The 59799-nt window shown below is 47.3% G+C and overlaps 1 protein-coding gene and 1 long non-coding RNA gene across 3 annotated transcripts; one reads left to right on the top strand and one right to left on the bottom strand.

Annotated features, from left to right (window-relative positions):
- Positions 1 to 19901: 19901 nt before the first annotated feature.
- Positions 19902 to 45674, bottom strand: PLEK (pleckstrin). Its single transcript, XM_072746105.1, has 9 exons — positions 45506 to 45674; positions 35713 to 35868; positions 35296 to 35477; positions 33588 to 33679; positions 30286 to 30470; positions 28605 to 28709; positions 23793 to 23879; positions 22858 to 22927; positions 19902 to 21518 (listed from the first exon to the last, which is right to left on the bottom strand). The coding sequence occupies exons 1-9, from the start codon at positions 45545 to 45547 to the stop codon at positions 21382 to 21384; spliced, it is 1056 nt and encodes a 351-aa protein (XP_072602206.1). The 5' UTR covers positions 45548 to 45674; the 3' UTR covers positions 19902 to 21381.
- Positions 24049 to 26964, top strand: LOC140597501 (uncharacterized). 2 transcript variants are annotated; one of them, XR_011999313.1, is made up of 3 exons: positions 24049 to 24354; positions 25834 to 25994; positions 26144 to 26964. It is a non-coding gene; the product is annotated as an uncharacterized lncRNA (long non-coding RNA). The 2 variants fall into 2 exon arrangements; XR_011999314.1 differs by having other exon boundaries at positions 25834 to 25998; positions 26144 to 26842.
- Positions 45675 to 59799: the final 14125 nt, after the last annotated feature.

Genomic DNA, 59799 nt, shown 5'->3' with positions numbered 1-59799 from the left:
CTCAACGCCAGACTCTGAAAACGTTTGTTTCTTCTATGCCTTTTATTTTTTTTAAGTCTTTTAAAATTCAAAGCTGGGCCTTGACTCCTTTATTCTTAGCAGGTGCATCGTCCCCACAAAGCCTTCACCTGGGGGGCAGCGAGGCTGTAGAAAAACAAGAATTCCTGGGGCTGGAACGTCCAGTAGGAAATGTCACAAAAGCACCAAGACATCCGACGTGTCTGCACAACGGGACAAGGAGGGAGACAGAGGCCTGTGAGGGGGGCAGAGAGCGGAGGAGGGCAGAGGGCACCAGTGCCAAGCGAGGGGCACAAGTTGGACCTCAGAAAAGCCTTATATTCAGCTCTGACATATGGGAAATCTGCTTTTTCAGTAAATCTGTTTTGCATTTGCCAACACCTCCCAGCCCCTGCCCAGGGAGGGCAGGATGGGCCATCAAGTCGGATGAAACGGGAGCTTCGCCCACCACGCCAATTATACCGTGTTGCCGTAGCACTACGTCGTCGGGGAGACTTTTTATTTTTTAGTAATTATCTTTTGAGGCCTGTTTTTCAGCTGCGGTCTCCCGAGCCCTGCGGGGAACACACAATTTGCTCGTTTCGATCTAGTTTTAATATGACAAGGTTATGTCTCTGATCATGCCGTAGTGAGAGGCCAGTAAACGAAACAAAACCAAAATACAAGGGTACCTACCTGTCTGGCTCAGAGAGCGCGCGTCTCCATCTCGAGGTCATGACTTTGAGCCCCACGTCGGGCGGGGAGGCTGCTTTAAAAAATATATGCAGCTTATTGTTTTATCAGTGCAGCTTTCTTTTCCTTTCCTAGACTCTTTTGATGATATATTTTTACAATTTACATTTTCGGACGCCTGGGTGGCTCAGGGGGTGACCCCGGGGTCCTGAGATCGAGTCCTGCATCGGGCTCCCTGCATGGAGCCTGCTTCTCCCTCTGCCTGTGTCTCTGCCTCTCTCTCTGCATCTCTCATGAACAAATAAATAAAACCTTTAAAAATGAATAAAATAAAATTTACTTTTTCTCTAAATGCTTTGTCTTGAAAAATTTCACACTTCCAGAGAAGCTGAAGGAGCAGCCCAACGGTACCATCACCCAGATTAACCCAACCAGAGCCGCATTTGCTTCATCGCTGTCTACGCCAGGTTCCTAAACCTTGGCACTCTTGATGTTTGGCGAGAGGGCCGTGCCGCGCTTTGCTGGAGGTTTCGCAGTATCCCCGGCCTCCACTCATGGAGGTGCCAATAGCCTCCTTCCCAAGACGTCACAACCAAAAAGGTCTCCAACATTGTCAAATGTCCCCAGTTAAAAGGATTGGTTGGTAATAAAAGCACAACCACTTTTGTTGAGCTGACGTATTTGACGGTAGGCTCCGAGGTCTCCAGGGATTTTATCCATAAACACGGTAGCACGGATTTCCCGAGCACAAGCACACACCCCTCCGTAACCACAACACGATGATCACACCCAGGAAATACAACCTTCATGCAATAGCATCTAATCCTCAGCTCAGGCCCAAATTTCAGTCAGTGGATTGCAGAAAAGTGTGTTTTCAAGCCTGTGAACACCTGCCAATCCAGCAGTGAGAAATGATGCCCCAGGGTATCATTTTCTGCTCCTTTATTATGACCTTTTTCACACAAAAAGCTGGAAGAACTTTTTCTCCTATAGATTTTTTTTAAGATTTTATTTATTTATTTATTCAAGAGAGACACAGACTGAGAGAGAGAGACAGAGACACAGCAGAGGGAGAAGCAGGTTCCATGCAGGGAGCCCGACGCGGGACTCGATCCCGGGACTCCAGGGTCACACCCTGGGCCGAAGGCGGCGCTAAACCACTGGGCCACCGGGCTGCCCTCTCCTATAGATTTAATTTGCTTCTCTCTGGTCATAAATTAAGTTCATAAGTTTAAAGGCACTTATATCTTTTATATGTGTGAATTTTTGCTTTTCTGAATTTTTGAAGGCTTTATAAACAGAGAAAGCTGGAGCTTTAGCTATATGTTGCAATTATATTTTTCCCAGCTCATCATTTGTCTTTTGGTTTTTGCTTGTAGTTTTTTTTTTTTTCCTCGAACCTTATTCTTATCAATGTAGTAAAATGTCTTGATCTTTTCTGCTATTACTTCTGGATGATAAGCATATTTTAAAAGGTTTTCTGACAGCAAAATGATAAATAAATTTTGGCTTTTAATAAATAATAAAAATAATTAAATAAACTAAGGTTTTCTTCTCATACTTGTATGGCTTATTTTTCCCATTTAGAGTTTTTCCAGAAGCAGAATATGTGTTACGGATCCAAAATTATTTTTTTCACATGGGTGTCTACTTGTCCCAACACCATTCGTTAATGAGTCGGTCTTTTCCCCAGCGATTTGAGATGCCATTTTATTCATATCATAAACTTTCCTGTGACTTGGTTCTATTTCTGAATTTTCTGTTATGTTCCAGACCTGTCCATTTATTCATGCTGTGCTGTTTTAATCATGGAGAATTTATAGTGTATTTTATTTATTAGAATTACCTCTCCGTCATTGATCCTACTCCCCCCGCCCCCAGGTTTTCCTGTATATACGCATGTATGTTCGGGGGTGTTTTTGGTTTTGTTTTGCCATTTGAATGTGAGAATCGATTTTCCAGGGGACACCTGGATGGCTCAGTGGTTGAGGGTCTGCTTTCGGTCCGGGGTCCTGGGATCGAGTGCCGCATCGTGCTCCCCGCAGGGAACCTGCTTCTCCCTCTGCCTGTGTCTCTGCCTCTCTCTGTGTCTCTTGTGAATAAATAAATAAAATCTCTTAAAAATAAATAAATAAAGGTGCAAACCTTGACCTTCATGGAAGCAAAGTAACTTGAGTAAGGTCAAGCAGCTTGTCCCTGGAGCCAAGGACCCTGACCCCAGGACTGGCCCAGAAGCGGTTTCTGAGACACCGTCCTGGAGGCCCAGTAAATGCTAATCGGCTGCCAGCAGAGGGAGCAATATTTCTGTTGAAACCGTGACAAAGAAGAGCCAGGGCGTCAGAGGGCACACACGTTGGTCATCTAGGCCATGTGAGCTGATTGGAAAAATCTCAGAAGTCAGGATTTGTACAAAACTTTTCGTTGCAAATGATAGAACTGAAACTAGTCCTGCCCATCCTCTGGGCCTTTCCCAGAAGAGAACATTGGGGGATAACAGCAACAACAAAAAATGACCAACAGCTTTTCTAGCTAGAAATTGAAGCTGTCAGGGGAGAGAGCACTCCAGCGAAAAGCGTTCTCGCGCCACTCGGCCCGTCCTTCCTGTCCTGACCACCCAATAGGTTTCTATCTTGATTTCCAAAAGCACAGTAAAGAACATGTCGATTTAGTTGTGCAGGGTTTTTTTTTTCCCCAAAGAACTACACCCAAGTTATTATTCTGTGCAGAATTTTTTACATAGGGGTATTTTTTTCATTTTTCATAGGTTTGTTCTCCAAATTCTCAGCCCGCTGTCTTTGGATACTGCAGTTCTGTGGTCGGACTGTTAGTGTGAGTATATTCTACTGAAATAACATGTGAGCTCTGAGGTTGCTGCATCAAAGATTTAGGCATTTATGGTTTGACAGTCTTTAGGTGTCAAGAAATTTCTCACCCTTTTGCCAACATTGTTGATAAGTTCTACTCTCTTAATGAAGACACTATAAAAGAAGTTCATCCAGAGGTGAAGACTCTTCTGGAATCAGTTTTTTAGTTTCCCTTCGAAATTCATTTGGGCAGAAAGAGTGAGCCAGGGGCCTTACGTAGTTGAGCAAGGTAGTCAAACTACATGTGCAAGATTCCATCTCATTTACAAATAAACCTGTCACTTGTAAATTTTGAAATCCGTTTCCTTGGATTGCACATTTTATTATGTATGTAATATCCACATCTCAAAAGGGAAAGTAAACCGTACTCAAGTGTGACATATAGTTTTATCTCATATCGCTTCTTTTTTTATTCTATTTTAATGACCCTGCCAAAAGTACAGTATGTGTGTGAAATAAAAGCCACCACTCGAAATTAATGCCCGTAGATAATAATTGGAATCCTAAGGGGAGTGCTCACCATGTATAAGATATCTTCCCAATAACCACTGGAGGTAGTCCATTCCTGCCTCTTCCACTTATTAACTGTGTGCACAAGTTATCTATGCCTTAGATTTTCATCTATAATATGATAACAAAAGGATTCATCTCCTGGAACGATTATGAAAATCAGCGGTCACGTCCCATCTTCCCATATCCCCCAGCTACTACTTAGCTATATTCTGTTTCCATAGATTTGCCTGTTCTTTTCACTTGAGTGGAATTTTATAAGTGGTGTGAGGTAGGGCTTCATTCTTTTGCATGCAGCTCTCTACCTGTCCTAACATTATTTGTTGAAAAACTGTTCTTAAAAAATAAAATAAATAATTATTCTTTCCTCACTGAATGATTTTGTCACCTTTGTTGTTGTTTTAAAAATATATATATTTTATTTATTTATCCATAAGAGACTCAGAAAGAGAGGCAGAGACACAGACTGAGAGAGGAGAGGCAGGCTCCCTGCAAGGAACCCGATGCGAGACTCGATCCAGGGAACCTGGAATCAGGCCCTGAGCCAAAGTCAGACACTCAACCACTGAGCCACTCAGGCATCCCTGGCACCTTTGTTGAAAATCACTTGACCATAGATACATGGGTCCATTCTGGAATCTCAGTTCTGTTCCATTGAGCTCTCTATTCTCACTCCAATACCCCTTTGTCTTGATCACTATAGCTTTGCATTAAGCGCTATCAAAAAGTGTAAGTCATCTAAGTTTGTTCCTTTTTAAGATTGTTTTTGACTATGCTGAGTCTCAGAAGGATAGTTTTTCGACCTTACCTTACCTGGGGGAGTTTTCCATAAGGAGAAGAGAGAAAATTGTCTGGGGAGGAGGGGGACTTCTGAGTGATTGGACTGTTTTCTGTAATCTCAGCATGGAGTATATCTCTTTCATAGCTAGAGTGGCAAAAGGCATTTAATAATAGATCAACATGCAAGATATAGGATCCTTCTGGTATTTTCCATATTACACGCTTTTGTGCAGTAGCAAATAGGAAGCAAATAAGATAGTAGAATTATTAACACTAGTTAGCAGCAATACTCCAGGCTGATTCCTTCTGTAGACAAACAGGCCTGCCGTTGGCATGACAGAGGCCCTTGACAGACTGCGGGTCCTGGCAGTTGGGGCCATCTCTGCCTTCAGGAACGTGTGCTGGAGACCCCAACCCCTGGGAGTTACTTAAGCCCAGAGGTCACTCTGAGTAACTCCTGTGACTTGTCAGCTTTGTTTCTTTTTAAGTAATGGGAGCTTATTTTTCTTGACCTTCATTCCACAAATACTTGGGGATTTGGAGTTAAATTTAGTAAGGTTTAACATTTTGATTTTATGCACTTCCCCCTTAAGTCTTTTGTCACCTCTCTATTTTTATTCTCTGTATTTATCATTCAGCTTATTTTAGCTTTGTTTTTACTTTTCACACTATCTGTTCTTGACTTGACGGTGTATATTTTATCCTTATATCTTTTTTTTTATTTAGCTCTAATAGTTATCCTTAATCCTTGTTTCTTTAATTTTTTAGTTATATCTCTTTTAGTTTCCTTTTTCTTTTTCTTTTTTAGAGAGAAAGCAAGCAGGGGGAGAGAGAGCATCTTCAGCAGACTCCACACCCAGCCTGGAGCCCAACACAGAGCTCCATCTCATGACCCTGAGATCATGACCTGAGCCAAAATCAAAAGGTGGATGTTTAACCAATTGAGCCACCCAGGGGCCCCTTTTTTAACCAAATTTAGATTTTAATTAAAACTATTACTTTACTTTTCGAATTATCTCAGTCCACTTTTTTTTTTTTAAACAAGGCTTACTTTTGTAAGGAACCATATGTTTAACCTTCCTCTAAATCCCTATGGAATAAGGCAAATCCATTCTTGACAAACCTGTGTATGTGTATTTTTAATTGGATTTGTGTTCATTTTTCATGGGATTACTAAAAGATCCTTTCAATGGTTCAATGTGTGAGTTTAGTATGTGAGTATTTTTTTCTGCTCCTGCCTTTGTGTTCCCTTCAGAGTCAAGAAGTTCCTAAAGAGTCATTTGATTTCTTTATAGAAATGCATAAACCTCAAATGCCTTCAGAGTCCAAGCTGGCAATAAACAAGAATGGAGCAAACTGAATATAAGAAAAGTCAGCCGAGGAGGGGCGCCTGGGTGGCTCAGTAGGTTAAACACCTGCCTTCAGCTTAGGTCCTGGGATCGAGCCCTGGGCATGGGGCCCTTTCTCTCTGCCCCTCCCCGTGCTTTCACTCTCTCTCTCTCAAATAAATAAATAAAATCTTTTAAAAAGTCAGCTGAGGAAAGATAATAAAATTTGCCTTATTTTTATAGAATTATGGCTTATGCATGTAATCTCATATACATTTATATAATACTGGAAGTTTTATTTTGAAAACGAAATGGAATACAAATTGAAAAATATAAATATTGAATTATCCTGAACATTCTCATGGGTTTTCTTATACAACATACGCACATATAAAAGTGTTTTTCCTTTTTTTAGCTGATATAGCTGATCAGGTATTCCCGGCAAGCCTCCAACCTCTGAGTTTCCGCAGAGGAAAGAAAAAAAAAAAAGCTTACTGTTCAATCCATTTCAAACCTTAGACCAACCCAGTGACATAAAGTATCATTAAACATCAAACTTTTGAGAGAAATGCTCACTGCCTTGTAATTCCATTGTTCTCTATCCTGTTGTTGTTTAAATTGGTGAAGAGCACTGGGGGCAGAGGGATTCACATCATTTTCACCCAAAGAGGTCATATGACATTTATTCTCCTGTCATCAGCTGGTCTTATGGCCTGGACTTCCCCTGGCCTCTACTGCTGCCCTACAAGGCTGCACACGTGGGCCTCTCTCCGCTGTCCCATGCTGACCAGGCCTGCCTGCAGCTATTGCTTCGTGTATGGTCTCATAGCCTGTAGCTCCCCCTTCAACTCTGCTGTGAGGCCCACTGCTCCTGCCACGGCAGCGTCAGGACAAGCACCCTGGCTCTCGGTATAGAGCCAACCGAGGCTTCGTGTCTAAACGAGAGCAGCTCTCTTCTTGGCCATGCTCACCAGCTCTCTTGGCTATGCCGGTTCACCCCTATTGGCCTGGAGCCTCCACACAAAAGTCCCCTTTGGAATCTCGAACTGTGAGCAGGGAAAGTCACTCTCCCTTCCATTTATCTGAATCTTCCCATTCCCTGCACCAAGGCCCAAGTTGGAAAATCCCCCAACACACGTCTATTCCTCCTGCTTCTTTCTCTCTGCCTTTTCCCATAACCCCAGAACTGGAATGGGCAGGTTCTGACCACCACCCCCCTTTCTGTGCTCTAGCCTCCCCAGCTGGCCATCCCAGCAGAAGTCTCTTCTTTACATTAACTCTATGATCTCGGCTTGCAAGACTTAGAAAAATGTAAGCCCTTTTTCTCTCCCATTAACTAGATTTTAAGAATGTTGTCTCACACCTGGATGGAACTGGAGGGTATGATGCTGAGTGAAGTAAGTCAATTGGAAAAGGACAAACATTATATGGTCTCATTCGTTTGGGGAATATAAAAAATAGTGAAAGGGGATAAAGGGGAAAGGAGGGAAAATGAGTGGGAAATATCAGAAAGGGAGACAGGACATGAGAGATTTCTAACTCTGGGAAACGAATTAGGGGGTGGTGGAAGGGGAGGTGGGCGGGAGGGGTGGGGGTGACAGGATGATGGGCACTGAGGGGGGCCCTCGATGGGATGAGCACTGGGTGTTACGCTATATGTTAGCAAATTGAACCCCAATAAAAAAAAAAAGAATGTCTCACTGTGAATCTCAAAGTACGTCCAAAAAGGAACATTACCTTATTCTCGCTCTCCCATTGCTTCTGTAACAGATCTCGCTCTCCTCCAAGTCTAACCAGGAAAATGGTCATACACTTGGAAAGGCACAGTTATACTCTCCTTTAAATATCACCACTGTTAAATTGCATTTTCCTTTTTTAAGGAAATTTGGAACTAAAATATCATGCATTTTCCTCCTCACTGAGCTGTCAGTGTCAGGTTTGTATTTTTTGATATAGTTTGCAATGCAGAATTTAGTCTCAAATCATTTAGGTAAGAGAGATTATTTTTATTCATGGTGAAATCAGCCAATCACAACTACAGATACTTCCAAATATGGACACAAGCTTTGCACCATGGTTTTTATGGCTCGCCATTCTCAAGATTTTTGTAAAATTCTGCTCTTCTGAAATCACGTCATTTCAGGGTTTTTTTTTTTTTTTTTAATGCTCTTGTTTAACTGCATTTAGTAACTTTCCTTTTTATTGATTTTCCACACTATCAATACTCAGTTAGATGGTAAAAAGGATAATCTCAGCTCTTTTCCATTAAGTCGAGGTCAGAGAACTTTTTGAAATTTAGCTCTTAGCGTCACAATTTTACTTTGTACCATGATTTCTATTTCCGGAAACTGACTTCAGTGCAGCAAAGTGGGTCACATTATTTTCCACCAGTTGAATTTCCTCGACACAATTTACTAAGAATGAGTAGGATACATGTGACATGTTTCTGTAACCACCTATGAACGCCCATGCAAGATTATATTCAGTACGATGAGTCGAAATACTAAGCAGATGACCAAGTCTTTGATCTGATCTTCCTGGTTATCTGAGGATCTGAGCAGGGTTTTGTTTTTTTTTTTTTAATGGCATAAAACAATTTGATTATTTCGTTTTGTTTTCACAGATCAAGCAATCTCTTCAACATTTTGCAGAACCAAGTCACTCAATTGCTGCTACCACACTGTGCGGCCAATTTATTAAGCAGAGCGTAGAACTGTCTGGATGGCAATGGGGACATATTTCGTTCCGAGGGGTACCTCCATAGTGGTTTTTTTTTCCCATAGTGTTTTCCATATTTTATTTTAAAGACATTCTCGATGAACTCTAATGAACATCTGTATGTGTTATATCCTTGCAAAGTATTTTGTCTTGGAATTAAGTTTGGTAATAAGTTAGGCATTAACACCAACCATCACAGGAACATAATCATTTTGGTCAGCTTGATCATAATCATTTTCATCAGTTTATATTAAAAAGTTCAAGGGACGCCCAGGAGGCTCAAAGGTTGAGCATCTGCCTTGGGCTCAGGGCGTGACCCCAGGGTCCCGGGATCGAGTCCCGCATCGGGCTCCCTGCATGGAGCCTGCTTCTCCCTCGGCCTGTGTCTCTGCCTCTCTCTCCGTGTCTCTCATGAATAAATAGACGAAATCTTTAAAAAGAAAAGTTAAAGACTTTTTACGGCATAGGATTAACTATGAAGATGTGATCCAAGGACTTAGCCCTGAGAAATTGCATCATTCAGAAGTGGAAAAGGGTGAAAAAGAGCCAGTAACTGATTAGTGAGGGGAAAACTAAGGAGTAAAGTGAAATGCTGTGAGGAAGTTGGAGGGATCCATGATGTCAGGTGCCACTGACAGGTCAAATAATAGGATGATTGTGACCTCTGGTTCGAACGATGTGGAGGTCATCTAAGTGTCCAATAGACTGACAGATCCAATTTATCTCATTGGAGTGACCATTGCTCAGGAATTGAAAAAAATGCCAGAGAGTTTATAGAACCTATTGCATGGAAATTTTTACCTATTTGTGGTATTTCCTTAAATGCTCCTGTATGACCTGGACCCAACTGTTGCTTTGGTCATACCTTCACGATGTTTTTATGCTCCTCCTCCCACTCATATTTTGCTTTTGCCATCCTGGCCTCCTTGACGTTCCTCAAGCATACTGTCGCCTCATGGCCTTGGAACTTGCTGTTCTCTCTATCTGAAATGCTTCCTCCCCCCCCCCCCCCCCAGATACCAACCCGGCTCACTCTCTGCCTTTAGGTCTCTGCTTCAGTGTCATCTTACTGGAGAAGACCTCCCTGACTCCTCTCACTAGAGCACCACTGGCCACTGACCCTCAACCCTTTAATTCTTATTAGCTGAATTTTTATGCAATAATTATCACCACATTATAATTTATGTAACTCAATGAGATCAGCAGCTGAGACAGTGCCTGGTACACGGTAGTTAATCAATAAGTATTTTGAATGGATATTAATTAAATGAATGAAAAATAATTGGTCAGGATGTTTTCACAGTAACAAGGAACAGTATAATTATCAACCTCCCAACAGGAGTGAAAACCCCAACTTCTATTAATGGACATATTTTTATAATCTACAAGGCAAATGTCTTACAAACACTCTCACAGGTACACTTTCATGTGATAAAATGTAAACGGTTTTATGAGAGCATCCTCTCTTCAAAGCACTAGATTCTTTCTATTTTCTAAATACCCTTCTGTAACAACTGTTTCTAGGGACGCCCGGGGGGCTCAGCGGTTGAGCCTCTGCCTTCAGCCCAGGGCATGACCCCGGGGTCCCGGGATTGAGTCCCACGTCGGGTTCCCTGCATGGAGCCTGCTTCTCCCTCTGCCTGTGTCTCTGCCTCTCTCTCTCTCTCTCTCTCTCTCTCACTATATCTCTCATGAATAAATAAGTGAAAATCTTTTAAAAACTTTTTTAATACACACAGGACATCATCCAGGAAACTAGTTAAACTTCATGATCTGACTCAGAGGTCTGGGTTGGAACCCCGGCTCTCCGAAAGAGACTCCCAGGGGAGGCTGGCACTGCGGTCTGGGGTCCCCACTCGTACTTACACTTCCACATCTCTCTGCTGCTGCACACGCTCCCCGCCTCTTGTCTGCATCAGGAGCCTAACCCCTTAGGCCCGCCACATACAGCGGGGACTTCTCTATCCCACACCTGCTACTGGAGCCACCACCCCAGCCTGACTCATGTCCTTCGGGTTCCTCATCCCTGCCCTGAGGTCACCGAGGACTCTGATGGGTCAAGGGCTTCTGTCGCTCCTTGCACTGCTAGAGACTGATGCTCTCTACTGTCAACTGAGTCTCCAAATGTCTACTCCAAGCCTCCACTGTCCTCAGGCTCCAACCGTTCCTCTCACTCAAATCCCCCTGAGCGGCTTCATCACTCGCTTCAGAGAGATGTCGGAAGGCATTAGCCTAAGCCCTGTCTTCTCTCTCCCATCAGCCTCTAAAAGACCTTGCTACATGCATCCATGTGTCCTTCTCTGCCTCAATGGCGTCCCTCCTGCTTTCCATGGCAACCCAGTATCCGGCCCATGATCCAATCCTCCAAAACCTCCCTTTCTCATTTTCCTCCTCTGTTCTTCTCTCCAGTATATTCCTGCCCTCAGCCCATGACTTACAAATATGCAGTCCTTCTCAGTAGGGGAAAAAAAATCTTTCACTTGGTTCTAACCACCCCGCCGAACCCCACCTCTACTTGGATGACTCAAAATGTATCACATATGAGTTCGACGAAACCCCTGATTCTCGCCACGCTACCACACCCCACATCTGCGCCGCCTCCAGTCTTCCCACATCAGCAAATGGTTTTACTGTTTATGCGGTCCCTCCGGCCAAAGACCTAGGAGTCATCCTGTACTTGTCTTTTCCTTTTATCCTCAATGTCACTTAGCACATCTTATGATTTTACCACCAAAACGTGAGCCAAATCTGACCCCTTCTCTCCACTTCCAGGGCTACCAGTCTGGTCTAAGCCACACTCACTCCTTGCCTGAAAAATTCAGCAGCTCCTCAGGTGTCCAAGCTTGAACTCTTGCTTTCTTCAATGGTCCATTCTTCACAAAGCAGCCAAAGAGAATTTGAAAGTTGCAAATCTGATCATGTCACCTCCTTTTTGAAAATCCAGCAATGGTGTCTGTCCTCTTGCATGTAAACTAAGATCCAAAGTCCTTCCCTGTGTCTCTTGGATGTGTCCTATAGACTGCCCCAAGTTTATCAAGCACCATATACCTATCCTTTCTGTTGCTCGAATATACAGCTCTCAGTCCTGCCTCGGGATCTATGTCCACCGACAGGAAAGTGCCTTGTTTTACTTTCATCCATAGCACTTTCAAGATCTGAAGTTGTCCTCATGGTTTACAGACCATCCCTCGACACTTAAAATGCAAGCTCTGTAATACTGGGGATCGTGCCTGCCTTATTCACCTCGCCGTGAACAAGCACCTTGTGGGCTCCAATGTATATGGTCCTCCTGGACGAATGGGTGACCTATTATTTCTGGAAGCTGCAAACCAGTTCCCTGCTCTATGACTCACTGTAACAAACTTCTAGAACGAATAGTCTGCCACCAATGCTTCCCCCGCTACTACTCACCCTCTCACCCCATTGTCTCTATGCTGTGACGTTCCCCCTTGACCTCCTTCTGAAACTGCTGCCTTGAAGGTCATCGGGGCACTTTAACACCAAACCCAACTGCCTTTTTGAGGCTTCAGCTTTCTTCAGCTCTGTGCATTTGACACTATTGACCACTTCCTTTTTCTTTTAGAATCATCCTTTTCCCTAAGGCCTCTGACAGTCATCTTCTATAAACCGCATCTTGACCAATCCCTTTGCTGGCTCCTCTTTCTGCTCCCAACCCGCACCATGGTTCCTCCGGGTGGTTTGCGATAAAGCCGTATCGAGGTCTTCATTCTACATATCCTCCTTTGGTGAACACATCTCCTTGAACGTCAGCTCTCACTCCTTTGCTCATGAGTCTAAGCAGAGTCCTGCATCTCCCCCACCCCCCCACCCCACCCCCCCGCTTGTCTTCAGACTCATGTCCCAAACCCACCGTCACTCTAGGACTTTTCTTTTTCTATTAAGGAACTGCTCTCCTCCCAGGACCAAGACCCTACAGTTCTCCCCGAGTACCTCCTAATGCTCACCGTCTTACTCAGTCTCTACCATCTGTGGATTCTTCCTTTGACATAGCCGTGCTCATCCTTGTCTCTGCCACCCACCCACTATCCCCTCCCATACAGAGAGGCTACAATAGTCCCCAACTGATTTCCCTGTCCTTTGAGTCCCAGTCCTACAAGCTCCCTCTGTCCAGTCTCCCTCTAATAAACCACTTGCCTACAAGGAAAGAGAGAAGCTCAAATTCTTTTGTTGTTCATTTGGCACAAATCAAGCCTCAAGTCAGTTTTCTAGACTTTCCTTAATGTCTCCACTTTCTTACTTGTTAAGAGATTTTCTGCAAATGGAAAAATAATCTCATCACAGTGATCATCTGTGCAGTTCATGAGCATTAATCTTTATAAACAGATGCTGAGTCCCAGAGAGCCTGATGGAGTCTTGACCTTTCTGTGCCCGCATAACCCCGCAGGAGATGGTCAATTAAAGTTTGTCCAGTCAACTTCTTTGAGGCACACGTCTCCTAGATTCATTATTTGCCGGACAGAAGAATCCAGATAACATGGGAAAAGGGAAAAATTACATTAATAAATATGATTGAAACTTCAGCAAATGTTAATAATTTAATAGCTGTGTGTACAACCAATGAAATTTTTGTTATAGTTCTCTTGTTGCTGAAAGCTTTTTTTTTTCAAATGTGGGTAAAATTCAACTAAATTTTCAACTCCAGCATGTCTCTCTCATCCTCAAGAAGTGTTCTCTTAGTTTTCTATCCAATTATCAGCTATTGATCACTTCCCCTGAACAATCAAGTTTCTTAAAAGAAAAGTACACTCTTGCTTTTTTAAAAAAAAATACACATCTCCCCAAGTTGATCTTACATTTCTCCATTTTCCACGTTGTAGACCCTCAGTACATAGTGAACGTGTGAGTGAATGAATGCATGGGCTCTTTTTCTCCCCAGGCATTCTCACCCATTATCACCATTTCAAGTACCCATAGACGAGTTCTTGACTCTGAAATCTAAAAGCCTTGAACTTTCTTCTTTGCTCCAGTCCCGTAGATCCCTCACCACCAGTGAGCAGCTGCCCCCAGATTCCTAACTAGAATTCTAAACTCAGTGTTTGTTTTTTATCTACGTACATCCTTTTTCCCACTAACTGGGCTGTTCTTTTATTCCTTACACTCATCAATGAAGTGACCATCTTTCTTCTTCTTGATTCTGCCCCTTAAGTATCTCTCAAATCTTTCTCTTCTCTCTCTTTTTTTTTTAAGATTTTATTTATTCACGAGAGACACACACAGAGAGAGAGAGAGAGGCAGAGACACAGGCCGAGGGAGAAGCAGGCTCCTTGCAGGGACCTGATGTGGGACTTGATCCTGGGACCCTAGGATCATGCCCGAAGGCAGGCGCTAAACTGCTGGGCCACCCAGGGATCCCTAAATCTTTCTCTTCTCTTCTTTGCCTGGAAAACCCTATTCATTCTTCAAGACATCACTCAAAAAAAAAAAAAAAAAAAACTTCACTAAGTTGTCCAGCATTTCTAGGAAGGCTCCTCTGCACAGCCCATTTCCCCTTCTTCATCTGCACATCATAGCACTCAGCAATCACAAAATGTTGAAGACATCACCTTAAGAGCTCTTTGAGGGTAGAGAGTAAGGCTCAGCTACTTATCCTGGCTCAGTTTCTGATATATGATGCACCTTCCGTAAATATTTGTTCGGTGACTGAAATGGACTCTTACTGGCCTCACCCTCACTGGTGTGACTCTGTCCTCCCTTCCTTGGATTAGGACCATAGGCTTGAGTGCCCCTGTTCTCCCGGAGACGTCCAGCTCTGTGTACCCTTCACGCTGTCATCAGGATGCGCTTGTAGGACCCTTAGCACAAACACCCTGTAGAGAGGCCCAGGGAGCAAAAAAAACAGGAAAGGAGGCTTAACTGAAAGAGCGGGCTGTTTATCCAAGGGTCACTGTGGCAGGAAGCAAATGTCCCGACTGGGGCACGAGTCTTCTGACCTCTGTTGACCTCATTTACAAAGACGACACAACCAGAAAGTGGTCTTCCTTGGGTGTCGGGACATAGACAAAAAAGAAAAATCCGCACAGTGATGTTGGAGTTGCCATTGTCCTTCTGAATGACGATGAGACCAGAGTCCGTTTAAAAGGATCTTTTAGGAAAATCCTAAAAGATTCTCGTATTTCTGATTGTTGGTCATGGAGATGAAGAGTCTAAAGAAGCCAAGTGGACGTTCGGGGACATTTCGGAGGATAAAATATTCGGGATGCTCCCTTCTGTTTGCCTTTCTTTTTCCACGTCGACCCCAATCAGGATGGTGAGGGCAACAATACGGCAAGAACAAGCAACCCCAAGCCCCAGAGGCGTGAAACAGCAAACGTGTATTACTTGCTCACGTCATGCCACCATCGTCAATTGGCTGTAGGATCTGGTCCACGTTTTTGACGTCCTCACTTTAGGAACCATCCAGACTGATGATTACTCTCTGGAGCCGCATTACCCGATAAAAACATACCGCAAGCCACAGACGTGAGCCTCGTGCACAATTTCACGTTTTTCTGACAGTCCTATGTTAAACAGTGAAAAGAAACGATGAAATTACTTCTAATGAGATCTTTTACTCTACCCACTTTAATAAAAATAATACCTCTTCAACAAGCAATAAAGAATGTCTTCATGAGGTAGTCACAAGCTTTTTTTTTTTTTTTGGTCCCACACCTTTGAAATCTAGTAAGTCTTCTTCGCCGACAGCACGGCTCAGCTTGGCCCGGCCACGGTCTAGCGCTCGGGGCCACATGCGGCCGCAGTGAGCATCTGGTCGCCGGCAGAGAAGGGAGCCTGGGAGGGTCCCCCCACAGTGGAAAGCTCAGGGCGGACCCGGTCACGAACGAACAGGCCACCCCGAGGGCTGGGGAGGGCGATCCAGAGCGTTCGGGGGGGCGGGGGGCCGGGGCTGCGCGGGGAGCAGCCTCCCTGAGCACCGCCTGCCGTCCTAGCAGCTGCGTGGCCGTGGAGCTAAGCCAGACGCCCAGGAGGCAATCAGAACAGGCCTTTGTTTCCGTCACGCCACAGTCTGCTCGACTCCGGTCTGCAGAGCTGGGCCTTCCCCACCGTGCGCGGCCCCACAGCAGGTGCCATCGGATGTCCCAGCGTCTCCGAGGTAATACCCCGGCCAAGGCACAGAGCCATCTCAGCTGGCTAATTAAAATGTGGCCTTCCATGCTGTATGCTCTGAACCCCATTTCGACTGGGGGGGAGTCTGTTTCCCATGGGTCAGGCCCACGGGGCTGGGGGTCTGCAGAGGGAAGGGGGCCACGTGGCACCGGCCTCTCCATTTCCCTGCCCTGTGCCTCCAGCCCTGCTTGCATCCGCTCGGGGACACGAGGCACAAGAGAGGGTTCACTCCGCTGGTGCTTGGTGGTGGGGTCCTGCCACCTTGCCCGTGCTCAGGGAGGCTCCAACGGGTTTGCAGGGACACTGTCACCCCGACCCCGACGTTAGGCTGCCCTGCCCTGGTGCCGCTGCTGGCCGTTTCCCCTTCAGCCTCTGAGCATCCGATGGCCTGTTTTTGAGGCAGGATCCTGAGGCCCACGTGACCCCCCCTCTCCCCTGGAGCCCAGGCCAGGCCATTTTCGGAGCGGTCCCCTCCCCGTCCCTGCCTCCAGGGCGTCCACGGGCCACAGCCACCGGGCAAGACCCACTGGCAGCATCCGGGCGGCACGGATCGCCGTGGGTAGCTCCTTGGAGCCCCTGGGGCCTGCTGGGGGTGTGGGGAGCACCCGCACGCCGCCCCCACGGGGTGGAGAGGAAGCCTCCACGCTGCGTCACAACTGCTGTCCCCAAAGAAACGATCTCCCTAATTCCCAACTGAGCTCTTCACCTCGAGCCCCCCAGGACGAGGGAAGGGGGAAGGCTGTTGGCCGCTCCTCTGCGAGTTTTTGTGCCCGTGCGTGCATCCAGTGCTCTCAGGGCTTAAAAAAAAAAAAAAAATCACGTCCTTATCTTCAAGAGAGAGAAAGAGCATGGGGGGAGGGAGGGAGAAACCCAAGCGGACTCCACGATGAGCCTGGAGCCCGAGGCAGGGCTCATTCTCTGTGCGCCGGTGGGCGCCGAGGCTCAGACGCTGAACCACCTGCGTCACCCAGGCACCCCGGGGTTTTAGAAGTTGTAAGTACACATACAAGTGTGCAAGTGTCTGTAATGTGGGTGTGAGTGTGTGAGTGTGTTAGAGAATAAAATCTCCTTTAAGCAAAGAAGAGCCTAGAGCCCGGGGCTGAGGCTGGCTGTGGCCTGGCCTGGCAGGAGACGTCACTGCAGCTGGTGGGGCATCAGGGGGTAGGGGGGTGGGCAGGGCACTTCTGCGTCGGGGTGACAGCCCGCGGGCCGTGGGAACCCAACACAACCGGGGACAGAGTGGGGCCCAGAGGCTGTTCAGACCTGGATCTGAGCCCTGTTGCACGGCCGGCCACGGGTCTAGGGCGATGTGATCACCCTTGGCTCCCTGCAGCATCGGCCCCGTACAGCTGGGGGGCAAGGGGTGTGGATGTGCCAAAGCTCCCGGCACACGCGGTCGCATGAATTAAACTCCGTCTCTTACTACAAGGGGGACGCTTAAGGCGGGGGCTGAGAGCTTGAACTTGGGCAGCCGAACGGGGCTAGAAGCCCCCCTCCCGACAGTGCCAGCCGTGCGACCTTGGACCAGTCCCTTAACCCCTGGGTGCCACCATTGCCTCTTCCGTGAAATGGGAGTAACGTGGCATAAACCTGCTGGGGCGGTCACGAACAGTAGGCAGTCCTCCCTGCAAAGGACGTGGGCAGGCGAGTGACAGTGGAGAGCCCGAGAACTTGCTGCCACACCTGCGGCCACCTGCGGAGCTTGGCCCGCCCTGAGCCCTCTGTCCATGCTGTCAGCCCCAGCGAGCCCCGCACTAAGTGGCAGCGGGCACTTCTGAAACAGCTGCAAAACACAAACACTTCTCTGACCCCAAAGACCACAAACCCTAAAACAGGGAGGATGGTTGGGGTCTTCAACCGACACCAAACGAGCAGACATCCGGACAGGTGGGAGCGAAACCCCCAGGCTCGGCGTCTACCTGGAAGTGAGGGGAGGACGAAGAGGGAGGCGTGGGGGAAGCACCAAGTCGGATCTTGCAGGGACAATGAGGCCGAGAGAAGCCAAGCGTCGTCGGTGGCCTAGGATGGGGGAGACGTTGGCAGGGACCGGCGACGGCGGGCAAGAGGAAGGGCGGGAGCCACCTGGCAAGGCCTGCCGGGGCCTGCGCTAGTGCCTTGGCGCCTGAGCCCTGGGCCGTGGGGTCCCAGGAGCCTCCTGGCAGCGACACAGCGGATGTCGGCGACAGCTAGCCATGCCTTATTGTTTAAAAAAGTACAAGTGCAACCGTAGTCCCCACCCCAGCTTCCCCGCCCACGTGCACACACGCAGAATCGGAATCCCCGGAGCTGAGGCTCAGGCACGGGTTCAGGGAAGACTCCACCTGCCGCTGGGACCTGGGCCGGAGGCCGACGGCCGCTGCCACAGGGTCCGAGACCCGGACGGCCACGGGCAGCGTCAGGCACACGGGAGAAAGGGCTCCGAGGGGTGCAGGGCGCCCACACGTGCCAGGGGACACTCAGCTGGCACGACCGCTAGTCCCAAGGATGCCCCTTAGTCTTAGCTCAGGCCTTAAAAAACAAGAGAGCAGGTAAGTCGGACAGGCGGCCAAGGCAGCGAGGCCCAGGGGACAACCACGGCCTCCTCCCGGCGCCCTCGGCCTCCCCTCCCGCCTGCCCCAGTGGAGCCCAACCGCCGAGGGCCCTCACTCCAAGCTCAGTTTGTCTTGTAAAGCAGGCTTCTCCCAACTTTCTGTGTCCCCCACCCTTCTCTCTCCCATGCCCCCTAATCTACTCTGGCGACTTTTCAAAACTCTACATTTTCAGAGTAGGACACGAAATGGAGCCTGGAATCTAAATAGTTCCATCCATGGTTTTCTTTTACCCTACAGCGGACGTAGGGTGGCAACAGGGGAGTTTTTGTCCACGGTAGACTTTTTCCCCAAAATCCAAAGGAAATGATGTCCATGCTCTGTTTAGCTTTTTCTTTCCTTTTTTTTAAAATTTTTTTAGGATTTTATTTATTTATTTAGAGAGAGAAAGAGCAGAGGGAGGGGCAGAGGGGAGGAGGAGAGAGAATCTCAAGCAGACTCCACGCTGACTGCACAGCCTGACGTGGGGCTCGATTTCATGACCTGAGCTGAAATCAAGAGTCGGACGCTTAACCCGGTGACCCACCCAGGCCCCCTTAGCTTTTTCTGATGTCTACGAACGAGCGCCGGGAAACTGCTCGTTATTTTTAATCTAAGCAAGTTCCTCATTTTGAAAGCCGGGCCCTGCCGGTGGAGCGTTAGCCGCAATATGTGTGTCTGTCTGCCTGTCTGTCTACGAGAGACACTGGACATCTGCGGCCAGCACTGTATTCTCCACCCGCCTAGGGCTACACTCTAAAAATCCACTTTGGCAAGGGACACTTCCCTTTCACCAGGGAGAACCAACCGCCCGCCTTGGGAAGCCATAATGACACTTTGACTTTTCCACGCACCACTGGGTACACATTCGCAGAGCGTGTCATGCAAATCCCAAGGAGCGACCGTCGCCTAAGCTGCACCTCTGGAGTTAAATCCGTGCACATCTCGCTCAACCATACATAGCAGCCCTTCTGTGGGAAACTCATTTTCCCCTAAAGTAGAGAGTTTTCTGTGTCCTTCATAGTCGATGGCCACTTATAGATGCTTCTGCTTGCCCGAGCATTATAATCAAGGTCTTGTGAATTAAAAATTAGTGTTACTTAGTCTTCATTCCCCCCATATTTGTATTATTATTCCCTGGAATAGACTGTTTTTGTTGTGTTTTTTGTTTGTTTGTTTTTTGGGTTTTTTTTGTTTTGTTTTTTTTCATGTTCTAAAGTCATTGAGCTGACGTGCGAGGTATTACCCTCAGGAAGTGAAAGTGGGTTGTAGAAAAGGAGAGTCCTCGGTGAAAAACATCAGAACCATCACACCAAAGAGACGCTGAACACGGTCACGTTTATTTCAAAACATAAAGTTGAGTCCATATTAATAAATACTTTTGACACTGAATGTAGAAAACCTACTGTGCTTGCTAAAGAACCGGAGGAAAGGTGACCTTCTACGCCCAGGCCGTTGAGACGACAACCTGGGAGTAGGACCAGCCTCACGGACGTTATGTGCAACTGGGAGAGGGAAAGAGAGGACTTGATAGAATCAGGAAAAATCTGCTCTCCTTTTCTCACGAGACCCTTAAACTCAGAAATCTGAAATTGGAAAATGCACCTTCACACATGCACCTGGGGTTTTGTTTTTTTCCTCATTTCGGGGTGAGAATCCCTGGTTGGTGGGCAGGGTCAAGGTGGAGGGCGGGTACCCAAAGTGAACCTGGGTCAGGCCGCTCTGGTTGGTAATAGGTTCACGAGGCCCTGAAGAGGCCAAGCAGGCTCATGGCCAAAGCTCAGAAACAACCACAGTATCGTTGACCCAAGAACTGGAGGCGCCGCACAGCGCGGACGGCCACCTCTGCGAGTTCTGTGTAGACTTAGGTCATCTCAACGTTCCCTTCGTATAAGCCCAGTCTGGCGGCTTTCAATCCAGCCCCCGAAGCCTCTGGAACTCGGGGGGTAAACGTCAGCCAGCCAGGCCCCCAAGCCCCTCACCCCCCTGGTGACTCATCCAATGCCTTTTCCTACAAACATTCAGTCGAAACAGAACCTCAAGGACTGGAGTCCCCCGTCCTAATTCCAACCAATGGTAGGGAAACGCTCTGGAAGGGGACGAGCATGGCCCCGTCTCAGACCCGCCTCGGGTGGGAGTGGCCCGTGCCTCCGGGGGCGGCAAAGACCCCCGGCTGCTCCTGGCTTGCTTGGGTCATTTTCCCAGAAGATGGAACTCTCCAGGTCATAGTCAGTGATGGAAGGCTTCAACCTAAAAGCGGCCACTGTGGCGCTCCCTTTGGGGAAGTTTTGGGTCAGAGTGAGGAAAGAAGGAAGCTCTTTGTGATAGATGATCTAATGGCAAAGAGGAGGAGAAGGTGGCAAACGAGAACAGGAGGTTTGTGCCGAGACCCCCGAGCAGACCCCGGTCCCCACTGCGTCGCCTTCTGAAGGCCAAGATTGAGCCCACAGCAGTGACATGCTCCCACTGGGCGACTAGAGACATTTCCACTTCCCCGGCTGGTGGCGTCACGGGGCTTTGGGTTTTGAAGCTCGGGCCTGGGGAGCTTAAGCAGTGGGGCTGGGCCGCACAGCTTATTATACCTGCGTGGGGGCCACAGGGAGGCTTCAGGGAGCCGTGCGTCGGCGCGGGGGAGCAGGACGCGGCAAGTGGTTAGTTACATTCAGAGCCTCTGCAGACAAAACCCTGCACAACCCTGGGGCCTTCCTCGTCGATTTGTCCCCAGAAGTGGACAGGTCCCGGACCAAGCTAATTCATGGGGTTCCTTCGGGAGAATGACGATGAGCTGCAGGAATAGTCTCACTTCCCAGTCCGGGAGGCCACCTGGATGGCTTTGATCCACTCGGTGCGCTCCTTGGGGGTGGCCGCTTGCAAGAAATAGTGAACTTCATCAGCCGTGATGATCTCAAAGAGGTTCTCTTCTTCACTCTTCCTGGCTGGTGAAAAATGAAAGCGAATTACGGTGCGGGTGCCCCAGAAAGGCCGCCCAGCGCTCCCTCCCTTGGCGAGGGCTGCAATCTTAATGTTTTCAGTGTTCTGAGAGAATTAAGTGTGTGGTTTGCAAATTCCCCATCCCTGTGTGATCATATATAGTCATTGTATAATTATAAGTTACAGATAGGTACAGAGTATGCTTGTGTGCTTGTGTGCGTGTGAGCGTGCTTAAGAAATGAGTAAAATTAAATAAATAAATAAATAAATAAATAAATAAATAAATAAATAAATAAATAAATAAAATAAAATAAAATAAATGAGTAAAATACTCAAGGACAAACATTTCCTTTTATCCTTTACAAGCAAACTAGATTTCTCACTTTTGCACATCAGCCATCTCTAATGAGTACCTCACATAGTGCCTACTGAGTACTTTCCCTCCGCTCATAATATAAACCAAGAGCTGACTCAAATATCTTAAAATTAAAAACAAAAACAAAACAAAACAAAAACCTTAGACCCACTCCCAGGACCGCCGGGACAGCCTTGTTTTTATCACGGTCTAAGAGTTTCTGCTGAAACATAAAAACATAGAGAACTGGCCAAGAGTGTGATTAAAACATCCACATCAAATAAGAAATCATAATTGTATCAGGAGAGGTCGGTGAGCATACCCAGGGGTAGTGAAAATCTAGCTTTTGCAGCTGTAGTGTTTTCCCCATCAGCCTCTGTAGCACCATAGACCCAAAATGACGCAGTAAAACCAGGGCCGGGATGTCTAAACAACCTGCCCCCGGTGAAGTCTGCCTGCACCGGCGCGGTTATTCTGCGCACCACATCATAGACTTGCGACCTGTCGGGTGACCCCTCATTCCAGAGGAGGAGCTAAGGCCCAGATGCGTTAAGTGATTCACCCAAGACCTTGCCACCAACCAACCGCAGGCAGGTGCCCCTTCCCCTCACTACTGCACAGACCCCGCTTGCTGTGGGAGATCCCTGGTCTGCACGTGCCCAGGGTCCTCCCTAAGGGACGACATGGCATCAGGAGGAACAAGTCTCTCCACCTAGGCCACTTCCAAGGGGAAGCTTTATCTCAGCACTGCTCAAGGATGTGCTCAAGGCATCTAGAAAGCCACTCCTCCTCTCCAAGGCCCAGAGAGCCAGGGCAGCATGTGGGAGAAAATGACTCTTGGTGTCACCCAGGTTTTCAGGCAGCAATTCCTTCGTGCGAAGCCTGATTGATTGATTGATTGATTGAGGATTGCTGTTGGCTCCGGACGGCCAGGGGTGGGAAGGAAGCCTCGGCAGACACACGTCTCTCAAACAAAACTTCATTCTTACCATCTGGGTTGCTCTCCACGGAAGTCACGACACAGCCTCTCAAGTGAATTGCTCCCAGAGGATCTTCTCCCTGGAGAAGAGAGGAGCCCCTCGTTAGGGTTTCCAGTGTACAGATACACCTCATCCTGTGGGCATGGAAGCCGCCCAGACCCCCCCGGCACAGATTAGGGCATCAAAATGGGTAAGAACAGAAGGAGGCCGAAGAAAGCCCCTTCCAGATCCCCTACCCCCCACTTCACTCGGGGAGGCTGGATGAAGAGACACAAGCCAATCCAAGTTCCATTTCTGGAGGAAGGTGAAGGGCAGGTGGAGAGACCACATCGCCATGTTGCATGATCGAGCTGTTGCATGTTTCCAGAATTCTTTGGCCCCATGCACCTGACACAGCGGCCTAACCCTCGAAGGAGGGAATCAAGGAGCTCTGCCCTGCGATCGGAGGCCGACACCCACCCCAGATGGAGCTGTCTTTACACCTTAGACTTGGCCTCTTTTATTAAGGAAAAGGCCCTCTTCTGAGTCGCCAACAGCCCAAATGGCTGTGACTCACTCAATGCTCTCATCCAAACCGGCCCAGAGGAGGAATCATCACTTTTTTGCCCATGAAAACAAGAACGATGACTTGGACTGGTTGAGTTCCTCTGAAAATATCGGATTGGGACAAACAAAGCAAAAATGATGTTGAGTTGGCCAAAATAAATGACAATATGGCGATGTTTTCTTTCAGCCCTGAGCTTATGCTGGTCTCAAAGCATAAGGCCTCACACCTTCCCAGTGAGAGGGGAGAGGAGAAGGTAGAGGAGGGTCGGAGAAAAAGACGTGGGAGGGTAAAAAAAAAAAATGGGGAGAGAAACAAGCAGAAAGGAGAACAGGAAGCGCAGCTAGGAGACGCAGTGGAGGCTTTGAGGGCAACGGGTTTGTTGCCCACAGGCCCTCACCCCGGCGGCGGGGTCGTAGTAGTGCAGGTAGGCAGGGTCTTCTCTCAGAATAAACTTCCTCACTTTCCAGTTTTTCCTCCTGTGCCCCTGTGTTCAGGATCAACAGAAGAAGGGGAATGATGAGTTCCTGGAATCGCTCTGTAATAAGTCTCAGTGCACTTGAAACAAACAAAAACCAGGTAAAATATTAACCCCCCCCCTCCCACCAGAAAGAACCAGGCCCCAACCCAGGTCTTTGCCAGGGAGAGAGCACTAGGACCAGTGAACAATTCGGGTGTTGGGATATTATGGATTAGTTGTTTTCTTTTTGTTTTTAAAGACTTTATTTATGAGAAAGAGAGAGAGCACACCTGGGAGGAGGAACAGAGGGAGAGGGACAAGGAGACTCCACACTGAGCCCAGAGCCTGCAGCGGGGCTCGATCCCAGGACCCCAAGATCACGATCTGACGGAAACCAAGAACCAGTTGCTTAGCCAACTGAGCTCCCCATGTGCCTCCTGGATTAGTTGCTGCTAAGATTGTCTTCCCGCTTCAGTATCCTATGGGATGGTGCTGTGCCAAGGTACGTACATCCAAGGGGCGATGCAGAGGTTAAGACGTAGCCCTCTTCTTCAAAGAGTTTATAACCCACGTAGAGGTATAAACTAGCAAATGTCCAACTGCAGTAATTGGTATGGAAAATGGATTTCAAGGGAATTAAATGTGGGATATGTAATTGTGGGTTTGGGAGGTCAAAGAGACTCATTAAGATCTGGACTTACTCCCAGTGGACACACAGGAGTCGGATGGGTGAGAAGGAGGTGGGACGACTTGACAACAAAGACGCAGCAGTGAACATGCCAGGCGTGTGCAGACACTGGTGACTGAGACCGGGACGGCTAGCACAGGGGGGTCACGGGGAACGGCAGAGGCAAATTCGGGAAAGGGGAAAGAGACCCTAAGGCACAAGGTGAGGGTTGTTGCTGATAGCTTCTGAGTCAGAGGCGGGAAATCACACTTTAGGATGATTAACGTGGCGACCTCACGGAGGGCCGGCCAGCGGGCCAGGGTAAAGCTAAGCCAGGGGAAGGGGGAGAAGGTAAACAGAAGGTCATCAGGAAGCGACCGCGAGCATCCACACGTAGAATCATCACTAGGGACTAACATCGGGTGGCAGCAGCGGAAATGGGAAGAAATCCGCACCGGGACAGACGTGATGAAGGAAGGCGAGGAGGCCCTGGGCCTCTGAAACAGGGCGACGGCGTTCAGACCGTGAGTTCGGTCAGTGGGGCTCGGGTCTTGTTTACCTTTGTTCCCCCGGCGCCCAGCCCTGGGCCTGGCACGGGGACTCTCACCCCAGGAGCTGCTTCGTGTTTGTGCGTAATTGCCTTGAATTACCCAGTTTCTCCCATTAGCTTCTCACGATTTTATTAAATGTCATGGAAAACCTGATTTCACTATTTCCCATGGAAAGTTCAAATGACTTAAATATCTCCAGGAGCTCCATAATAGGTATATATATATAGACCTATAATATATATATATATACTCTCTCTCTATATATATATATATAAGACTAGACGATGTATAGTTTCCATCTTGCCAATATGCCGCGTATTATTTGTTCATTCTCAAGCCCCACGTGTTGGCAGGCACGTATACAAATCTTCCAATACTTTCCACGTGCTCAAATGGGGAAAAGTGAAGCATCTGTGGTTTTAGCAAACAACGCGTCCTTCATAACACCAGGTCAGAGGAGTTTAAAGGGAGCCTCCACGAATGGGCCTCGGTTATCTGGCCAAGCTCGGTCAAGGAGCTCCCCTCCAAAGAGGCTTTTACTTGCTTGAAGGATGGAGCCAGGAAGCTACAGAGACCTGTGGGAGGACGCAGCTATTTCTCTCCATACAGCATATCCAAAAATACTTCCGCAAAGCATCGACTTCTAAAATCCCTTTAATGAATTCTTGCCCTTTGCCTTGGCTAATGTTGCCCGTGAGACGAGATTACTAAAGTGTCTGCCTGACGCCACTTCCTCCTGTGGACCTGTGGGCACACATTTCAGGGTCTCTCATGCCGCCACTGGGGGAATGACAAGTTCTTATGAATCGTGGAAGAGGGAGGTCACAGGAGGATGTGAAATCAGCCAACCCTGGCCAACTGCCGACCGCCGTTAAGCCCTCCCTGACATCCACGATGGGACTGGGACGCATAGAGAAGTTTAATGTTAGTAAGTGGGGATCAGGGATCGGGTCGTCTTTCATTTAATGAGTATTTCTGGGAGGGGTTAAGGCATGTGTGAACGAATGCCTGGGGTTTCGGAGAATTGTTGTGGATCTTCCAGCTACTTATATTTAATTTAACTTGCTCTACAGGGACACCCGGGTGGCTCCGTGGTTGAGCGTCTGCCTTCAGGACCCTCCCGGCGTCCTGGGATCGAGTCCCACATCGGGCTCCTTGCATGGAGCCTGCTTCTCCCTCTGCCTGGGTCTCTGCCTCCCTTTCTGTGTCTCTCATGAATAAATACATTAAATATTTTTTAAAATTTGCTCTACAAAGGTTCATTATCTATTACAGACCACGGATGCTGAACTACGCAACAGATAGGAGAAAGACACATAATGCTTTGTCCTTCCTCATCAGAAAACCTACATACACATGGTTGACGAATGAGATATTTTATTCATTCTTTCATAAAAGAATGAATTAGATTAAAGGGATTACGTTGAACATAAATCACTATCGTTCATCCTCAAACTTGCTACATCCCCCGAGTAGAATTATTTCCTCTGGGACGGGGGAGGTAGGAAGAATGGGGGGAGGACTGACCTCCAGTTGGACACCGCCACTTCCCACCTGTGAGGTGTGGGACACAGGTGTCCTTTTTCATCATGAGCCTCCTACACACGTTAACCCTGGCCAACTCCCAGGAGCAGACACAGAGCGGTTTCGCTTCATGATACTGGAAGAATTTTTTTTAATCCCCTCAGGTGAGTCTGATAGGAACCAGGTTATAAACTCCCGAGCTAAGAGGATGGAAACATTAAAGGAGGCAGGCCGTCAACCAAAATAGAAGAGGCTTCTGTTCCCTGTCCCTCCCCACTCCCCCAAATTAGGGGAAATAATATTGTAAAAGAGCAAAATTTCCGAATGCACATAGATTTCTGTTTTCTGTTAAAAGGTGGCTAAGAGGGATGACTCTTCAAATAAAGAAAAAGGCCAGCTCTGTGGTTCTCAGCCTTGGCCCCACACAGCAGAATCACTTGCAGAGCTCGGAAATCCCGAGACGCCCACCTAATCGGCCTGGGTGCGTCTTTGACAGGTCCCTGGCGGACTCGACCATGTGCCAAGTGGGCCAGCTGCGGCTAAACTGCAGCTACCAAAGGTGACGTAGAGGAAGGCGAGGAGGAGCCCAGCAGCACGCCTGCGTCCAGTCCCCGCCGCCTGCCACACACCCTCAGATGACCGTGTCTCGACGCCCGGGTATGGCCTGGGGTGCTGTGCCCACACCTGACACCGTCCGGCCCAGACTTCGTCTACCCGCGTTCGGCCTTCACGGTCCGTCTCCTCAGGGCTCCCTCGACTCTAGACTAAGCCTCGTCCCATCAACCGACTCAAGGAAGTCGCGGTTGACAGCAAGATAGTTACAGGCGGAATCGGGGAAATAGGGAAATCACAAAATTCCTTCCCAAGCTCCTCTTGTCTTAACATCCACCTTCAGGGGCAGCCCGGGGGGCTCAGCGGTTTAGCGCCGCCTTCGGCCCAGGGCGTGACCCCGGGGGCCCGGGATCGAGTCCCACGTCGGGCTCCCGGTGCATGGAGCCTGCCTCTCCCTCTGCCTGTGTCTCTGCCTCTCCCACTATCTCTGTATCTCTCATGAATGAATAAATAAATAAGAATCTTTAAAAAATAACAAGTCCACCTTGTGGCACCTGTAATCAAAGAGCCGGGAACACGGCAATGTTGGGCAGGCCCAGGGGTTGCTGGCGGCGCACAGGCGCAGGCCAGAGCCTTCCGTATCGGAGCGGCCCCGTCCTCCGTCTCCCTCTAACCTGGCCGGGGTCACCGCGTCCCCGACGTCAGGATCCCCTGCACGTTCTTTTGCAAACCCTCGCTGCACCTCCCCCAGGGCCCTGTCCTCTCAAAGCCTGCTGTGAAGGGGAGTTCCCAACGGGCGTCCTGCTTCCCTTGAGGAACTCCAAGTCCGTGTCTACACCTCATGCCCACCCCACCCCAGTTCCTGTTTTTAAGAGTGAGCCCAAGCCCGGGGCTTCTCCCCTGCGGCCGAGGGCCCGCCTGGCCCCGAGGCGCAGACGCCGGGATCAGCTCTCACCGTGGCCAGCCCCGGTCCTGGTCCTGCTGCTGCTGGCCCCGACGTCTCCTCGGCCCCCGCCCTCGCATCCTCCTGCCCCGACGGCCGCCGAGCCCGCAGACCCGCGGTGTCCCTGCTCCCGGGATGCTGGGGCTCCGAGCTGGCCCGGCCGGCTCCCGCCGTCCCCCTACAGTCCAGGTCGTGAGCCCCGCTCCCGGGGGCACGCTGGCTTCTCATTTCCGGGCCACTCTGCCCCACGACGGGTAGGCGAGGACAAGCACTTGGCCCATCGGTTCCTTCTCCGGTGGTGAGAAGGGCACCACTTTCTGGAAACCTCTGCCCCGCGATGCGGCTACAGAAGACCTGCCCGTTGGGAGCCGCGCCTGTGCCCGGCCTCCTGCCCGCCTCCCGCCCCGCCCGCCCGTCTAGGGGCCGAGGACTTGGCCGAACAAAACCAAAGCCGTTGGGAAGGAGAAGTTAAAAGGCCTGGCGAGGGCGAGAAGACGGGGCGGGGAAGCACGCACCTGCTTCAGCAGACAGCCCTGCTTGATGATGACCCCTCGGAACTCCTCCTTCAGAATCACGTCATCGTCGCTGGAATTCTCTTCGCAGAAGAACCCGCTGTCCGGCTGTTGGGACACCGAGCGCTCAATGTGGTCACCAGCCTCGGCAGGTGGCTACTTGCCAGTTTCCTCTCTGCCTCCCCCTCCCTGCAGGAGCGACTGCAGTAGGCTCCTTTGCTCCTTCCTACCCCAAACTAAACTTCAAAGGTTGTCCTTGGCGGGACACCCGGGCGCCCAGCGGTTGAGCATCTGCCTTCGGCTCAGGTCATGACCCCGGGTCCCAGGATCGAGTCCCGCATCGGGCTCCCCGCATGGGGCCTGCTTCTCCCTCTGTCTCTGCCTCTCTCTCTCTCTCTCATGAGTAGATAAATAAAATCTTTAAAAAATAAATAAATAAATAAATAAATAAATAAATAAATAAAGGTTGTTCTTGGCCCGCTCATTTCCCCTCCCCCGTGTCTTGTCTCTGGCTGCTTGTCCTTGCTTCTAGATGCTTCCTCATCTCCACCCAAGTGTGACCTTGGCGATACCTAGACTTTCCTTTTCTCGGGCTCCCCAAGCTATGTTCCAAGTCCAGCTCAGCACAGTTCTTCCTTGTTCAAAGCTTTCCTCCTCTGGGCGCCTCATGGCCAAGTCCTTAGAAGCGGAGTTGGCTAATTTACAAGACACTGCGTGACACAATCTCCATTATGATCTTTACTGTTTAGCCCCTTCGACTTTGAGGAGACCAAGAGCATGACGTGTCCATCCAGCCTCATGTTCCGAGGTCAAGAGGGAACTGGGACCTGCTCAGCTACACGCAGGTAATGAATCATGCAGAGGAAGAAGCGGTGCTCGGGTGGGTATTTTTAGAATCCCACATTTAAATGGCTATAAACAACCAGATCAAAGGTCTGGGAAAAAAAACAAAACCAAACAAAAACTGACAGTGGAACTTGCCCCAAGTGAAATGAAACTCGCTTGGGGATATTCACTTCATTTTTGTAAGAACGTGGTTCTCTTAAGTACTTTCCTAACTTTTGTGCTCTGACCCCAAGTTGAAACAAAACTGCCAAAATCCCCCTAGAAATCCGCAGTGGCTGCCTTTCTTATATGGCCCAAGATTAGGTCCATATTGTGCAACGTATCCTTTCCCAATCCATGATACGCATATGCGGAAGATAAACAAGACGAATGGGGGCAGGGAGGGAAGATGATTGGGCGAGGGGACGTGGAGAAACACTTTTTGTGTCAAGAGTCATCAAAATACAACTGGCACATCGTGAGTTTACAGATCTCCCTCTAGAAAGGAAGCTCCCTCAGGGCCACAGTTTTTGCCCAATTATTCTTTTTTTCACTGCTGTTGTCTCCTTTGTCTAGGAACGTGCCTGGAATGTACTAGGGCCTAATAGGTTGTTTTTTTTTTAATGAATTATTGCTTAGGATAAGAATAAAGTTTTAAACGTCCACTTAAAAACAATGTGCAACGAAACAACATTTATCTTCAAAGGGAGTCACTGGATACAGCAGGCATTGCAGAGGGGGCCAAGTCGGGGCTGGGTCCTTTCGTTTGCACATGTGGGTGTGAATTCAAATCAACCCACAATGTGCGCGGGGCAGCCCCCAAGACAGGAAGAGTAAGCGGGTAGCATTTCTCACTTACAAAGTAGTAGAAGGCATCAGGGTTGTCCAGGAAAGGGTTTTCAGCCATTCCATCCGCTGCATTCTTGGACAATTCCCCAGCGGGCTGCAGGTACCCTTCACCGAGCAGCGAGGACGCAATCATGAGGCCTTCCTGGCGATTCCGAACGGACTTATTGGACACCAGCCAGTCGATGACACAGTTTCCTGGATGGGACCAGCAGAAGGAAGGTTAATGCGCTACCAAAGTACCAGAGAACAAGCCGCCGACAGTTACCCCTCAAGAGCTCCAGAGTACCCACGTGTCTGACTTGTCTCGTCTTCCCCGTGATTCCAAGAAGGAAAAGTGAAATCAGTGGGATAGACTCTTGGAAACAAAAGGTATCTTGTAAAGAGCTTTTACGAGCATCCACATGCTCCTTAAGGAGCAACACATGCATCAAAGAAACAGGTTTTACTGACTCACTCATTGACTCTATTCATGAGCAGACGCTAAAAAAATAAATAAATAAATAAATGATTTAAAAAATAATAAAAAATAAATAAATGAGCAGACACTTATTGAGCATCCACTAGGTGCTAAGTGCTGAGATGGCTACTGGGGATGCTCCCTCGGGGAATCTAAAAGGAAGAGATGGGCTGTACTTAAGGATTGGGACTAGCGTTCTGCTGCGGATCGGTGTGGCGCCCTCGAGCTACAGGGTCAAATCTGCAGGAAGGTGGGGCGAAAGGGGTGGTAGGGTGGGGGGCGCTGGTGGGCACTGGTGGGAAAAGATTCAGGGAGGAAGTAGCACAGCGCTCAAGCTTAAAATATGAGTATGTGTTTGCCAGGTACACCCAACAAGGGCTGAGGGGAACCTGCACAGGCCGAGGGAGCAGCGCATGGGAACCGAGGCACACAGGTGTGAAGCAGCCCCTTTGGGGGGTGGAGGTCAGAGCTTGTAAGAAGAAGGCTAAACGACAGAGAGAGAGAGGGAGAGAGAGGGGGGAAGGCACGAGGTGAGTCGGGGAGCTTTGACGGCATGAAGACTCATTGCAAATCCTGATCACATCATTTGCAGGCCTGGCAGTGACCCTGAGAAGTCCTCTAATCCAACGGCTGCCTCAAGAGAGGATTGCCAAGAGGACACAAGGAAACTACCCAGAAGAGGGAACTGACCCGTCAGTTGTGTTCCCAGCAGGCTACAATAAAGCTTTGTATTAAAAATGGCCTATTCTGTACGAAGGGAGCCAACCAGCGAGCCAACCTAACAGGCAACAAGTTCCGCGTCATCAAAGCAAGAGCGGCAGGACATGCTAACCTTTGAAACAGGAGTTGGTTCGTGAGCCTTCCGGGAATTTCGTATATGAAAGGCTTTCTACCCACTTTTTTTCGTAGAAGGATAAACTCATTAACACTGCATATCTGCTCCTAGGCCTCAGAGTGAGCCTCTAGAAGAGTCGGGGCGGTAATGACAGACCTCATTGGAGAATGAGAAAATTAGGGCCCAGTGAGTTTAAGTGACGTTAGGCCTGAGCTACACAGAGATGGCCCGTTGCCCAAGGGTTCTAGCCCTGGAGCCCAGGTGTGCTCGGTCAGGTGTGCTGAAGCTTGGAAAGACCAGTTCAGGCTCCCCATCGTCCGCCGCTCAAGGTCCTCCGGCACTTGTCAGCAGTACGAGAGTCCCAGTCTCTGCCTTAGTCTTGTTTCTCCACCGAGACCACGAGGCTCCCACATGACACCTTGACCCCACCTGGATTCTAGGACCCACCCTGAGCCTCAGTGGACAGGACTTGAGAAGTTCCAGCCCTGTACTCTGGGAGTCAGGAACACGCTGCACAGGGAATGAGTATGGCCTAGACCTGGTGCCGGCATCTATTTCGGAACCTCCTCCTTGTCCCCTTCCTTTGCTAGAGGATCTGCCTTAGTGACGTCACTCCTGCTGGAGTCAGGGCCCTGCTTTGCTCTCGCAGTTTCCCTTATCACTCCCACAGCTTGGAATCTCCGTCCTAAATGTCAGCCCTGACTGTCTGATGCTATTAGGCCACAACCTTACTCTCCGAGGCTGATTCCTGTTGGATACTGCCCTCCCACTGCACATCACACTCTACCTTTCTGACTTTGACCTGGACCATTTTCATGAATCATCTATTGACTGCTTAACCCCTCAGATTCTACATCTGTTGTGTCTTCTTAGAGTTTTCCTCTCTTGATCTCTTCTGTTACCGTAAGTAAGGCATGCCCAGCTTCTAGCAATCTAGCCGCAAAGTGCATGTCCCATTTGGCCCCCTGATGAACTATGAGCCTCACCAAGCTGGTCATTTGCTTTTCCCGGATGCATGTTCTGGATATCTCTGCCCCATACCTTTGTCCTCACCATACTTAATGAAATGCCGCCAACTCTTTGGGTAAAAGTTAGGCACCGATTTATATTCATCCCAACTACCCCCTGAGTTCTTTCTCAGGTTCTTTCTTTTCTGAACTCAGAATTGTCCATGCAGACATATGACCTCTTCATATTAACCACCCTGAGAGCTCGCACCATATAGTATCTAGTGTGTACCAGGCACCATCCCAAACGCATTATAGTAAGCCTATGAAGTAGATGCCCTAGGATGATCCCCTTTTTATGGACTACAAAAGTGAAGCACAGGGAGGCTAAGTCATCGATCTAAGGTTTTACAGCAAGTAAGTGGCAGAGCCAGGATTTGAACTAAGGCAATCTGGCTCCAAAGAACATGCTTTTAACCTCTGCGCCATCTACCTAAACTCAGGACACTACCTGCCTGACCCTGCACAGCCTCAAGCATCTCTAACATTTTCACTTAAGTCTTTCATTGTATACCTTGATTCCTGTTTATCATCTTTTTTTTTCTTATTCTCATCAGTTTTTATTTTTTTATATAATAAATTTATTTTTTATTGGTGTTCCATTTGCCAACATACAGAATAACACCCAGTGCTCATCCCGTCAAGTGCCCCCCTCAGTGCCCGTCACCCATTCACCCCCACCCCCCGCCCTCCTCCCCTTCCACCACCCCTAGTTCGTTTCAAGGCGGTGTCTATTTCAACATCATGCCATTTATTTAGGGAGTGGAGGTCGGGGAGAGACCCTTTGATTGATTAGCTGGAACTTCTGAACCTTTAGCTTGACCAACAGAGTTCTTTTCCACCTTTCTTTCTGTTTCCATCCTGGCGAAGTTCAATTTCTTATGTTCACCAATCTGTGTTCTATGACCCCATTCGCCCACCACGCTTCACGCCCCCTCCCACATGTGAGGCTGAGCGAGAACTCTATATTGCCTTCCCCAGGTGCCCCATTTCAGACTTGCAAGGCCTTTTACCTGTGAAGCAGTGATTAAATATCTTCTTGTCCTTCTCTAGATTGAGTTCTTTTATTCCTTTCTCGATATCTTTCATGGACAGATACAAGGCACTGTGCAGAGATGGAAACAGACAGGTGAGTGGGGAACCTTCCAGAATGGCAAATCCTCTCTGGGAGTCACCACCTTGGAGAGGCTGGCCATGACCACAAGCTTCCCCCATTCTCAGGTAGCCCCTGAGCCTAGTATCTCCATTGGAACAGAAGCAAAGGGTCGGGTTCATATTTGGGTGACTCTGTGGCTTATATAGCATTGAGCAAAATATACCAGGAAAGTACTTAATATCTCTTACATTCTTTAAGCTCTTTGGTAATTGAACTCCTAGTACCTGAGTAGAGAGTTGCCCCTGTGAGGTGCTAAGATGACAGGTTCTCAGGGCCAATTGTCCATACACATTCTAGATCTTTAATGGCCCTCACTCCTCATGTGTCAGTTCTTTAAGAGTCCTTCAAGAGACCATCTGTTGTTGATAATTGCCTCCAAGGAAAGGAATGTTCTGACTAAGCTTATCTTTTACTCTAAAAATTATGAGGGATGGCAAGTTCTCATTTGTTTTACTTGAAATAATAAACAAAAGATGGCCTTGCCAGAGAAATTGCAGACAGCAAAATAGAAGGCCACTTTCATGTATCCTGTGGCTGCACAGAACACAAGGATCATTCCCATTTAGCACTGACAGCTGCAGCCACAGACACGGTCACTGGACAGCCACTCCCAGCAACCCTAGCTGCACCGGGCACTGCCTCTTGGGTCATCACCAATAAGTTTTCTTGGTGAGGGAAGGTGCTTATTCTCACCAAGCTCAAAGCACAGACTTTATCAAATCCCTGTGACGTGCTAAGACCTGTGTTGGGCTTGCAGAAGGGGTTTCTTCTCTCCTCTCCCAGAAATTCTCCCCATTTTGTAAACAGAATCCTCGTTGGACGTGTTAAGCAACCAACATGGAATTCTTCCTACCAGGGCTCCTGCTTCAGGGTATGTTCAACATAAAAGCAAAACTAACAAGTGAAGAGATTCTAAGGGGAAGAGGCTCATGTAGTAGCAGATGTGGAGCATGCAGGAAGGAAAAAACCCTGACCCCAACCACTGGTCGATGCTGAATTTACCCGTGAGCCTCTGAAAACCTTCAGGCAGCAACTAACACCTGCTAATCCAAACCAGCAAACATAAGAGACCACGAAACCAAGTTAGGGCACCAATAGCTTCTGCCCAGAATGGATATTCACCCTGACTGGCTCTTGTTGGCTGTATAAGTGCATGACCTTGAACTTGAAACAATACCTGCTTGGACACATAGCCCCGACCTATCTAGAGATCCTGAACCTTACTTTCAAGGCTACCGTATTATGGCTACTTCATAAATGCACTTATGCGTTCTCTCTCTTTCTCTGTCTCTCTCTCTCTCTCTGCCAAGATTACCCAAAACGAGGGAATTTATTAGCCTCTTCTCCTCATCTGCTAGAGCTTGGAGAGGCTATGATCACTCTCCTTCAGACTCATGGAAACACCTCAGTATACCAAGCGCCAGTATCAGCTTGGAAGAGTGGATACAGCCTTCCAAGGTGACCGAAGCAAGCCTGGTAGCAGGATCTGTTGTGAGCTTTCCATAATGGGGAGCCAGGGGCAGGGGGATGAGGAAAGGGGCAGTAAAGCAAACACAGAAAATCACCCTAAGTCAACGGTTTCTGGCAGTCGAATGGACCTCCTGGTGGATTTCCTCGCGAACTTTTGCCCTCCTTCAATGCATTTAATGGCCTTCTTGGTGTCCCGAACCCAGGCATCTCTCTCCTCCAGGAAGGCTGCTTGGAAGAAGTGGTCCTGCTGTTTGGTCGTAGTGATCTTAAACACGAACTAAAAATCAAAGCACATCCCATTAGAAATGATTCCTTTCGAAGAGCCGAGGCCCCTTATGAAGCAACCCCATTCTGGAAGTGCTTGGCCAACAGAAACCCAAATGCCCAGGGTGGAATGTGGGTGGTGGTGAGAGGGACAGACCCAGGGAGCACCATTCCCATTGCAGGCTGTGCGCAGGCTTAAAGGTCAGTGCATGGCAAGGTGTCCACTGTGGCTAACGATGTTGACTCACCATCCTTTTGCCAAAGTCTTGACAAGGGCTAGTCAGTGTGCTTCCTTTCAGGGGAATCATTCCTTTGGGGCTGTTGTCACTTTTCTTCTTGTAGAATTCAATTCCATCTTCTAACAGTACAACCCACATGGGTTTCCAGGTGTTGAACACACTTCCCTGTAACGACAACAAAAAGAGCTACGCAATGATGTTTTCCAAAACTGTTCGATAATGGAGCATAACTTGGCAAATAGCCTCGCTTTGGCCAGAGTGGATGCAAATGATGCACATTCGTATGACCAGGCTGGTAAGAAAGCAGCTTCAGGGAAGAAGGGGACTGCCATTCAGATGGAAATTTTTTTTAAGAATTTTTTTAAGAGAAAATGTATATACATGCACAAGCTGGCCTTCAGCTTCCCAGGGGCCATTACCAAGGGATTACGGTACGGCTCTCTATTCTCCTTGTGCGCTTCAGTCTGGCTTTCTGTGGCTCATTTTCTGCTCCCAACCCTGCCCCTGTGTTCATTCCACTTAGGGATGGCAAATAGATTCTATCTCGAGCGTCAATTGAGACTGAAGCCATAAGTGGTGACATGCTAGCTGCAGTTACTTCCATCCTTTGGTCTGATCAGATTTTATCTGGGTGTGAACATCAAGAAGAAACTCAAAGAGCCACCTTGTGAATGAGCATGAATAAGTTATATGAAAATCACTTGCAAAATGCTCTAGGAGGACAGAGTGAGACTATCCATGTCAATGTGGCCTTAGGAAAATCCTTATTTAAAATGTTTTCAGTGGGGGTTAATGCCAACCGCACTCGTAGCAATAAATTAGCCATTCTGACTACATCAAGAAAGTCTCTTTCTTATCTATATTATGGGAGAACTTTGGAAAAGGAAGTGGTTCTTTGCTTCTCATCTTTTTTTTTTTTTTTTTGCTTCTCATCTTTGAACCCGTGGTGTCGCCCTGTCATGACTACCACAAAGTAGAATTATCATCCAGTTTCCAGCAGATCCTGCTGCTTATCTTAAAATACAAAGAGTATTTGTAAAAAATAGATCCAGTTGCCCAAAAGGAAGACTATTTATGTAACAAAGATAAATACTGGTGGGACTATCGTTGTGCTTGTCCAAGTGTTTCCTTAGTTTTAGTCTAATTTAAAAATAATCTTAAATTAGGGCACAGTATCTCTTTTCTGCACAGGCAGGATAGCTCTCCATACTAACACTGGATTATTTCTCTTTTTAAAAAATAGGCAATGTCAGACACATGAAATAATGTCAGTCAAATGCCTTTCTGTCTTACATCTATCTGAAAGAAATTCATATTCAGAATATAAAGAGCTCCTGCAAATTAGTAAAAATAAAATACAATCTGTTTTTTAAACAGGAAAAAACTGAAAGTGATACTGTATTAAATACAATATCCGAAAAGGCTTTGAAAAGGTGTTCAAAATCACTTTTCACCGGGGGAATGTAGATCAAAACCAAATGAGATACCTGTACACGCCCACAAGAGTATCTAAAATTAAAAAGATTAAGAAGAGCAAGATTTGGCAAGGATGGTAACCGGAACTCCCATACATGGCTGGCAGGAGTGCAAAATTGTCCATCCAATTTGGAAAGCTGTGGAGAGTGCCCTAATTCTTAGAAGATACATGTTGAAGTATTCAGGTGTGAGGTGGCATGATGCCTGCAAACTTTCCTCAAGGATGTCAGTGTAAAAATGTGTGTGTGTGAGAGTTTATACAGAGGTAGGGAGAGAGAAAGCAAATGCATCCTTTTGTTAACAGTTGATAAATCTAGGTAATCTACTATTTTTCCTACTTCTCTATGGGTTGAAATTTTTCATAATAATTGAAAAAAAATTGATAAATAAATGAACAACGCATGACACTATTATACATTAAAATTCAGGATATATAAAAAATAAAATAAAAAAGTGAAATTCAGGATATACTTTTAGGGAAATATGGGAGGTCTATTTAATTTTTAAAAAAGAAAAAACTGAAAATATTCAAAGATACATTCACGGAGGTAGGAGTAAGAAGTTGGGCTAGATGACTGCAAATGCCTTTCAAGTTCAAACTTCTATATCCTACCTCAGGCCTACCAAAGGTTAATAACGGCTGCAGTCCCTCAGGGCTTTTGACCTTGGAACTGGGGTACACTGGGAGAGGTCAGCCAACACTGCATTCCTTCTGTGGACAATTAAAATACAGCTACTCCGGAGCCAACTGTTCGACATGAGTTCATTTGAGTTTCCTAATTCAAGTGCAGCCTGAGGGACCCTGTCAGCTCACTCAGAGGAGAATGTGTCCCCTGGGATTCGGGCTCATTACGCACAGCCAGGAGGCCGAAGTTCTATAAAACAAAAGAAATCTGACCATTTATAAAGTGGAAACTTTCTTCCAGGCTTGGTTGTGGTTAATTAGGTTGGGGTGATGCACTTGGTGTGTGCTCTCTCCTCGTGGCTATTACTGCAGCTTCTCACTGGAGTTAGCTGTCAGCACCTCTCTCAGCCACCCCTTTATTCACCCCTTCTGTCCCCAAGCCTCTTGATGCTCATCAAATAGCACACATGGAAGTGTGATCAAGGAGCATCCGAGGATATGCTATATGTTGGCAAATGGAACTCCAATTTAAAAAAAAAAAAAAAGGAGCATCCAAGCCAGAAAGGCATTTAGGATCACCTGCCGACACTCTCATCCTACAGGTAAGAATGTTGAGGCCCATTTAAGTGACTGGGCCTAGACCACCTGCCCAGTTGATGTGGACTGCGACTAGAATCCAGGCTCCTGGTTCTCGATTTTATGCTCTTTCCATTTTCCCTCAGATGCCATCATCATTTTTGTTCTTACATAACCAAGTAATTCTGGATTCTAAATCAAAATTTTTAGACCACTTAGCTAGCCATATATACAAGCTCAAATATATATATATATACATATATATGTGAATATATCATAAATGTATAATATATACTGTACATTACATAATCATAAACTAGGGACTTATTTATAATTGAGTAAAAGCAATCATATAAATAATCATAAGATATATCTAAATCATATTATATCATGATTTTATAGATACATAATAGATATGTTTCATGATTTCATACATATGGAGAGCATTTTTTTGTTTTTTTCCCATTATAGGCCAAAATCTAAACAATTTCAAGTCACAACAGGCAGGTGTTAGATGCTGAGTCAGATTTAGTATCTCGGGTCAAACAACTGCTCATCATCACGGGACTGCTACAGTTTAGTGCACAAGAGTCTGACAACACCTGACACCAAAAGGAGAAATCTTAAAGGACAAGATATTTGGCCATATATAAAATTACACCTCTACACATTAAAAAAAAATCCTGCAACAACTGGAAAACACGTATAAACGTGTGGATTTTATAACCTATTCTCATATAACTAAAGGTTAATATTCTCAATATTTTTTTGAACTCTTTAAAATCAATAAGAAATAGGGATCCCTGGGTGGCGCAGTGGTTTGGCGCTTGCCTTTGGCCCAGGGCGCGATCCTGGAGACCCGGGATCGAATCCCACATCAGGCTCCCGGTGCATGGAGCCTGCTTCTCCCTCTGCCTATGTCTCTGCCTCTCTCTCTCTCTCTCTCTCTGTGACTATCATAAATAAATAAAAATTAAAAAAAAAATCAATAAGAAATAGACAAACACTCCTAACTTCTTAAATGGGCAAACGACATACACAGGCAATTCTCAGAAGAAAAGCCTGGATTGAATAAACATAAAAAAATGCACTGCTTCAAAAAAAAAAAAAAATGCACTGCTTCAAAAGCACTCGAAGAAATGCAAATTAAAATTAAAAAAGATACGATCTTTTTATTTAATGCGATTTTTAGAAAGATATATAAAAATGTACTAGTGATGATTTTGGGGAAATAGCATTTGAAAAAAAAGGAGCTCTGTGAGTCAGCAGTTTGATGTGGGCTGTCAAAAAAACTCAATCATTGTAGGACTATATAAATAGAGGCATAGGATCCAAAGTGATGAAAGTGATATTGTAACTTTAGATGGAGGACTTCCAGTAGGTGCCCATGGATCTGGATCTGAATAGCCCAGGATCAAATCCCAGCTCTGCTACAGTCTAGCAGTGTGACCTTGAACAAGTTTTTAAACCTCATTTTCCACATCTGGCTAATGGGAATAATGCTACAACCTATTTCTTAGCGTTATTGGGAGGTGACATGAACTACTCCATGGAACTTGCTTAGGGCAACAGCTAAAAGAACACGGTAAGCATCCAATGAATACTCCCTATTCCCTGTAATTCTGTGCCTCTAAGTGCACCTGGAAAATGACCTCATGTTCAGGAAACCTCAAAGCTGTGGATAAGCAGGGCCAAGCAGAGCAGATGAGGACTGTCTGCAAAGGTGTGAAACATTAATATAGACTGCTTGGAAGCTCAACAGGTGGAGGTCTCTGAAAAGAAATAAAAAGTTTGCTGCATAACTTAAGGGAGAAATTTAAATTAGTGAGTTCCCCATCGCAAGAGGTATTCCAGCGTGCTTGTTAGTGAATTAGTTAAGAAGTGTAAGCCACAGTTCAACGAAATTCTTAAATACTCAGTATTCCTTTCAATCTCCAGATTCTTTGTTTTTTTTTTTTTAAGATTTTATTTATTTATTCATGAGAGACACGGAGAGGCAGAGACACAGGCAGAGGGAGAAGCAGGCTCCCTGCGGGGAGCCTGATGTGAGGTTCGATCCCAGGACCGCGGGGTCACGGCCTGAGCTGAAGGCGGATGCTCCACCGCGGGGCGGCCCAGGTGCCCGAGGCAGGCTCTGCTTACACTGTTCCCACCCTGAGGTGGGGGGACCTTGATGGACAGCTCCAGGTCAGAGTGACCACTGCACCGACTGAGGCACGCTTGTTTGTGTAGCTTCACTGAAAGAAGCGACGACTCCCTGCTACGGGGCAGGGGAATTTGAATGTGGTGTCGAGCCCCTCCCAGACGCCTCCCACGGAGTGCAGACACCCCCTTTCACTTCCTTCCCCTTTCCCTGACTTCTCCTTTCGTACATTGATGTTGATGCTTAGCTGGAATTGAAAGGAAATTACATTACGGGGAAAACTCCGTAACTGACTTCGGTGGAACTGTGAGGAGGCCTCACCTATCCTCCCCGACTCGGGGGCGTGTCAGCTTCGGTAGATGGTGCATTGAATTAAGTCCTTATTGCTGCTACATCATAAATTGTATCACCTCATTTTCCGAACCGATCCATGAAATTGCTCACATGACATCCCGGATAAATGGTCATTTTGGCACCTACGTAAGTTCTTCGAAGGCGAGGACACTAATCTATTCAGTAGGATATTTTCTACATGAGTAAACAAGTTGGACAATTTCTCAATAAAAACAGAGGAGGCGAACAATAGAGAAATGGCACCAACCAAATGCTCAACAGAGTGATTTCCGGAGTCACAGGGCTTTACATTCAAATCTCAACTTTGCCTCCTCCAGGCCGTGTGGCCTTAGTCAAGTCATTTAATTTTTCGAAACATTTGTCTCCTCCCCTGTAAATGAAAGTAATACGGCACCTACTTGCCATTGCTGCAAAGGTTAACTGAGATACTGTACTTGATGGGCTTAGCACAGTGGCTAACTGGCAGGAGGGGCTCAAAGAACAGTGACCATGTAGACAGATACGATTCCACGGTGTGTAGACAACGGGGTGAAGTCATTCAGACCCAGGCTTGTCCCGGGCACCATCCACCATGGCAACAGCACTCCGGAGAAGAAAATCACTGCCAAACGAGCCCCAGGTGCCACTAGCACCAGGTAGGCCTGGCCCTCCACGACCCCAAGGCCACCGCTGAGTTACAGAGCAGCTCCACCACTTAACAGCCGGGTGCTTTGGGGCCAAGCCTTTTGCCTCCCTTGTACCTCAGTTTCCTCCTCTGAAAAGTAAGGATAATAGTTGGGCCCACTCTGGGTTGAGTTGCTATGAACATTAAATGCTCTGGTGGGAGCAATGCTCCCATCTCTCTTTGCTGCAGGGTAAGGACCAGCTGGTAACCACCCTCCGATATGAGGGTGACAAATCGACAAATGCAAATTGCTGGGGACCCCTGATGGTGGTGTGTCCGGAAGGTAAGATAGCTGGGCAAAGGGTTCCTAGGCTGGGCCTCCTGGCTCTCCGGCTGCCCTGCGCCCAAGGCTCTCTTCCTCCCCACCCCCGCAGCCTTCTGCGGCCCTTTGCTTTCCTGCACCAGCACCTCCCACCCTTCTCCTTCCCGCCGCCCCGACTCCTGCGCCTTGGCCCAGCCTCACACAGCACCCCAATCCCGAAGCTGCTCTTGGGATCCGCCCTGCTGAACGCAGTGCCTGCTGTTTGGTTGTCGATCTGCCAACATCACTTTGCTCCCTTAACCTCTAAGAATAGGTTAGTTTGGGACATGACTCGGTGGAGTCCAGCTTATTCATTGCATGGAAACTGCTCCTCTGTCTTTTTTTTTTTTTTTTTAAACTACGAACAATTACAAATACATCCAGATCGGCAGTGTGCTCTCAAGGACGTCCAAAAGATGTCTAGGTTTATTGGTTGGAATTAACCCCCAAGCAGAGAGAAAGGGAGGTTGAGGTCACTAAACCCAATCTGGCCCACGGTACAATTTGTCCAGGCCTCACTGGAGCTCTGGTAAATTCATCTAATCTCCCTTTCGCTGGCTTGGGTAGGCCTGCAAATGGAAATAAGGATACCATCACAGAGGTGATTAGGATTGAACGAGGTCATGTTCGTACAGTGGCTAAGCCGCTGCTGTCTGGTCAGCTCTAGGTGCTCTTTTTTTTCCCCCTTAAAGTCAAAAGTGACAAGATCCTGAGGCAAGGAGGTCTAGGTCTTACTAAGAATGACAAAATTGCAAGGGGATAAAATCATGTATTTTTCCTCCTTCTCGAACTCTCATTTTATTTGAAGACCTAAGGCAGGGGGCAAAGGAGGAAACTGGAATTGTAAAATGTGAGTGGTCACCCTGCACAGAAGAAAAAAAAAAAAAGGAACATCTCATAGTCAGTCCATTGACCGTCGATCCCAAGATTTCTGACTTAACGACATCCTTGCACCAGCTTTTCTAATATTGTATTTTGCCACTCAAAACATCTTATCTCCAATGAAGTTATTTTACAAACCAAGATATAGGGAAAGGGATGTCCTTTATTACTACCCAGGTACCTTAAGCTGAGTAAGAGAAAAAAATAAATGAAGGGAGATTCATATACTATTGCTTGTCATGCTCTAACATCAAAAACCACAGTGAAGGCATCCAACCGCCTTGCCAGAGCAATATTTCTATGGTTTTTTCTTCACTATTACCTTGGCAACCAACCCAGAACCAGTGCATGTCCCTCTTAGCAACTAGAAAAGGACCTTCATCTACTGAAGCGCATATCAAGACGAATATAAATAATCATGGTCGCATACGTAGCACCTACTACGCACTAGGTTCCTGACACCTATAGTTTTTAATCTGTATGTATGAGGTAACCGAAGGAAACTGAACGTCCAAAAACATTCCTGGGAAATTCTGGCTCCAGGTGCAGTCCTATAGCCAAGGAAGGGAGTCCTTCTGAGACAAGCATGCCTTCAAAATGATAATTAGAGAATCTTAGCACAGTACAACAAAGACTGTTCTAAAAGGTCCCAGAGAAAAATGCAAAAACTACGGGAGATGTAAATTATAGATAGGAAAATGAGGCAGATGGAACATGTGAAAATGTCAATATGAAATTCCACTAATGCCTTAACCTGGGTACATTTTTTAAATTGGCTTTAATAGGCCATAATCTGAGAGAAGTACTCTCGCTGATCAAAAACTATTAATGTAAATAAATCTGTAAGCCTGGCAAACCGAACTCTTTCACCCCCATCTTCTAGTGAGGCGGCCTCACTTAGTAGAGATTTAGTCTTCTATATTTTTTTTGTAATTTATGGAGTTTTTTTTTAATTTATGGAGTTTAAAATGTGAACATACAAACTTAAATAGCAGCAATTTTCACCGCAATATGTTTCCATTCACTTGCTCTTCTCCAAATAGTAGGTCAAGCAACCAGGGAAGAAACACAACTTTGATTATTACTCAACACTCAGAGGGAATGGTCGACGCCTATTGCAAAAAAAAAAAAAAACAAAACAAAAACAAAAACCATGCACACCTCTGCGCGTGTATATGTGTGTCTTTTCCAATTTTCCAAAGGAGTTTTCACAATAGCTAGAGATGCCACATGAGCTAAAGAGCACACCATCCCCGGGCTCCTCTCTTCTCCGGCACCACTTACGATTCTCACTTCCACAGATACGTTACAAACCTTAACCCACGTTACACTGACTTCAAGAAAATCGTGGTGGAGGGGGCAGAGTTCAGCCCCATGAGTCAAAACCCAAGCCGGAAAGTGGGTTTGTCAACTGTCACAGCCATGTGACCTGGGGGCAGTCACCCAGCTTCCTGGTCTCAGTTTCCTCTTCTGGAAATGGGAGAATGAGGTCAGGTGATGTCATGTCCCTTCCAGCGTCAGGTCAAAATAGAATCAGGCAACCATGTGTGCTGCTTAACCCGCTCACAAATAGAGCATTTGGGGCTAAAATGTTAAACCCACGAATGACCTAAAATAGGCACATTAGGTGCTCGCTCCATTGAAGAGCCAAGCATCTGAAAGACTGTAGTGAGCGGGGATCCCTGGGTGGCGCAGCGGTTTGGCGCCTGCCTTTGGCCCAGGGCGCGATCCTGGAGACCCGGGATCGAATCCCACGTCGGGCTGCCGGTGCATGGAGCCTGCTTCTCCCTCTGCCTGTGTCTCTGCCTCTCTCTCTCTCTGTGACTATCATAAATTAAAAAAAAAAAAAAAAATTTAAAAAGACTGTAGTGAGCTCGGTCTACTTGTGACGCGCTGGGCCCACTGGGGTCATTGTGAGAACACTTGTTCACGGAGGTGTTGCCCACAGGATGCCAACCAGCCCCGCGTGTGAATTCACACAACGACATGACATGCCCCCGGCATTAGTTGAAAAACCAGCGGTGCTAAGAAAATTCAATTTTTTCATGCCATAGCCAGTGAGACGAAAGCATTTTTGAGTGATCTTGGGTCCCTGTCCCCTGAACTGTAGAAGTACTTCCTCCTACCTTAGCAGTACAGCAGATAAATGGACCCAGAATGCTGAATGAAGAGATTTGAGCCCAGCTTAAGACAAAGGTAAGGTTTTTTATGCACCCATTCTTAGGAGACGGCCCAAGAGATCGGCTACGATTGCTGTGTCTTTATACCAGCTTCTCTTTAATCCCCTTCTCTTTCCTCTCCTCCATAAATAAATAAATAAATAGATAAATAAATAAATAAATAAATAAATAAATAAATAAATAACGGAGGAGGGGAATTTAAGTAACAAAGAAATAATCTCTCTGAGTAACGTCTAGAGCAGAAGAGTGCGAGTCTTCGAGCACAATGTACACATGCAGCTCCTGACAGGAGTTTCCTAAATCACGGTGTAGATTTTGCTGAGGCCCCCACCTAGAAGTCTAGAATTCTCATCCCCGCAAGATGAAGCTGCGCTGGTGCCTGAGCTGGATTGTCCACCTGTCGGAACCAGAATGCCATGGATCCGTGGATCCGGTGCTGGCCCCCCTCCCTTGCTGCACCTGCTGCGCTGCTCTCCGCGCCAGCCCAGTGGGTTCAGTAGAGAACATTGCTAAGGTGAGCGAGTAGAGAGCCCCAGGCTGCGCCCCACTGCTCCCCAACCCCATCTTCAGCGAGACCCTGGTGGGGGGCTCTTCTGCTTACCCTCTTCACCAGGTAGCCCTCCCTGATCCGTTTTGGCTCCATGGCAGGTGGACCACCAGACCGCGAGTCCGCTCTCCCCGAGCCCCGTGAGCAGCTCAGCCTCCTCTGAGAGCTGAGACAGTTGTGGGCAGCTCTTCTAGAGCGAGTTCCCTTTCACAACTTCCCATCTGCTGGCCCGATCGCATGATCACATCCTCTTCCCCTCCCTGGGGTGGAAGACCAGAATAAGGAACCGCAGGCAGAAACTACCCATTCTTTGCTAACTTGGGAGACTTATTGGGAGTGCAGTTGGGTTGGATAGTCACCCCAGTTACATTTTTACTGCTGTAAACAAAGCCATTCACCTAAAGAGGAAACAAAAAAAAAACGACAGTGAAAGAAGAGGAAAATGAGCAAGAAAATCCCATTTCATTTAGTTCTTACAAGAAACCCATGGGGAAGTGATGTTACTGTCTTTCTCTTAGCTATAAGGAAACTCAGGCTCAGAGAAGAAAGCAATCGTCTCAAGGTCACCAGTTGGCTAAGAGGTGGATCCGGGGGGGACCTCACCCAGTCTGCTGCCCCACATCTGACCTGAGAACTGGGCGGCACACAGAACGGTCGCCCACAGTGGACCTGTCAAAGGGAGTCCACGGGCAAACATCTTTGAGAAGTTTTATCCCTATAGTCCCAGCTTTGTGACTCCCCTTCGGATGAACAAACTAAAGCTCCTCCCAAAGCACTAGAGCAAAGACTCCTCCTGGGATGGTGTTCGAGCTTGTGTTTCCCAGACATACTCGGCCGCAGAATTCCTCTTCGAACAATTTCTGTTACCATCCGTGTTATGGGTTGAGTTGTGTTCCCCTCAAAAGAAGTCCTAACCCCCAGCACCGTAGAATATGACCTTATTTGGAAATGGATGTAATTAGTTAAGGTGCAGTAATACAGGAGTTGACGGACCCTTGACCACTATGACTAATGTTTTCTTAGAAGAAGAGTGAGACATACAGAGAGAAGACGGCCGTGGGATAGCAGGGGATGTGATACGTCGCCAAGCCAGGTTGCGCCAAGGACTGCTGGCGGACACCAGACGCTGGAAGACGCAAGCAAGGATTCTCCCCCTAGAGTAGTCACGGAGAGAGTGGTCCTACCAACACCTTGATGTTAGACCCCTGGCCTTCAGAACTGTGAGGCAATAAATTTCTGTTCTTTTAACCCCTGTTTGTGGTACGTTTTTAGAGCAGCCCCAGGAAATTGCTACAAATCTAAAAAACTGGCATTCTACAGGAGAAACACTGAGAAGGTTCCCTGGGCCGTGTGACAACGGGCAGGTTCTTTCACCCCTCCATGCCTCGGTTTTCTCATCTGCAAAATGGGGACAGTGACACCGATTCAACCGAGTCATTCTGAAGATGAAATAAGATAACACGTGTGAGTGTTTTTTTAAAAGTGTCCGGAACAAAGTAGGTGTCCGTAGACGTCATAGTCTCCATTTTCAGGGATCATGCATTACCTTAGGGCAGATCTTTCTCAACGTTAAGTTTAACAGAGGTCATGGAAGCAATCACAGAGCTAGATTCTTTTACTAGTCACCATTCTTCATCCCACCAGCCACCATTCTTGGGCTGCAGTCAACAGAAACCAACTCTAGCTGATTGACTGGAGGGATATAGAGTGGCTCACAGACTTGGGGGAAAAGAAAATGAAAACTAGAGTCTTTGGGAAAACAGAAACCAGGGCAACTGTGGGGTTCCAGGAAATCAGAACTAATGAATGGTCTCTTTGAGACACCAAGCTCAAAGGCTTCCAGTGGATTTGAGGCTCTACAGGTTCCCAGAGAAGGAGCCATTGACGGGCCTTGCTTGGCTTAGCGCTTACCTGTTGGCCACCCGCAGGGGAGGCCTCGAACTGACAGCCCATCAGGACATGCCCCAGGGGCAGGGGCTCATCCCCGAGGGAAAATCGAGGCGCTATTAACCTAAGTGTGAAAGGCCGTAGGCAGGCAATACCGACTGATGTCCCCACAAGGCATCTGGGGAACCAGGAAAGTTGGGAGCAGGATGATGGGCTCTTGGGGTGTTCTAAGACCTTCCTGACTTGCTCTCCTTCCTCTTTCCAGCTCCGTGACTACCCTGCAGTCATTGCCCTTCTGTTCTCACTTGTCGCCAACGCAGATTGTGTAGAATTCTAGATGGCTTGCCATCGGTTTGTCATTGTGCCAAGATTATTCAAAAACTGGGGAGAAGGGGTAGTAAGAGTGGAAGAGTCCACATTTGATGGCCCTTGGGTGAAACAGAAACTCATAAAGGGGCGGTCTGCAGTGTCTGCATTCAAACAAGTATTGTTGCTCTGGGTACGTCCACGTGGGCAATGGAAACGGTGCGTGGATTTACCAAGTCTGAGCTCACAGCTGAATCCATCTCCTTTTGTTCCATTCAAGGGACTTCTAATTAATCATGTTTTCTCCTGTTTTCCCAATAGGACCAGAGGCCTCGAAGACTCCTTACACCAGGAAATGTCGTGTTATCTGGCCACCCACAACGTAGAAGCATCCTCTGCATTCTGCATAATTCATCTCAAGAAATACGCGTTTAATGGTTACCCTGTGGCAGGTGCTGGATGAGGTCATAATGTCTTGCCCCCCAGATCACCCCAATGTGCTGCTCCGCTGAACGTACCACAGACAAGATGAGCACTGGGTGTTATACTCTCTGTTTGCAAATTGAATTTAAATCTAGAGAGAGAGAGAGATTAACTAGAAGCTTAAAAAAAAAAAAAAAAAGAATGTTCCACAAATGGATCCGATGCTGCTGCTTGGGCTTCTGCCCCCTGGGGTCATCGCGCCTGGTTAGCAACACCTCGTGGCCAGGAGAGGAACTGTCTGAATCTGCGGCGTGTTTAGGGCTTCCCTTCTCTCTCTCTCTCTCTCTTCTTTTTTTAATAAATTTATTTTTTATTGGTGTTCAATTTGCCAACATACAGAATAACACCCAGTGCTCATCCCATCAAGTGCCCCCCTCAGTGCCCGCCACCCAGTCACCCCCCCCCCCCCGCCCACCTCCCTCTCTACCCTTCTCTTACCCATCTGAGCAATTGCTCCTTGGCGCTGTGGGACCCCAGCCCCAGATCAAATAATTACAGCCTCTTCCAATATCTTGTTCCTGTATGTGTGTCGAGGCTTTACTTTTTAAAAATCCCATCCTGTCCTTTTAATTCCCGGGTGTGACTCACACGTTGGAAACATTCCTACGGTAGGTTGTATCTGCGTAAGGAAAATTTAAGACTTTGGAAGAAGCAGAAAAGACGACCTGCGGGTCTCCAGGGGAAAACCACGCGGGCGTCACTCTCCGCACACGGCTCCGGGCCACCTGACGCCGAGCAAGTCGGGCTTTTCCTTGTACTTGAATTATCTCACGACTCTGTGAATTGCGGACCGTTGATAGCAATGCAAATAATTCTTGTCTATAAACATGCAAATATATTTTTCTGATGAAGCTTCAATAGATTCTATGGATTCCAATCCACTTCACCCCCCCACCCCCCCACCCTACCCTGCACTAAAACAAGCTGGGTTTTCGCCCATTTGTAAATCGATTTGAACATTTTACTCCACGTAAAAGGATCACGAAGATAAATTCAGTTCGTATTTGTCATCATGCATAGTCACAAATTCTTTTCCTTTTGACAAGAACTTTCCAGATCCACTCTCCCAACTACATCCAAATACACAATATGGTATTGTCAACTATAATCAACGTGTTGTGCGTTACATTTGCATAACTTACTCATTTTATAACTGGAATTTTGTACCTTTTGACCCCTTCACCCATTTCACAGACCCCTAACCCTGCCCCAGGCAACCACCAATTTGTTCTCTATATCCATGAGCTCAGTGTTTTTGTTTCGTTTTGTTTGGGGGTGTTTTTTAGAATAGTATTTAGATTTTTCAATATTAGTATCTGTCATTTTCTCCCTGATTTATTTCACCCAGCATACTGCCCTCAAGGACCATCCATGTTGTGACAAATGGGAAGATTCCATTCTTTTTTTAATGGCCAAATAATATTCCACTCAACAAACATATTACATTTTCTTTATTCATTCATCCATCCGTGGGCATTTAAGTTGTTTCTATGTTTCGGTCCCTATAAATAATGCTGCAGTGAACATGAGGATGCAAGTAGCTTTTCAAATTGGGAGTTTCATTTCCTTTGGATAAATACCCAAGAGTGGAATTGCTGGATCATAGAGTAATTCTATTTTTAATTTTTTGAGGAAATTCCATGCTGTTTTCCACAGTGGCCACACCAGTTTGTATTCCCCACCAACAGTGCACAAGCATTCCATTCCCTCCACATCCTCGCCAACACTTATTTCTTGTCTCTTTTTTTAAGATTTTATTTATTTATTCATGAAAGACAGAGAGAGTGAGAGAGAGAGAGAGAGGCAGAGACATAGACAGAGGGAGAAGCAGGACCCCTGCAAGGAGCCTGATGTGGGACTCGATCCCGGATCCCGGGATTAGAACCTGAGCCAAGGGCAGACGCTCAACCGCTGAGCCATCCAGGTGTCCCTATTTCTTGACTTTTTGATAACAGCCATTCAACCCGGCGTGAAGTGACATCTCATTGTGGTTTTGATTTGCACCGCCCTGATGATGAGTGATGTTGGGCATCTATTCAGGCATTTGCTGGCCACCTGTATGTCTTTTTTGGAAAAATGTCTATTCATATCCTCTGCCCATTTTTTAAATCGGATCGTCTGGGGTTTTTTTGCTATTGAGTTGGATGAGCTATTTACATACTTCAGATATTAACCCCTTAGGAGGTATATGATTTGCATTCAGTAGTTGCCACATTATCTCAGTTATACTGAGTAAATCTGCCCTTTGCCCTGAAAGAATACAATATCTCTATCTTTCAAGGCTATCTATCGTTCGCTGTACAAATACCCCTGAAGAGATAGTGCCTCTTCTTGCAAGTTGCAGAGAAAGATAAACGATCCACGGAGCATCATCACCCAACAGAAGGAAAGCCTTATGTCGTTAGCTCATTTAAACCCACTAGAAAATATCCAGTTGGTGCCCAATGGGTCTTCAGCTCAAGATGAGGAACCAAGCCCACATACTGTGCAGCTGTCTCCCAACGGACACACAAAATTCCACACAATTTATGCGCAAATGATAGAAGAAATATAAAAGTGTGAACATACATATACCCGTTTGCTTCGAAGAGAGTATTTCCAAGCATATATTTCCTCGCACTGCCAGCTCAGAGGACCTAGAAGCAGCCACACCCCAGTAGCAATGGGCATGATGGTAGGGGCCAAATGTCTGTGTTCCCCAAAATTCATATGTTGAAATCCCAGTGCCCAAAGTGACAGTATTAGGAAGTGAAGGGGGCCTTTAATAGAAAGTTAGGGCATCAAGGGGCTTAGTGCCCTTAGGGACATAGAGAGCTTCCTTCTCCCTCTGCCGCCACGCGAGGATAAGATGATAGGACGGCCGTCTGCAGCCCGAGGAGGCCCTCCCAGCTGTGCTGGCACCCCGACCTCGGCCACTCAGCCCCCAGAATGGTGAGAAAGCTCTGTTGTTTATAAGCCACCCAGTCTGCGGTAGTTTGTTAGAGCATCCTAAACCCACCGACACCCCCCAGTGCCCAGATGTCAGTCCGCGATTCTCCAATAGAAGGAAGTGGGCTCCTTGGACAAATGGACGATTCTAGGGCCGGAGCAGGAGATACACGAGAGGAGCCTGGAGCATCCTGTAGCGCCAGAAAGGAACGAAACACTGAAAAATATTTTTTTTATTATTAAAAAACAAAAAGTATGAGGTGCCTGAGTGACTCAGGGGTTGGGCATCTGCCTTGGGCTCAGGGGGTGATCCCAGGGTCCTGGGATCGAGTTCCTCATCCGGCTCCTTGCTCAGCAAGGAGCCTGAATCTCCCTCTCCCTCTGCTGTTCCCCCTGCTTGTGCTCTCTCTTCGTCTCTTTCTCCGTCTCTGTCTCTGTCAAATAAATAAATAAATAAATAAATAAATAAATAAATAAATAAATAATCTTTTTTAAAAAAGCAAAACCACAATGATGGGTCATGTCAAAGGGACACAGGAGCCAACTGAAAGAAATTCCAGAGGCCAAAGCTGGAACAGTTTGAGCAACAAAATAAGTAAAGCAGGATTGGGTTATACCTCAAGGTATAAAAATAGGTAAATAAATGATTGAATAAATAAATAAGTGACAGAGAATATACAAATCTATTCCAAGAATTCCAAATAATTTATGTAAATACTATCCCCTCCAAGCGACGGAGCATATATCGCGGCTCCTTGACTACTGTGGGCTGCTTGCGGCGACTTCCTTTCAAGGAGTACAGTATGCAAAGAGGAAAAAAGTAATTTTGTGGTGGAGAAAGCTGACGAACACTACCTAAGCCCGGTGATCAAAGTCAATATCAACAGTGATAAGTCGGATCGAGAGTGTGCACTCATGGGGAAACCATTACACAGACCTCAGGGGTGGGACATTCTATTAAATTCTTAACCCTGCCAAGGGCATCAAAAATAAGGAAAGTCTGGGAAACTCTCACAGCTAAGAAGAGCCTAAAGAGACATGACAACTAAATGTGATGTGAGACCCTGGCTGGGATCCCAGAACAGAGACAGCACAGGATGAAAAAACCTAAGCAAACCTTAAAAAGCACGGACTTTAGTTAATAATAACGTAGAGATATTGGTTATTTCATTGTCATCCTCTCAATTTTCATAACGTGCAGATGGACATTCCCACACAGCAACAATTTCCATATAGTGATGTTCACGCTCCATTTGTTCAGAAAGGTTTTAAATTCACTAACTTGGGAAGGTATCTGCATCTCCACGTTCTCTGCAGCATTATTCGCAGTAGCAAGGTAGGGAACGGCCTACGTGCCCATCCGCAGATGAAGGTGGCGAGGGTGCGTATATGCATTCGTGGATAGTGAGCTCTTGCTCCTCCGCACAAAAGGAAGGGAATCTTGCCTCTGGGGACAACATGAACAGACTTCGAGGGCATTATGCCGCGATGCTGCCGTTACGATCTCACGTATAGATGGGATCTAAAAAAACAAAAACAAAAGCCAAGCTCATAGATACAGAGAACAGATCGATCCCAGAGGTGGGAGTGTGAGCTGGCGTGAAGTGGGGGGAGTAAGCCAAAAGATACAAATTTCCAGTTATTAAAAAAAATAAATCCTAGGGATATACTACTGTATTGTGTATCTGGAAGTCGTTACGGGAATAAACGTGAAAAGCTCTCACGACAAGGGAAAACCTGTTTGGTGACTACGCATGGCAATGGATGTTAACTCGGGTTATTGTGGTGATCGTCTCTCAAAATGTGCAAATATTGAATTATTATGTTGTGCACCTGAAACTAAAGTTACATGTTAAATATACCTCCAGACAAAATAATAATAATAATAATAATAATAATAATAATAATAATTAATAATTAATAATAATAAAATAAAAGGCTTGAAATCAGCAAGAACTGTCTTGCAGTGGGAGCTGTCTTCCTCGCCCTCCGAGGATGATGGGGGCCAGAAGACCTCTTCTTAAGCAGTGAAGCTTGGTTAAGATGAAGATTGTAATGAGCCAGAAAATTCTCTAGCTGTCTCAAGATGGAAAACGCTCAAAATTCATTATTTTTGAAGATACCATGAAATAAGAGCCTTATACCCCCAACCACAGCCGAAACCTAAGAGGGTAGATCCCCAGAAGAATCCCACAAACACGGCCACGCTGCGAGCACCAGCTGCTGGGGGTGTGGACGGCTGGGAGCCGGGAGCTGGCCGGCCAGTTCCAGGCCCTAGAACATTCGGGAAAGTGCAATGGACAAACCAGGCACGTGGACGGCCCCGCTGGGCACCTGCCGCCAGCTGGCAGCTTGAGCAGAGAGGGGACGGCCTGAAGAGGCGGAGGGGACCCAGGATGGGAGCTGGGCGGGGGGGGCCTCACTGAACCCTGGGCCGTCTGTTGAGGGCACGTCGGTGCCCTGGGCCGGCCCAGCGGCCGACAAGCCTCCTGTTCTCCAGCACAGGTCGAGGTTGCCCTGGACAAGGGCTGCCTTCTTCTTTTGTGCCATCGGCCCCTCCCGCAGATAGAGCTCGATGGCCTGGGAGTTCTAATTCAGCGCGCGTCTGTAGGCCAGCCCCCGCCTCCCAGGACACTGCCCGCTGCAGCATAAACAGCACTTCGGGGGGCACCTCACGGCCACCCCCTGGCTGCTGTCCCAGGAAGCCCCCAGGCTACCGAAGACTTATTTTTTTATTGAAGAGAGAGAGGGAGGGAGAGAGAGAGAGAGGATCTCAAGCCGACTCCCCGATGAGCGTGCACCTGACACAGGGCTCCATCTCACTACCCTAAGGTCACGACCTGAGCTGACATCCGGAGTCTGACACTTAAGGACTGAGCCGCCCAAGCTCCCCAGGCCTCTAGGCTTTCAAAACAAAATGATATTGCATCGGAATGTTCCCTACGCCCTTTACTGGGGCTTGAATATTATGGACAGGAACAGAACTCATCTCAGCTTAACTTTGAAATATATGGACCCCTCTTCTTTTAAAAAAAAAAAAAAAGATTTATTTATTTATTTATTTATTCATGATAGACTTAGAGTAAGAGAGAGAGAGGCAGAGACACAGGCAGAGGGAGAAGCAGGCTCCATGCAGGGAGCCCGACGTGGGACTCAATCCCGGGACCCCAGGATCAGGCCCTGGGCCAAAGGCAGGCGCCAAACTGCTGAGCCACCCAAGGATCCCCTGGATCCCTCTTCTTAAGGACAACAGAAAAGTCGGTAGATGCGCGAAGAGTGGACACTGTGTGCAAATGGAACACATTCATGAAGAAGCTGGACCCAGGCAGGTGCAATCACAGAGCCCCCGCTTTTCCTCAGCGCTCCCCACTCTGACAATCAGTTCTCTCTCAGCCCCTTGGATGAAACCTGTGGCAGGCTCCACGTGTTTCCCAAGAACTCTTAGTTTTAGAAAAAATCCAGTCCGGTGATCATCTAAGTCTAGTCCAGTGTAATATAAAACAGTCTAAACATCCTTCTGTTACTTTACAGTCTGACCCCCCCTGCCCCCCGGTTTGAAACCTGGAATGAAAGAGGAAGATGAATGGTCTTCTCGCCCTGTCCTGGCTCCTTCTCTCGCCCTATTTGCTAGGTTCGACTTTCTGATCTCTCCCAGGCCTAAGGAGCAGAGTATAGGGTGAAGGTGCCTCAGTAGACCTGTCCCTCCAGAGAACCCCTGGGACAGCTGCCTTAGCGCCAGGGCTTGGGGACACAGGGGAGAGTCTATTAGGCACCATGCCTTAATTCCTCATCCCTGTATGTCATTGAAACTTAATTTGAAAATTTCTCCTTTTTTGGGACGCCTCGGTGCTCAGTGGTTGAGCATCTGCCTTCAGCTCAGGTCCTGATCCCGGGGTCCTGGGATCAAGTCCTACATCAGGCTCCCCGCATGGAGCCTGCTTCTCCCTCTGCCTGTGTCTCTGCCTCTCTGTGTGTCTCTCAGGAATAAATAAATAAAATCTTAAAAAAACCCAAACCTTTTCACAACAACGTAAGGGACCATGAAAGATGCCCTACTAGGCAGACGCCTTTCAAGTAGACTCATCGTGAGTCGCTTTACTCATTCAGCTGCCCCAGGCCCGTAGCCGGCTCGGGTCAGCCCTGACCTGGGTGTGCACGGCCCTGACCCAGCCCTGCACGGCGATGCACCGCGTTGGTGCCCGACCCAGCAGCTGAGCTCCAATCCGAGCTCCACGACTTCCTAGCCATGTGTCCTCGGGCAGGTCACTTGGCTTCCCTGTGATTCAATGTACTTGTTTGTAACACCAGGGTAACAATAGTTCCCCCCTCATAGACTTGCTGTGAGAAGTAAATGAGATAATTTATGCACAGCTTTCAGGTGAGTGTCTGGTACATAGTAAGTGCTTACTGAATACTAGATAGTATTAGTGATTTTTTTTTTTTAAGTTAAAGCATAAGCGACAACCTAAAAAAAAATTTGGAATAAGCACAAATTACAAAAAGTTACTATTTGTAACATAAGAAGAACTACAAATCTAACAGAAGAAGAAAATTCAAGGAGAAAAATGATCAAAAATATTTGGATTAAGCACAAATTACAAAAAGTTAGTGTTTATAACATGGGAAGAGCTCCCACAAATCTATCAGTAGAAGAAAATTCAAGGGAAAAAATAATCAAAAATATTTGGAATAAGCACAAATTACAAAAAGTTAGTATTTATAACATGGGAAGAGCTCCCACAAATCTATCAGTAGAAGAAAATTCAAGGGGAAAAAAAATGATCAAAAATATTTGGATTAAGCACAAATTACAAAAGGTTACTATTCATAACATAAGAAGAACTACAAATCTAACTGAAGAAGAAAATTCAAGGGGAAAAAAAATGGTCAAAAAATGCCAAAAAAGCATTTTTACAAAATAAGTATCATTACTAATGAGGAAACTTGCCCGTCTTAATTGTAATCAAAGAAACGTAACTTAAAACAATTAGGATGTGCCCTGTGTTGCCTCCAGACTTAAAATCTTTCCCGTATGGGTGACAGTGCGAGGCCACTCCCATATCCTATTAGTGAAGATAGAAGTTAGCAAAAGCCTCCGTGGAGAGCCATGCGCTGGTAAATTTTAAATACACTCTGTTTAGACAGACCAAGTACACACCCCAAGGATCACGTACTCTCCACACTTGCTTATCCCAGAGAGGACTAGTGATCTTTCTAAAAAAAAACAAAAAAAAAAAACAAAAAAAACCATAGATGCCCACTCTTGCTACGAGACGCCACCTGTGGTCTGCGCTTCAAGTGTCTGGTTCCTCTCTAAAACCGACCGTGAGCTCATGCATCTTTAAAAATCCATTAATAAACAGATTCGTCTGCTTAGCAATAAAATCAAATCTATTTTTCAGCTGAAAATCTAAATCAGGAAAAAGTAGTACACGTTTTCCGCGAGAGGGCAGAGAGTAAATGTTTCCAGGTCTGAGTCATACAATCTCTGTCACGATCACTCGGCCCTGCTGAGGTGGCGCAGAAGCCACCGCAGGCCACCCCTGGATGACGGAGTGCAGTTGCCTTCCGGCGGAGCTTCAGTTGTGGACGCTAAGCCTGACTTTCGTACCATCTTCCTGTGTCACAAAATGTCACTCTTCCGATTTTTCTCCACTATTAAAAAAATGTAAGAGGCGTTGTTAGCTTGCAGGGCATAGAAAAACAGGTGGCAAGCCCGATTTAGCCCAAAGGCTGTTTTGGGGGTTTTTTTTGGGGGGGGGGGGGGTGGGTTGGGTTTTGTGTGTGTGTGTATGTGGCTTTTTTGGACTCTAATCCCAGAGATGGAACTCCATCTAATCTGGCCAGTGGGCTATTCTAGACCACAACAGAAAAATTCTCAACACATTTCGGACCATTTTCTCAATACTTCACAGTATGCAAATATTACAACAAACATAACAAATTTCCTTTCCGTGGCTGGGGGGAACAGATGGCATTCCTTAGAGGTTATTCCAGTTCTAATGTACTTGTAAACACACTTGGGGACTTTTTTTGGATTTTCAAAAAAAAAAAAAAGAGAGAGAACCTGTAAATATGTCAAAAGGCACAGAAAAGATGGAAATAAATAGGGAAATGGAAGAGGGTGAATTAATGTTTTCCATTAAAACCAGTGATTTGGGGGAGCATCTGGGTGTCTCAGTGGGTTAAGCATGTGAGGTCAGCGCAGGTCATGATCCCGGGGGTCCTGGGATTGAGTCCCGCATCAGGCTCCCTGCGGGGAGCCTGCTTCTCCCTCTGCCTGTGTCTCTGTCTCTCATGAATAAACAAATAAAATCTTTTAAAAATAATAAAAATAAATAAAAATAAAATAAAAAAGAATATTTCCATCTGAGGAAATAGTGATAATTTGGGGGGGCGGGGGAGGGACCAGCCATGAGGATGTTCTTTGCAGTGTGGTTTATAGTGATGAGAAGATGGGGGGGGCGTATCTCTAAATACACAAGAATAAAAGCCTGGTTGAGGGATTTATGAACGCTGCCTAGGATAAAATAAATGGCATTCGATAGGAATAAGCGGAAAAAGCAGGACACAAACCAGTTGGAGACTTCAAGTGCTAGTTTTTAAGCCGCGAACGTGGAACTATCGTCAGGCTGAAAGGAGGTGGGGCCCTGTGATGATCTAGGTGCTGAAAAATAAACTGTCAGATCTTTAATAAGGGCATATCTAATAGTGACCATAAATATTTCAATAGTTAGAGGTACAGCGTGTTGGGGACTTGCGGGTATAGTTTCGGTGCCCAATTAACAGGAGTGGCTTCGGCCAATGCCAGCGTGCCCCCTGCTGTGGCTGGCTTCTGGAAGGCTCCAGAAGAGTCAGCACAGCTCTCAGGGCAGCACCCCCAGCAGCAGCAGGCTCGCCGGGTGCCACTGCCCACAATCCCAAGAGGGTAAGGAGGGGACACACGGGGACGGACAGGCCCTGCCCCGGGCCCACGAGAGACCCCCGCAGGGTCGTCCCGTGCACAGGGCCCAGGGGACGGGCCAGGGCTCCCATCCCAGGGGGGCCGCACGGCTGCCAAGTGCCAGGTGCAGTGCCCACGGCCAGGGCCCCAGACTTGCATCTCGGGGGGCCTGTATCTGCATCACGGTCACCCACACCAAGGGTGTCTTCAACCTTCCAGCATTCAAACCCGTTCTTTCCTAAAATGGGCTTCGGAAGCTATCGCAGCTGCTGGGAGTTCCAGGTGCCACCCATCCTCCTGCCACTTCCTGCCACTTCCAGGTGAGCTAAGGGGCGTTAAGAGCAGCCTGGGGTCGGGATGCCCGGGTGGCCCAGTGGTGAGTGTCTGCCTTCAGCCCAGGATGTGACCCTGGGGTCCCGGGATTGGGTCCTGCATCGGGCTCCCTGCATGGAGCCTGCTTCTCCCTCTGCCTGGGTCTCTGCCTCTCTCTCTCTTTCTCTCTCTCTCTCTCTGTGTCTCTCATAAATAAATAAAATCTTAAAAAAAAAGAGCAGCCTAAGGTTACTGAAGCGATTTTTAGATACACTATTTTAAAAGTTTGTGACATCATCAGCTCCGAGCTGTTATTTGTAGGTCAGCACAACGTCTTGTCTGCGGGCCTCGTCGTGCAGCAGCGACCGTGAAGGCCAGTGACCATCAGACTCTCTGGAGCCCAGTGGGGTCCCCAGTGCGGCAGGGACGCACCAGCAGCGGGTGACATCACGCACCCTCCAGCGGCTGACCTGCCACGAGAGGTGCAGGGAACTCTTTCCCCAACGGAATTTTGACCAAATGAAATCTCTGATCACGACTTGGTACTGAAAATGTTTTGAAAAAGCTAAGAAAACGTTAAAAGCTTAGAAATAATATGCATATAGTTCATCCTGATTCAAACAGACTTCCCATTTCTTTTTTTTTTAATTTTTTTTATTTATGATAGGCACACAGTGAGAGAGAGAGAGAGAGAGGCAGAGACACAGGCAGAGGGAGAAGCAGGCTCCATGCAGCGGGAGCCCGACATGGGATTCGATCCCAGGTCTCCAGGATCGTGCCCTTGGGCCAAAGGCAGGCGCTAAACCGCTGCGCCACCCAGGGATCCCCCCAGATTTCCCATTTCTTTAAAAGATATACCTTGGTCTCACTTATGGAGAGAAAAAAAAAGGTAAAATCTGGGCTTACTTCAATATTTACCAAGTAACCCCGGGAAGGGAAGCTGGATTAGACAACAGCTAAGTTCTGTTCCAACACCTAGATTCTCAAATTCTAGGAAATAAGTAGGATTTGCTTCTATTTTGGTTGGTTTGTTTTGGGTAGTTGGATCTCCTTCAAGCCCAGAGTTTTTGTTTTGTTTTGTTTTGTTTTGTTTTTTTAAGATTTTATTTACTTATTCATGAGACACACAGAGAGAGGCAGAGACCCAGGCAGAGGGAGAGGCAGGCTCCACACAGGGAGCCTGATGCGGGACTTGATCCCGGGCCCCGGGGTCACGGCCTGGGCTGAAGGCAGATGCTCAACCGCTGAGCCCCCCAGGTGCCCCCAAGCCCAGAGTTTCTAGGATACTTTCAAGCCCCCGCCCCGGTTTCTAAGAGTGAAAACAAAAGTCAAATGATTCCCCTCTTTACGAGAGGGACGGATGTCAGTGCCCCTAAGGCTTCTGTTAATTCCCCAAATGCTGTGGATGGTTTTCAGGATCACGTTCTCTTTAACACTTTGATCAACCTGAATCCGCGATAATACGAGCTTACATTTATTGAATGTTTAC

This window comes from Vulpes vulpes, unplaced genomic scaffold, assembly GCF_048418805.1.
Source record: "Vulpes vulpes isolate BD-2025 unplaced genomic scaffold, VulVul3 u000000657, whole genome shotgun sequence".
NCBI lineage: Eukaryota > Metazoa > Chordata > Mammalia > Carnivora > Canidae > Vulpes > Vulpes vulpes.
The sequence above is the reverse complement of the archived record's forward strand: the minus strand, read 5'-3'. Positions and strand labels throughout refer to the sequence as shown.

Coding starts and splice junctions, on each gene's coding strand:
- PLEK (XM_072746105.1), bottom strand. CDS start 45,547: ATGGAGCCAAAACGGATCAGGGAGGGCTACCTGGTGAAGAGG. Junction 35,478..35,712: donor AAGACTTTGGCAAAAGGATG/GTGAGTCAACAT, acceptor TTTGATTTTTAG/TTCGTGTTTAAGATCACTAC. Junction 22,928..23,792: donor ACTACGACCCCGCCGCCGGG/GTGAGGGCCTGT, acceptor TCTCTTCTCCAG/GGAGAAGATCCTCTGGGAGC.